The 70,488-nt window shown below is 46.5% G+C and overlaps 1 protein-coding gene across 6 annotated transcripts; it reads left to right on the top strand.

The window, feature by feature from the left end:
* The first annotated feature begins 228 nt into the window (after positions 1-228).
* LOC110483214 (secreted phosphoprotein 24) lies at positions 229-28,044 on the top strand. Of its 6 annotated transcripts, none has more exons than XR_013340389.1 (8): positions 229-433; positions 530-654; positions 1,466-1,588; positions 2,685-2,795; positions 4,500-4,554; positions 5,059-5,169; positions 20,715-20,904; positions 27,696-28,044. XR_013340389.1 is itself a non-coding variant. In XM_021552914.2 (7 exons), exons 1-6 carry the CDS (start codon positions 244-246, stop codon positions 5,157-5,159), a joined length of 705 nt encoding a protein of 234 aa, XP_021408589.2. In that variant the 5' UTR covers positions 229-243; the 3' UTR covers positions 5,160-5,169; positions 10,124-10,414. The 6 variants fall into 6 exon arrangements, 1 of the variants encoding a protein (XP_021408589.2); XR_013340390.1 differs by having other exon boundaries at positions 27,761-28,044; XR_013340391.1 differs by having other exon boundaries at positions 27,764-28,044.
* Positions 28,045-70,488: the final 42,444 nt, after the last annotated feature.

Below are 70,488 nucleotides of genomic sequence, written 5' to 3' on the forward strand. Positions count from 1 at the left end.
CAGAATTGACTCACCCCATGGAAAACTAATGGCTAAAAGAGAACAAAATCACTAGAGTCTAGTAGCCTTTGGCTACAAACATATCAGGAAGTCAGTGCTCCCCAGAGGAGAATTCAGCCCTGTGAAAAAGGCACAGCAGCCAATCAATTATCAGAGAATTGCTGCTAAATGGAGACAAGCTGACAACAAATATTTACTCTCGGATCAATTCGTTTAAAGTGCAATGTTTGGAGCAGAGTTTGGATGTGGGGAGGTCAGGCCCACCCACAGGTTGCTCCATGTACATACTGTTATAAAGGTTGCATTTATATAAAGACAGAGGGACATGCACTGGGAATCTCTGCTTGGAAAGGAAAAAGACTGGAGGGTTTTGGAAGACACACTATGAGAATCCTAATTTTTCTCCTCACACTGAACGTCTTCTTATGTTCAGGTAAGTTGGGAGCCTTGACTTCCTTTTTAGGAGGGTTTGGGGGTGAAAAGTACAATCCTGCAATGGACTTCTGATGGAATTGTGCCTCCCTCTCAGGGTTTCCAGCACATGACTATGACCTCCCTGTCACAGAAGAGGCTCTCAATGCTTCCCTTGCACGGATCAATTCCCAGTCATGGAGCAGAAACCTGTATGGTGTTGTCAGGAGCCGAGTCATGGGAGTAAGTACAAAGACAACGGAGATCCTTTACCTGAAATGTGCTTTCCTGGGATGGAAAACTCTTTTCCACCCAGTCCTAGAAACCCAGGTTTAGTTGGAGTTGGCTGATGCTGCTTGAAAGAGGGTGGGTTTGGGCCATTATCTGAAGTTACAACTTCAAGAATCTTTTGTATATAAGTTTGTAATTAAAATACTTTAGGCATTCAGATTTTTCATGCCTAGAGTAGAAGTTTTTGAGGGTTGTCTTGTAGGATTTTGTTCAAAAGTTATGTTTTTAAATACCTCAAGCAAACTGCTTTGCTTTCGGCATCAAGCAGCCTGGTTCATCTGAAGCTCCTTGCTGATTTAATGCCTCCACAATTCAGGATTCTTTCTCTGATCTTTATTTATGTCATCTGTCTCTATGCACCAATTCTGGTTTAAATCTGCTAGAGTCCAGGTGCAAGCAAGAAACCCTTATCTGTTTTAATTTGTGGTGCTCAGAATTATATTGGATACTCCCCAAGTTAAGGAGTTAAAACTTCTTAATTCAAAGTTATAAAGTTCATGTTCCTGAGCACCCTCAGAACCTTTCTGTTTCTATAGGTGGTCTGTATCAAGTATGACACATGGATTTATATAATTTGGATTAAAACCTCAAGTATGTGAAAGTAGTGGGAATTTACTTTTTGTTGGGTTTTTTTGGGGCATTGCTTTTAAATTTTTTTTTTAAGTCTCCCATCTTGAGCTAAAGCATTGACTGGACTATGAGAAAGGGAAAAGAATAATCAAAATGGACTAATGCTGTGTTGTGTTGACCCTGCTTTCACCAGGTGCACATGTGGGACAGTGATACTTATGGGTTAGATCTGCACTTCAGCATCCGTGAGACCGTGTGCACCAAAGCTTCAGGGAGAGACCCCTTTACCTGTGACTTCAAAACTGGCCCTTTCTTGGTAGGTGCCCCTGGTGGGAATGGGAACCCTCCCCTCCATGCAGGATCTTCTCAGGAAGGGTTGTAGCGCTGCTGGTGCTGAGAAGTGAGGAATGGCTGCCTGGTTTTGATACAACCTGCAGCATGGAGTGGGTGTTGGGTGGGAAGGGTCAGTGGTGGGAAACTCTTCTGCTTGATCAGTGGGGAGGGCAGGGAGCTGCAAAGAGGATTAGTGTCTGGGAGCAGTGTGTAGTGAAGGTATGTGTGCTTTTGGGGCCAAATCATGGAAGGAATGGCTTGTTTTCTAAGGTAAGAGGGTAGAAAAGCTGGTATTCCATTTGCTTTTACCTATCTGGGCACCACATGAAGCGTTACCTTCCCATGTTGTGCGGATTCTTCCTCTGTGCTGACAGTGCTGATCTCTTTTGGATTTTTCACTCTCAGCCTGAAATAAAAAGCCTCTTGATACAGCTCTTGCTCTCCTCTGAGTCTTAAATCACCAACTTTGGTGGAAATACATTGTCTTTGAGTCTGTGCACAGATTTGGGACTTCTCTGTGCACAGTTACTCAGGCCAAGACACCTCTGTTCTGGGACTAAGCAGCTCATGCATGTGTGTAGATGGCAGCACACAGAATTGTTGGTTATTGCTTTGCTATTTTTCTTTAAAAACACAAAAGTTGGCTGCTACAGTGTTATCCCTGTATCCTAAACTGACGCCATCCCCCTCTTCTTCCTAGGGCAATATGGTAGTGTGAGGATGTGTTTTCCAAACTTGAGTGCAGGTTTTGCTGCGGTTTTTTGTCCAATTGCAGAGACAATCTCTAAGGGTAGTTTAACTTCCAGAGCTGGAACTGCTGTTGGCATAGCCCTGCACTGTCCTTCTCTTTGTGCTGAGCTGTGAAAAGCATGTGGAGATTTTCTCCTACCCCGAGCAGGCTTAGAGGTTTGTACAACAAACACATGGCTGGGGAGAAATAACATGTCATTGTATAATTGTTTCCAGGTTTGTTTCTCTTGGAATTAGTTTTTTAAATCCTTCTGCAGGTTTACACCACCAATGAGGGTTTGTATTAGATGTTTGCTCTGTGAGATTTGCTTTATTTTGTTCTGTTACAGCCCACTGCTTCCTGCAGGAGTGTTGTGGAGGTCTCTGGAGGGCTGATTGCCAACATCACCATGCGGTGCCATCGCAGCACATTCAGCTCTGAATCCATGAGCAGTGAGGAGGTAAGGAACGGGGGGAAAACCCTTTTTTGCTGCCTGGAGGAGTGAAAACTCTGCTTACCCTCTTTTAAAGAGAAGTCAGGTGTCTGTGTGTGCTTCTGTTGCAGGAGGAGTTTTGGATCAGGAAAGTGGATGTAGTTTGAAATCCATCTGTCAGCTGTAACTCTTCCCTTTCCATCAGCTGAGGGCTCTGGCCTTGCCTGGGAGAGTGTGACTCTGTGGCACTCTGGCACATCTATCAACTCCAGCACTTCCTTCATTGAGTATGGGCCTGGAGAACAGTGGCTGGCACTTCTTGGACACACAGAGATCCCTATGTCTTGGGTCTCTTACCAAACCCAGCTCCCAGCTGAGCATGTCATTACAGCACAGCCCAAGGACATCTGCTCTGCTGAGATCTTTGTTCCCTTTTTGAGCTCTTTTTTGGTTTTAAGAGTGTTATTCAATGCTGACCTAACCTGGGGATTCCTACTGACTGTTTCCAAACTGTGCCAGTGTCTACTTTATCCATTAAGTGACTCTTGAACTTGTGCGTCTGTACTTAGAATACAGCTCTACAGTGCTTGAGGGAACACAATTTAACAAGCAAGGCTATGGACAGCTTTTATTTTTGGAAAATTCAGAGATCTAAATGAAGAATTTGAATTGTAGAATCTCAGAATGGTTTGGGTTGGAAGGGACCTTAAAGTCCATCCAGTTCCACCCCCTATGGTGGGGCAGGGACACCTTCCACTGGCCCAGGGTGCTCCTAGCCCCATCCAGCCTGGCCTGGAACACTTCCAGGGATCCAGGGGCAGCCACAGCTTCTCTGGGCACTCTGTGCCAGGGCCTGCCCACCCTCACAGGGATGGATTTCTCCCCAATATCCCATCTCACCCTTCACTCCTTTAGCTTAAGGCCAGTCTGCCTTGTCCAGTCATGACAAGCCCCTGTGAAAAGTCCCTCTCCAGCCACCTTGTAAGCAAATAGGGTTCTTTGTTACTTTTCCTTGGCTTGAATTGCCAAGTTAGCTCTTCTTTTATTCTTTTATTCTTTTTTTTTCTCAAAATCTCCGTTCAGAGCTGGCTAGTGAGTGCACCCCAGGAAGCCTGGCTCTGCAGAGCAGAAAGACTGCACGTGGAGCACTGCAATGTGTAACAGTTTGGGATGTTCAGTCAGTCCTCTGTGGGTTGACATAACCATTGTTTAACAGGGCACTCAGCACTTGCTTTTACAAGCAGACATCTTCCCCCAAGTCTTCCTTAACCATCACTTAAAATTCAGTGCTGTTGCCATATTCCTGCTGGGGAATATATTTCCTGCAATGTTAATAAGGAATAAATGCCAAAGGGAATTACTGCACTTGAAAAGTAAAGTGTTTCCCTCTGCAGAGGGCTGCAGTAAGTGCACTGTAGCTCTTGCTGTGGAGCTGTAATTCTCCTCAGGGGATCTCAGTTTGGCTGAGGTGTGTGGTTGGTGTGCCTGTGGTGGTATTTGGATGGGAGAGGGAATTGTGGTTGACTGAGACTGGCATCAAAGAACAGCCTGAGTTTGATGGGATCATAGAGTCCAACCTCTGGATTGCAGAAGCACCAGCAATAATCTTGTTATCAGCAAAATTAAGAATGAGGTTTGGAATTACTTTAGTAACCACCTCGTGCCTGAGGGAATGGAGAGGTGGGACTTCTTGCCAGGTGAGGTTTTTAAAGAAATGCTTTTAATTTCCAGATGATGCACATGCCCATAACGACCCCTGACAGGCGAGGCAGCGCCCGCAGGGAAGGTAAGCCAGCTCTGCCATGCTGGAATACCCTGACCTGTATTTTCCTCTAGGAACATCTCCAGGTCATCTGTCTGAGGGAAAAGACAATGTGAAAGATCAGCTGTTTGCTCCTGGTCATGGGCAACTGGTTTTTCCCCTGAAGAGGGGTGTCTAGTTTAGGGTGCAAGGAGGGCACTGTCCTGCCAAGCCAGGCCATGCTGAGGCTTATACATTTTTTGGATTGCCAGATTTGTGCTCTCATAACCAGTGTGTGGAATGCAGTGCTGAATATTTTCTAGTCTAGAATCACAGAGTGGTTTGGGTTGGAAGACATCTGAAAGATCATCTCATTCCACCCCCTGCTGTGGACAGGGACACCTTCCACTATCCCAGGTTGCTCCAAGCCCTGTCCAACCTGGCATTGGACACTTGCAAGGATGGGTCAGCCATGGCTTCTCTGGGCAACAATCAACACAAGTCTGAAAGCATCTCATGCTTACAGATGTCCCCATGTTCTTTTTTTAGATGATGCCTTTGCTCCTGAAGCCTTCCCTTCAAGGGGAAGAGACAGCAGCCGTGGATACTGGAACAAACCCAGCTACTTCAGCCCTGACAAGATGGAATAACCTGGGTTGGGTGAGTGTGGGTTAGGGTTACGGCTGGGAGAGCCAAAGAACCTACAGTTCCAGGGAGACCGGGGCTGCAAAAGGCCATCCCAGCTTTGCTGTTCCTCCATCTTTCTGATCTGCACCACCAATGGTGATGGGGCTCACGTTAGGGTAGACTTAGGGTTAGGCTTAGGGTTAGGGTTAGCTTTTTTACGCCCTGGGTCTGCAGGTTTTGTGGCAAGGTGGGGAAGTGACTCCTCAGGATGAAGGACTTTCTGCTCTTTGCAAGACATTCCGGCTCCAGAGCTTATGGCTGTCCCTCACTTTTCAGTTGTCCATCCTATATCCTCCAACATACACCAGTGTCCTGGGGTACAGGTAGTGTGCAAAACATGCAGGAAAATCCTTCTGTAAACTCAGAGTTTGGGTTTAGTGTAGGCTTCTAGCCTTTTAACCCACATTTTCCTCATGACAAGGACAGTGAAGGGCTGGAGCATATCCAGAGATGGGATATGGAGGAATGGCTGTGTCTGTGACAAATCAAGTGCCCCAGGGCCACACAGCTCCTCAAACAAAACTGAAGGGATCTGGGAGAACCACGGTGGGGAGAAGCACTTGTCTTGGAGAATTTGTGAAGGAGATGTTTGGAAGCCAATTAATGGGAATACTAATGAAAGTCACCCGTGATTTATTGGAGCTGGCAGAGCCTATCCCGCACAAAGCACCTTTGCTGACCTGCCTCTGTGTGGGAGCAGCTCTAATTGCTGCTGATGCTTTACCTGCCATCTTAAGGCGTTAATCTAAAGGGAAGCGGTTTGAAAGAGTTTTAGCAACACGGAATGAGCTCATTCTTTGGCATGCTAAACAGGTTTAAAGTAGCTGGGCAGAGGAAATTACTTAGTGCTCTGTCTTTGTGATTAAAAAGGATCCCAGCGCTCGGGTACATATCATTAGCAGGTCTCTGTCCCTGTGGAGTGCCAGAACTGAGAGCTCCCTGTGTGTGGAGCTCAGCTCCAGCCTGCTGCGTTGGAAACTGAGACAGTTTTAGATGGAATTTAGCACCGGTGACTCACCAAAAGCTAACACATGTTACTCATAAGCATAGCCGTGGTAAACCTCGATGTGCTGAAGGAGACAAGCCTCCTGCTCTCCTGGAAACGAGATATCAAAGGAACACCCAGGAACTCTGCTGTGTTTGTAAGAATTATTTCATTAAACCCATATGCTATTTTAGTTTATCCCTGAGCCCCTAAAACCAATAGGCCTTTTTAATCACTGCCTGCCTTCTTACAGGAATTTCTAACTTCTCTTTGCCTTTGGGAAGTGCTAGGTATCTTTAATTCTCTCGCTCTCGAAAAGAGCTATCCCCTTTAAGCAGCACTCAGAAATGCTTTGTGTTCTTCTGTCTAATTTCTGACTTCTAAAATCTCCAAACTAAAAGCAAAATGTTAAATATTTCTGAAAATAGAACGTGAAACAAGTGGGAAGAAATTTATGTTCTTGAAACACAGAGCAGCTCGAAATGTAATTCTTTCTGCCTGCTCTTGAGGACGGGTTGCAAGTATCATTTATGGAGCTTTTTCCCCCGATGAATGTCCTGTGTTTTGGACATGTAAGAGGCAGATACATCAGGAGATTTTAAGAGAATATCAACTCTACCCCCAAAGCCCCTTGTTTCTCTTGCTTTTATCAATTTGACTTATTAATTGCAAAGTCTGGAGAGGAATCTTCTCGATTTTGCTAGTATCCAGAATTAGAGGATTTCATTTGAAGCCAAAAATTAAACAGATTTTATGTCTCGGAGGCCAGGAAAAGTTATTCCCTGCTGTTTTCCCTGGTTTTGGCATATGTATGATCCTGGCTGGCATTATTACAAGCCATGCAGGGTTTGGTGGGGGCATGGAAAATGAGTGCTGAGTTTTGAAATGGCAGCAGGCTCGACTGGCTTAGCTTAGCTGAGATTTTGGGGGATGCTGGGGAAATAGCAATTTAATAACAGAAGATTTTCATCTGTTACTGAAAGAACCTGGTGCTGATGGGCAAAGCTAGACAAGTCCAGGTAAGAAATTAAATGTGATTTTTTTTTCTTTTACACACCAGAATGGGTAACTGACTGCTGCAAAAATTGCTCAGGCAAGTGGCTGACAGTTTTTCATGCTGGATTTTAAATTTCTGAGCTAGGCCTTCTTATCTTTTTTGGCTTCAAGAATTATTTCAGGAGAATTCTGTGCCTGACTTCGTGCAAGAAGCTAGTCTAAACGGACTCACTGGTGCTTTGTAGCTCTTTTTATTTATTAGAATGTCTTAAATATTCAGGAGGGAAAAAAAAAGAAATCAGTGCCATTGTTATATAAAGAACATTTTCAAGTCTGCAGCCTTCAGACCCGCCAGTCTGCTGGTGCCTGCAGGAATTAGAAATTGAATATGAAAAACCCCATCAGTGATTAATGGGCTTACTTCAGTGACAAGTCTTAATCAGATTTTCTGGATTTATTTCCTCGTCCATCTCCAGAACTGGGGAGATTGTGAAATTTCCGTGGCATGCTCTGGGACCAGTCTTTCCCATAAATAGCTCAGGCACACCGGGAGTGACAGGAAAGGGGAAAAAGCTGCTGTACAAGAGCTGATCACCTGTTAACAGCCTGTGCCTGCAACAAGCTGGAATCTGCTTAATGGTGCTCTGAATTGCAAAGAGAAGCCTAAAAATGGCTCAAACTTGCCGACCACCTTAATCTCCAGGGAGCAAAAGAGCCCTGATGCTTTGCTGTTCCAAAATCACCTGCCTAAGACAGTTTTTTCTTGTGGAGACCCTTGAATTATATCTGGAGTCTCCCCCAGCTCTGCTTCATGTCCTTGAACAGGAAAATCAAGAAGCAAGTTCCTGCCTTTGCAAAATACAAGTAGATGGTGAATGCTGATTGCATCTTACTCATTAACCACGAGGAAAGTGGTTTTTTAACAGGAAATCAACTTCCTTCAGCATCAAGCCAAGGGGCTGTGATTTTGTCCTCAAGTTTTCCGTATTTTCCTTACAACTGCTCTCTGACTGAGGACTCTGTCACCTGGCACAGCTCGCTGCTGGCAGGAGGAGTGTGGTGGCAGTGAGGAGCTGATTAGCAGCAGCACTGGGATAGACTGGCATCCTTAAATATTAGGCTGAGGTTTTTTTCAATGGAAGAGTAACAGGCAGCATTGGGCCTCTTCTCATACCTACGATCCATCCAGGATCTGACCTTCAGAGTGAAATGGTTTACCTGTCTCCTATGAATATAATATCAGAACAGGGTTCACAGCTCTCCTGGGCAATGGAAAACTGAGCTTTAATCCCCAGTGCCCTCATTAAGGAGCTGCTTGATTTTAGTTGCAGTTTTATATCCTCATGTCTTTGTTTTTGCCTCTCCCATTCACCCACCACTTTCTATGGGTTCTCATAGAGCAGCTTATTGCTTTCTGTGGAAAAAAAAAAGAAAAAAAAAGAAAAGTGAAGCACCAGAGGGGAAGGAAAATCCCTGCAGGGTGGGATCTGTTGCAGGGTGCATGAGCTCCGTGACCGATGTGCTTTGGGAGCCAGAGCTGGAGCAGTTTGGTGCTTTAGGAAATGTCAGGCTGTTGTTTTATTGCTCCTGCCAGAGAGCCTGGCTGTGATGAGTCCTCAGTGTCACCTGGCAGCTGTGACACGCTGTGGCAGGGGACAGCATGCTTTCATCTGTTCAGAGGCAAAGGACTTGGAGGGAAACAAAGCCAGGCAGGAACTTTGCTGCTTCTGGGGTCAGAGCATGGCAGGGCTGAGGCAGCAGTGTTAGAGCAGAGAGGAGAATCGCTGTGGCATCCTCCTGGTGCTGTGAGCAGCAGCAATTTTTGTTGCACTTTGTTCCCCTCTTCTCAATCTGTTTTGAAGGATTAGACTCACAGCTGCATGGAGGAAATTGTTCCTGCTTAGGGAGGATGTGGAGCTTGGATGATCCCTTACACTTCACAAGCCCCTTCATCTAATTCCACGAGAACACCAACAGGTCTTCCTTCCCTGGAAGAACAGAAAGGTCTGTCGGCTGCCTGTTCTCAGCGCTGGGTTTTAGAAATGAGCTCATCAAAGAATCATGCAGTTGGGAAGCAGGGCTCAAAAAGCAGGGCTCAAAAAGCAGGGCTGTGTAGCTGAGGTTGGAATACCATGGGATAAAGATCCCTCATCGTCTTTGAGCTCCAGACTGGAACCCTCTTGGGGGAAGACTTTGTCCTTAAACTGAGCTGGAATTTCCCGTGTTCCCTCTGGTTCCTGTTTCTGCTGTTGTCCCTTGGTCCCCAGCGATGATTGCAGTGGCTGGTCCTGGCATCCCCCATCTCCAGGGCTGGAGGCCTGGGCCTGGCTCCAGGCAGGATTCAGTGGCTCCTGGACAAGCTGTTCTTAGACAGTCACTATATTTAATGCCTTCCACACGTGCAGACTCTCCTTTCTTGCCTGAATCTATCTCTGAAATTTTACTAACAAAATTGTCTGACAGAAAAATTTCAAGTTGCCATGGTGACCAACTTGCTGAAGACAATGTGGACTACAGGGTGCTGGGGAAGCTCTCACATGTTCCCTTGGAAAAGTACATCTCCCATTTCTTCTGAATATTGTGCTCTGGATTCAGATCCATTTCAGAGCAGACCACACATCAGCTTCTAGCCTCAACCAGCTCTAATTTTGGGACTTGACAATATGTGTTGATTTGTGTCCCGTGCATTTTATTTCACTGTTGTTAATTTTTGTTACAGTCTGTTTCTTTTAATTCCTTTTTTTTTCACCCTAATTAGCCATTGCCACGACATTTATGCACATACAAAATGTTTTGCATATGCAGGTTTCTTTTTGCAGATTCCACAGGGTGGGAAGGAAATTAATAAGTAACTTGTTGAAGCTGAATGCACTTTTCCCAAGGATGTTTGGTTGGTTCTAAGACAAATTCTCAGACATTTCTCCTTGCTCTCTGTTTTCAAAGCAGATTGGAGAATGAGAAAAGTCAAGATTCAAAGATCTAGCATGGGAAGAAAGAACCTGATGCCTTGGCCTTTCCTTTTTGGTGAAAAAACTTTTCTTCCGTGTAGTGAGAGTATTTCCCCAAACTGACTTTCTGCTCTGACAGCAACTGGAGGAGCTCATGAGATGCTAAATACACCCTGATCCATCAATAGCCCTTTTGATGTGTTAGGTCTCCCTGGGAGAACTCTAATTTAACTGTGTCCAGGACATTTCCATCATCCCATAATGATGCTATTAAAACCTCATTATTCCATTTGTTTGTTCTGTGTTTCTCTCTGCTTGCTTGTTATTTTCTGTGGTGCTCCCGGCTAATTATCGATTATTCAAAAGAATACACCCACACTGAATTCCTTTCTCTCCGGGCTGCAGCAGCTGCAGACAGAGAAACCTCGCTCCAAATCCAGAGGCTGGAGTTGTAGCCCACCAGGAATTTGGCTTTAATGGGTACTTGGTCGCTAATGTAGAGAGCTGAGGGCTGCTAATGACAATGATTGTCAGGTACTAATGGCTTTTGGAAGAAGGCCAGGTTATAGCAGACCTCTGATGTGTTCCTCACCTGGGAAAGGTCTCAGTAGTCTTGTCCCCCTTCTCTCCACTCCCTGCACAGAGCCCACCCTTCAGCTCTTCGGGAAATGGAAGGTTGCTGTGCAGCTTGGGTGTTCTTATTGTTTTTGGTTGTTTGTTTTTTGTTTTTTTTTTTTTTTTTAAGGATTTATCAGTCACAATAGACTTATTTTTCTCTCTAAAGCCATTGTCCCACCCAGTTTGACTGTCACCCATTTTTCCCTCCTGATTGCAGCAAGGTAAGCTGATTTGTAGGAATTTCCACCTCAAAAGCTTGAGAATATGTAGTCAGAGCCCTCGATGACCACCACCGGGGAGCAGGGAGCAGAGGGTGCTGGTTAGGTGCAGAGGTCTAACAGAGGAAGTGATGTTTTCCTTTTCCAGAGTTGTTTTGCTTTGCTTGGATGAATAGGATGGGAACCTTCGAGGCCAGGCTGGATGGGGCTTGGAGCAGCCTGGGATAGTGGGAGGTGTCCGTGACACGTCAAGGGGGTGGGATGAGATGAGCTTTAAAGTCCCTTCCAACCCAAATCAGCCTGAGATTCCATTATTCCTTTGCTCTGAATGCACAGTGCCAAAGTCCTCCACGATTTGTCTCTCTTCCAAATCTTTGCTGAGCATCTTTTTTCCCAATAGGGCTGATTCCACCCATCTGTGCTTATTTTAGGTAGAACCATTACTCTTCATTGGGCAGGAACAGCCTAGGTGCTTTCTGAAATGCCTGAGCTTAAGAGATTGTGGCTTAGGTCTTTTTATACTGTCTTTCTGGCCCAGGTGAGCAGAAGACCTTCCTGGCCTGTTTCTCCAAGACCTGGCTTTGTTTCCTGGAAGGGATGAGGTGGATGGACACAGGAAACAGCTTCAGTTGGGCTTCTACACTTCCCTGCTTCACTCTTGCTTTTCTCAGTTCCCCAACAGGCAGTTCTCAGGACCAGGAGTTGGACTCAACAGTCCTCGTGGGCCCCTCCGACTCAGGCTATTCTTTGACTTCATATTTTTGTAATATGTGATAATTAAATGTGCACGTCTCTACACACACACACACACACACACACACACTCAAAAAAAAAAAAATCCCCACCTTCTTTCCTTTTTTTTTTTTTTTTTTTTTTTTTTTTTTTTTTTTTTTTTTTTCCCCCACCAGCCAAAATGATTGCAGTGTACTTTAAACTCCTGGCTGCATGCATGCAAATGCCTTCACACCTAGGAGCAGCTGATGTGGCATCTGCTGTGCAGATGTTTATGTGGCAGCAGGGAGCAATATTTCCTTTGTCCACATTACTTTCCTGAGCCTTTCCTGGTCCCAGATTGCTGACTCAAGCACTCGGTACTCCAACATATCAGTGACCCTTGCTAGGGATGCTCCCTTCCAACTCCCCTGGCTGAAAGTTTGGTCTGTGTAAGCAGACCATGAGTTTTGTTGTTGGATTTTGCTTGGGGAGTGGAGATTTATGCAGCAGCAGGGATAGGGAGGGAGCTTTCCCCGAACGCTTAGAGGCACTACTTGCCCTGGAAGGGATGTGCAGAGTAGAAATTCTCTCTTCCTGCAGACTTTGAGGCTATTCAGAAACTCTGAGGCAGCAAAAAAGGGAAGGGAGACAGGAAAACCATGGGGCATGAGTCTGGGCCTTGCTGCATACAGGGACTTTGTGGCTGTTTGAACTTTGCTGCCTTAGCAGAAAGTGAAATGTTGTCACCCTTCCGATGCAAAGCAGTTGTAGGATGAGGAAAGAAATTAGAGTTTGGATTTGTGCAGTGACTTGGGTAATGAACAGAAGCAACTGCAGCTGCCCACACAGGACAGGACACCTGGCCCCTGCCCAGATCTCCGGCACTGCAATCTGTCCCCAGGGAAGGGTGGAAACTGCTGACTTTCTGCTCTCTGAGAAAAGCAGTAAAACCTGCATCCATGGCAGAATCACTCTTTTCATATTCATTTTCTCTGTTTGGTTTTTGTACAGCCCGACACTTTTTATGCTGACAGTGTCTGGGCAGGAATTCCCATGGTGTGGGATGGATGAAGGACAGCACCACGCAGTGATACTGCAGAAAAACTGGGCTCAGTTCCCTTCTCTCCCTTCAGTCAGCACTTGTGGAATTTGGGCTCCAGGGTGCCACAGCATCTCATTTGCCAGACCCTCTTTTTGGCATCATGTCACAGATGCTCCGTGATGAAACCCCCACCCCTGGAAGTGCTTCAAGGCCAGGTCAGACAGTGCTTGGAGTAACCTGGTCTAGTGGAAGGTGCCCTCAGATGGTCTTCAAGGTCCCTTCTAGGCCAGTCTGTGATTCTGGGATCACTGCCAGGCACCAGTGTGACTTGTGCCACCACGAGACTGGTGCTGGTGTGTTGGCAGCCCTACATCAAATCCTGCTCATATGGGCTAGCTGGAAATGGGTAGAGCTACCAGCAATAAAGAGGGGCCCAGTCCTACATGGAGCTAGCCTGAAAAAGTTCCCAAAGAGCAGAGATGATCAGCTGGATGGAGCTTAGCCCAAGATAGAGAAAAGGCTGTTGCTCATCCTGGAGGAATGTGGAGATTTCTGGGCGCATGCTCGGCTGTCAGCAGCCTCAGCTCAGGCTGCTCATCCAGCCTGACCCCTAGATGATCCCTCTGGAATGAAGAAGAGGCATTAATTGCCCAATCTGTGTCCTGATTCAGAGTTGTTGAGGAACTGCTGGGAGCAGGACCTGAGCATTTTCCCGTGGGCTCTGCCGTGGAGCATGGGCTTGGAGCAGGTCTGCAAGTGCGAGTTCAGCACGGACACTTGGCAGGGTCCTCAGGAGCCACAGCTGTGCTGAGGGTGATGAACATCCTCTGTGGCACAAAGAATCAGTGGCTGATTCCAGGGCTGTCAGTGAGCCTGCCTGGCCACTCCTGCTCCTGCTCCCTGTTGGTGCTGATGCCCACTAGATGTCAGAATTGAATAAATGCAAGGGGAAACAGCATCTCAGTTCTCAAATTATTCCCCTTTCTGGCCCTCCCCCTTCTGATTTCTGGCCAGCTGTGTGATAAAATGACCTTTGTGCAAGGAGGGTCAGTGCGTTTAAATGGTGAAGAGAACGGGATGCAGAGGAGAAATGACAAAAAATCCTGTCTAGATTGGAGTGCTTGTTTTGCCTGTGGCAGCCCAGAGCTTAAATTCTGCCCCAGTCATGAAGATGGTTTTGCTTTTTACTCTGTGGACAGTGGAATTTTCTTTCTCCTGTATGACAGACTTACCCTTTTTGATAAAATGGCTTTAAATCAGATTTCCCAGCCTTGGCTGTGCAGTGCCTTTGGTAAGAGGAGAGCTAGAGAAATAAATGCTGCTTGTGGAGAGGGTCTGATTTCAGCATTGAAGTCTTCTACTGTTCCCAGCTCCCATCTCAGCTCTTACTCAGGAGCTCAGTTCATTCACTGCAGCTGCTTAACTTTAGCAAGAGCATCCCAATGCCTCTTAAAGATTAGGTGAGATAATTAATGCTTCCACAACCAGGAAGAAATCTTCTGCTCTCTGACATTCACAGCTGCCACAGTGTTTGCTCCCTTCAAACCTCCTGCTGGCCTTAAAATCCTGACTTTCCCCCCTGTTTTTTCCCCAGGACAAATTGTTGCCTCTGTTTCATGGCACAGTGGGAAATCTTTGAAGGAAATGGTGTGCCAACACTTGGCAACCATCATGTGATGGAGGCTTCTGAGAGGGTGGTGGTGACATATCTGTGGGCACTGCTTGTCCCCTGTGGCAAACAAGGAGTCTGGACTGGGAAAATGGCATTAGACCTGGAAAGGGGATCTTAAAACATGGGCCTTAACTCTTCCAAGGAAATAAAGCTCCTGGAAGTTATCTAGATGTCCGTTGGAGATTAAATCAGGGGGAGATTAAGCTGGGAGAAACAGCCCAAGAAGGAAATAGGGATTTCAGGCTGGCCTCCAGAGACCAAACTGGTTTAGGGCATTATTTATCTGTGACTTGAAGGAGGAGACCACCAGGAAAACCACAAAGCCTGGCAGGATCCCAGGGATTACAGGCCTTGATTAATGAGAGTTTAAAAAGAAACTTATGTGCTTGTGAAATATTCTTTCTGAGCAGTGGGAAGGTGATGCTGCTGGCTGAGCCTCCTGATCTGGAATGAATAATGGAGAGGAAAAAAAATCCCCAGCATCCCAAATGGAAGACTATGGATTAAAGAGTAAGGGAAACCCCATAATCACATCAAGAAGAGGTCCTGTGCAGAAAAATGGGAGCCAGAAACATTTCAGCCTAGGCTACATGACTGGTGTGAGTTACTGGGATAGACTTGTTGAAACTTTTAGATTGGAAAAGACCTTTAAGATCATCAAGTTCAAGTGTCAACCTAAAGATGGGGCAGCAAACCCCAATCACTCTTCTGTGCATGTTTCAAAGGTCTTTAATTTCCTTTTGTGTTTGAATACTGGAAGCAGTCTTGTTCAAGCATGAGAAATCTCCATTAGACAGGTTTAGCAGGGGCTTTGGGAGCAGATAGATCAGATAAAAAAGACAAAACAGAAAACCCTGGGGTAGTCTGTGATGCAGGGGTTGCTAAGGAATATTTTTATACCTTTTCTGATAAGTGGAATGGTCTTCCCAGGTATTTTGAAGGGAAGAAGCTCTGACTACAGGTAATGCTAGAACTGATTGCAAGAGCCTTTGAGTTGTTTGGTTTTCTAAGCTGGTGTTTTATTAATTCCCAGCTTTTTATCCTCTTGAAGAGAAAAGAAAAAAAAAAAAAAGCCACTTGTCCATGCAATTTTTTCCAGCTTCTTGAGCTCTTTTTAAAGCATTCACAGGTCCTGCTGGTGAATTTTCTGGAACAGGCCCCACACCACTTTTCCTAGGAGAGAGAAAGGGTCTCAAATACATAAGGTTTATGCAACAAGAAAGACACACAGCCCCTTTTAAAGGGTTGAAGCAGCAGATCTGTGCATTTGCAATGTGTTCAGTGAACCAAAACAGAGCTTTTTGTCCTAAAAGCTTACATGCCAAAGTTTGAAAGTACACCCATTGAAGTGGAGGTGTCTGAGGGAAGACCAAAAGGTAGGAGCTGGGTGCTCTTTGGAGAGTGTCAGAGATTTCAGTTCACTGAAAGAGGATGGAACCAAAGCCTAGAGCTGAAAAAATAGGCCCTGGTTTTCTGCCACGATTGTATGACTGTATCTTTCTTTAAAATGACTGTTCATTATGACTATTTTATCATGAAATTACTCTGTAGTTGCTCTCTGTTGTTGGGCAACAGGACATGTCCTGACACTTCTCTCTGGCCAAAACAACTCTGCATGAAGTTGCCAGCAATTCAGTTCCCCTAAAAAATCCTATTTTTAAAGAGAACTTGCTGTTTATTGGAAGCATTACCTGATGCCACAGTGAGCAAAAGCAGAGATTCTCAGTGTGCTGCCATGCCTGCCATCGACTGACATTTGCAGTGCTGGAGAAGAGCAGCTCGGAGCAGAGGGCTGGAATTCCACAGGGATGTCCTGGGAGGCTGAAGCCTGCCACAGTTTGAATATGAATGCTGCTGGTGCAGGAGATTTCCTGTGTTTTGTATTCATAGCCACGCTCTGATACTGCAGGGACCTTGGCTTTCCAAAACCCCTGAACCTGGTTTGTAGGAGCTGAGTGGGATCTTTGGATTCCACCTCTCTGAGCAACCAGAGAAACCCACAAGGCTCAAATCTTGGGTTTAAAACTCACTCTTTTTATTTACTTGATGCCAGGGCTGTTCATTTAGGGGTGAGGCTTCTGTGGAACCTGGTGTGAGTGGTTTTCCCTCCATCCCCAAGCATTCCCAGACCTGCTACCTTTTGCACAGTCCCAGTGGAAGGAACTGGACTGGTTTCACCTCAAATCTCCCAGAGACAAGGGCCAGTTTGCCAAAAGTTTCTCATGTATGTGCCTCCCTTTTGCTTCTAGAGAGAAGGAGAAACAGAAGTGATCTGTGTTTACATGGAAGAGATGCTTTTCAGCTCTCAGCTAAGGGGAGGCATTTCTCCCCGTATGTGTGATTTGCCAAGAGTGGGAAATTCACTCCTTAGCAGCCCATGACATACGGCAGAACTCAGGAAAGGCTCAGCTGAAAGTCTTGTGAGCCCTTTGCCTTGTCCTTCCTCAGATATCTCATCTCTTCCCTGCTGGGAGAGCAGAGAGAGATGTGACTGCTGTCCTGAAAACACACCTCTCCAGCCCCTAAAGTGTTAAAAATTGTGGCAACAGTTTAATTCCAGAACTGGTAAATGATGTTTTGAATGGCTGAGCCCAGTGTGGGCCAGAACTCCATGCCAGGTTTCTTTGCACTAATCCCAATTAAGGTAACCACAGGATATGCTGCTGTATAGGGACACAGAGCACAAATGTTCACACAAATGTGATCACAGACCTGTAGGCACTTGCTAGCATGGAGTGCTGCCCACTTTGAGGTTACTTCCTCTTTTGAGTCCACTTTTAGTGGAGAATTAAATAAGTCAGCCACCATCTGGCTCCAAGACACTGATTTTAGCAAACAACAATCCCAAAAAGTCTGTATTCCCCTCATTCCTCCCCCCTCATACTGCTCTTTGCTGATCAGAGACAGCCAGTTCAAGTGTGCAAGGGGAACACGAGCTGGGAACATGAAAGGCAGGGAGACAAGGCAGCTCTGAAACTAGGTTAGAGATGAAACGAGCCTGAAATTTGGCAGCTGCAAGGCAAGGCTGGGTGGCCCAAGGGAAATGGCTGAAAATGATTGATGAGATAAATGATTAATGAAATAGTGAGATTAGCCCTGCATTTCTGTTTGGATCCCAAAGACACAAACCAAGAGGAGTTGTGTGGGTGTGAGGGATGCAGAGGAACAAGCGCAAGGGCAGCATCTCCCAGAAGGCAAGGAGATCACTCAGGTAAACCTCATGTTGGCTTTATTGCACCCCCTGGAGTCTAAAATATGCCCCCCTGTTTGGAGGGTTGACTCATCATTTGGTACAGGATTTGCCATCTGCACAGCTCTCATTCTCTTTGTTTAAGCAGCTCAAATAGAAAGAAGTTAATTTAAATCTCATTTTACCCATTGGTTTTTCTCTTACATTCACTGCCATCTACCAAACACCTGGACAGAGAAGTTTTGGGTTTGTTTTTTTTTTTTTTTTTTTTCTGTATCAGGAATTTTGGGTCTCCTGGGCTTCCAGGGGCCGTTTATATGGAGATAGTAGTAACCTTGGGGTGGGAGGTATGTGTTCAGGTCTAATTCTGCTTTTTCCTGGCAGATATTTCTTTCAGGAAAGTAGGATGTTCAAATAACAGCTAGTCTGTCATGCTGTAGTTGTATCAGTGGAGTCTAAATAAGAGATCGATCTGTGTTTACACCCCCCACCAACTCCTTAGAAGATTTTGGAACCAGAGGAGTGCTCGTGGGACCTCATTGCATCTGCTGTTAGATTAATAGGATCAGCATTTGGAATGACATAACCACGCCCCCGAGGGTTTGGGGTTCTTTGCCAGCTTAGAAGACAAATGCATGGTTGTGTGATTCTGTGTGACCCCTGTTGCTCAGACCCAAATGCTACAGCACACAACAGTGTCACAAAACCTGTCCATTAAGAGGTGGCTTGAAGAACCTTCTACTTTGGACACATCAGATGAACCTTTTTCTTTCCAGAATGCAGACACAGGTGTTGACTTTCCATGGCTGGTGTGGCCTAACAAGTGGCTATGCCCTGTAAAATCGAACACCAAGATTAGTGTGGGAAATAGTGAAGGCAAGAAGATTTTCAGAAAGCTGTAAAAGCAGGCCTTAGAAATAGAAAGAGCAGAGAAACAGAGAACTAGCTGCAGCTGCAAAGTATGAAAGCAGAAAAAGTTACAATGGTATAGCAAGCAAAGACATTAAACAATAGCTTGAGTTTTAGGCTTAGTCAAGATAAACCTTGAAACTGCAGGAAAATATGCTTATCAAGAAAGGAGAAGGTTTTAAGCTTAATAGTGATGTATTGTTAATAGAAAGAAGACAAGCAAGCATTTTGTGAAGCAGGTGTATGTATACTTTTAGTAATTAGCTAAAACAACTATCTGTAAGCTTTAGCAATATGCTGTTGGCTATAAAGTTTTTAAGATGCTCTGTAACAAAGAAATCTTTGGCTGCTGCTGGCTGTACCTGAGCTTTGCCATCTTGCCATTGTCTCAACCATGCAATGAGGCTGAGGCTGCAAATAAAACTCAAAGACCGTACCCCAGCAGTCCTGTCCTGTTCATGAGGAAAAAAATAACAATTAGAGCAAAAGCTGCACCCAGGAGATGCTGTTTGTCCCAAAATTTACAGCACCTCCTGATTATTTAATGCCAGCTGGCTGGGGTCGCTAAGTATGGATGTGCACGTATCCATCTGTATGTATTTATAGATATAAAGATTTCTTCAATATCTACAGGATTTTCTTCTCCTCCTGCACGCTGCAATTCTTCAGCTGTTGTTGATTAGGAGGATGTTGATGTATAGAAGAGGAATGCCATATTACTTCACCTCTCCCTTTCCCTGAGTGACTGCTTCAAGAATTCTGGAAGTGAGCTGATATTCTGCGTAACAGCAGTCTGGGCTCTGTTCCTGCTTTCCCTGCTGCTAAATAGAGTCAGGGAGCTGCACAGGGAAAACCAGCTCTGTGTCAAGGTTGTTCATTTCCCCAAGGGCAATAAAATGCCATGAAACTACTTGTCAGGGGACTAAAAGATGGATTTTTAAGCAGTCCTGAATTTAGCCATGCAACCATGTTGGTTACTTGCTAGGCTGGATGCAAGCTCTGGAATGACTTGGAGAAAGGTTAAATGGTAAAAAAAAATCCAACGCATTTCCATGTGTCTGTTCTTTGGTCATTCTTTGCTCCTTCTTAGCAACATCAAAACTGTGTTTTGGGGAATGTGTGCTCTCTCAAAGGCTGGGGTAGAGCCCTTGGGCTAGGTGCCACCTCCCTGTAAATGATGAGGTGGCTTTCAGGTGCTTGGCAGTTCTGTGAGCACAAGGTCATGAGCCAGTGGGTTTGGCTGACTTTCTGCAAGGCCTTGACATCAGGAGATAAAGAGCTCTCAGAAAATCACTGGAGCCATCCTTTGCTTCACTCCTGCTGACACAAGGCTGTTGGGTGGCTCCTCCTGGGACTCCTGTGAACCATCACCCATCGTAATTTGCATTGCTATGTGCTTGGGCTCTGTGATGGTTAAATGCCAGAGTGGCACAGCAGCTGTTCCTCTTTTTGGCTGAACATCAAGAGGCAGGCATCCAAATGTCAGGTTTTTGGGGTGTTTTTTTCCCTTCTTTTCCATGCCATCTAAATCTTTTTTAAATTAAGGGATTAAAACAAGATAGCATAAATGAGATCTCTGTGTGATCGCTGTGTGCTCTCCTTGAGGCTGCAGAGTTGTGTGACCCCAGAAAACCAGACCTTGAAGGCTTTCCTTGGCTGCAAAGGTGTCTCCTGCTGAGATAACCAAAGATTTGCATCCAGCTGAAGCCTCCAGGGCATGGAACACTACCAAGGGTCATGTTGACAAAAGCAGCCCCTAATATTGGATTGCTGCTGGGCTGGATGGGAAGCCTTTGAGACCAAAGATCTCTAAAATGTACCATCCTCATGAGATGGAGAAAAAAAGAGCTGTACAAGAGCCAGGTGCTCCGGTCTCTTCTGGGATGGGACTGGTTGAGACTTTGTGGTGCAAGGAATTAAGTTTTCTTGTTTTCATATAAATGTAAAATGGCTTGTGTTGAAAAGGATCTTGAAGAGCATCCAGTTCAGGGACACCTTCTACTATCCTGAGTGGCTTCAAACCCCATCCATCCTGGCCTGGGACACTTGCAGGGATCCAGGGGCAGCCATGGCTGCTCTGGGCACCCTGTGCCAGGTCCTCCCTACCCTCCTAGGGCGAAATTCCTTCCCAATATCAAATCTAAACCTTCTTTGTGTAAGTGTAAAGCCATTCCCCCTTGTCCTGGTACTCCAGGCCCTTATAAAAAGTCTCTCTCTTTCTTGCAGGTTCCATTTGGACACTGGAAGGCTGCAATTTTGTCATCCCAGAGACTTTTCTTCTCCAGGTGAACACCCCCAGCTCTCCTAGTCTCTCCAGAGCAGAGGGCTCCATCCCTCAAGGTCATCCCTGTGGACTCTCTCCACAGCTCTATGTCCTTCCTGTGCTGGGAACCCCAGAGCGGGAGGCAGCACTCAGGTGAGGTCTCACTGCTTTCCTGTAAGGTCTTGGGAACGGAAAAGCCTCAGGAGAAATGTCACAGCCCCAGTCTTTGCTCTCACACTGCTCTGCAATCATTCCCTGACTTCTGCGAGGGCACATCTTGCAGACTCCCTGGGATGCTGGGAATACAGAGGGTAACTCTCAGCTGCTTGGCATGCTCTTCTCCCACCTGTCCTTCCCTTCTGCTGGATGTGACACACAATTCTCGGGGTGTTGGGAATCCTGGCAATTGCTGAAGTCTGTTTCAGAAGCCAGGCTGTTCTTGTGATTTGCAGTTCCTTTGAGTAAAGTGGAGGAGAAGAAGCAAATAATTTTTTTTTAAAAAAAGATGAGCCAAAAGAAGAAAACAGTGCAGAACAAGCTGGAATGTTGAAAGAGATTGACAGGATGGTTTCATCAGATGCTTGCTCTCAGAGTAACCAAATACTTTTCTATTTAAAAAAATGCAAAAACCAAAACACCCCACCCCCCCCCCAAAAAAAAAACCACCAAAAATCAAAACAAAATAAAACAAAACAAACCCCCAAAATCCAAGACAAAACAAAAAACCCACAAAACCCCCCACTTTTCCAAGTGTCTTCATGCTGCACCTTGTCTGCTCTTGGTGTGAATGGAAGGCAGTGCTTGATGCTCCTCTGCCAGTGTCAGCCAGTTTGCTGCAGTCAGATCCCCAGGTAAAGGCATTGTACAAATGTCAGAGGAGTGTCTCCAGACTTGAAACATCAGATGTCATTGCTTTCACCTTAATGAAATGAGATCCAAGGGGTGGGGAGAGGATAGGACAGCCAAAAAATGAACTCCAAGCCAAATTAAGTCGGCCTCTGAAAGCAGTTTTCTGTTCCAGAGGTCTCTTTCTCTCCACATGAGGTGGACTGGCCTTGAGCAGCTGCCAGATGCCCTCCTGGATGCTCTCTCACTGCTCCTCCTTGGCAGGACAGAGGGAGAAAATAATGTGGAAAATCTCCTGGATCAAGACAAAGGCAGGGACATCATTCATCAGTTATTGTCATGAGCAAAACAGACTTGCCTTGGGAGAAATTAATTTAATTTATTGTTAAAATTTGTACAGCCTAGAGAGGACGAGACTGAAGGGAGACATGAGAGCAGAATTCAGCTTCCTCCCAGGGGGCAGCTCCAATCTCTGCTCTCTGTGACAGGGACAGCACCTGAGGGAGCTGCTGGAGCTGTGTCAGGGCAGGATCAGGTGGGATTTTAGGAAAAGGTTCTTCTCCCAGATGGTGCTGGGGCACTGACCAGACTCCTCTAGGGAATGGGCACAGTGCCAGTCTGACAGCCCAAGGAGCTCTCAGGGATGCACAGGATGGGATTGTTGGGTTGTCTGTGCAGGGCCACGGCTTGGACTCCATGATCCTTGTGGGTCCCTTCCACGCCACATGATTCTATGATTAAAACAGATTTGGACGGTGAAAAACAAAGACTAAAATAATACTTTCTCTCCAACACTCTTCGCCCAAGGTGGCCTTTGCTCCTTCATTCCCAACTCTTCTGTCCCTGTCCCCTGAGGGACTGGGAATGGTTGCCGTCAGCCCATAATATCTCTCCTCTGCCATTCCTGCCTCTTCCCACTTTTCCCCAGGAAGTACTGGGCAGAGGCAAGAGAGAAGCTACAGCAGTGGAGGATATGGGCTGAGACACCCAAAATCTGGGCTGTAGGCAAATGGATTTATCCTCTAGGCTTTCCTTTCTGAGTCCAGTGCAGGAAACAGCACTGACTTTGTCTTTTTAAATATTTGGGGTTCAGTTAATGCCTGTGCTACTTGAGGGTGTCATGAGATTGCCAAGTTATTTCAAATTCCCACTTCCCTGTTTGTCCTGGCCTTGCAAGTGTAGTGTTTAATAAATCCTTTACAATGCTGAGCATTAAAGGCTGCTTAATAGCTTGTCACTTCAGGTTTGTGTTATTTCAGCATTTGCATAAGTGCATTCAGGATTTTGGCACTGCACTCCAAGCCACCACAGACGTTCGAGCTTCTTGGTTCTCCCAGCAAGAGGAAGCAGGGCTGGGGGAAGATCACAAGGGTTGGTTTTCCTGTGGGGTGGGCAGGAATGTTCCGGCAAATATAGGCAGCTTCCAGTTGAGCCAGCCTAGAGCATGTGAAGTCTGTGGTCCTCCCACTTCTCTTTTTCTCTGGGAGCAACTCCAGCAGCAACAGCTGCTTCTTCAGCCCAGGCAGCTGAGCTCTTCTTCCAGAACAGAGAAACCTGGGCCCAATTCATCATCTCTGTTAAATGTCACCATGTCAGATGCCTAATTGAGCAAAATCCCCAGACCACTGGAAGCAGCCAGGACTTCAGCTGGATATCTGGAGGAAAGGACCTTTCCACCCATCTCCTGGTTTTGTTTTCCCCTGTGAGCCATCACTTTTTTCTCGGGAAAATATCTTTTGAGTGCCCAGCCTGCGATGTGTTGGATGTGGACCCAGCTTTTTGTTTAGAAGGAGGTTTTTTTTGGCTATGCCAGACAGAACTGTCTGAGGTTCCTTTTCCAAGAGACTTGTAAATAAGCAGAGTAACCAGGGGGCTGTGTAGCTGGGCTCCAGAAGAAGCTGAACTCCAAACAAATGAGGCAGGAACAGCTCACAGAGATCCAGATGCTTCTGCCTGCTGAAAGACTATGAAATGTATGTTGAGCTCCTAGTTTTATAGATTTTATCACCTGTAACTGCCCTGAAATGGGCTCTGTAATCCAGCTTCTGAATCTTAGAGGAGAACTTCTTCCCCAAGTCGCTGAGTAACTGGCCATGATCTTTACAATTGTAAATAATGCTGTTTTCCTTGTCCCTGTAATCTCCTCCTACCCTGCAGTGCTAGTGATGTATCAGGCCTCATCTAGATTGTTCTAAAATCCACATTAAGCATTTTTATTTGGTCTATCAATGTTAATATATAGCTATTTTTCTTCTATGAGGGAGAATCCTTCAAGTCTTCCAGTTCCTGGCTTATTTCTAGGAAGCAGCCAAACATCTTTGATAGAGCACATTTGCAGTCTTGTTCTCTGATAATTCCCCCACCTTCGTAAACCCTTTCTGAGAGCTCTTTTAAAATGGCTGATTTTATTTTTGGAGACTCTCTGGTAGAATATTGGACCTCAGAATATCTGGACCTCAGACTACCTGATCTGAATATCAGATTCAATACTCCACAAGTTCTGGGTGGAGAATTTGCTTTTTGTCATGTGGGAAGTTGATGCTTCCACTTGGCAGGAATGTTGGGGAAGGAGATTTCTTTGGATTTCTGAAGGAAAATGCTCCCTGCTAATGGTTGAGGAGGATGGGAACAGCTGCTGTGAGTTGGCAGTGCCCCTGGAGGCTCCTGGAGTTCAGAGAGCGAGGGCAGAGCGAGACAAGGGAAGGTGTAGCCAGCAGCTGTGGAGAACAAGAACAAGCTCAGAATACCCTTTAGTCACAGCCTAGAGTTGTGCCAAATGTATATGTGAGCACTCCATACCACTGGCATCCAGAAAAAAAAGTGGAAACGAGTGAGCTGATGAGATGCTGGAATTAATGGGGCAGGCAGGAATGCCGTAGCTCACTGGGAGGACTGGGAATTGAAATGAGCTGGTATTTCAGGAGCTCCTCTTCCCTGAGCTTTTGAGCACGGTCACTAAGCCATTTCTGCATTCGAGGAGCTTGGAGTGTTTGTCCTATCCTGCCTGTGCCTGTTTGCTGCTGCTTGTGTTCCCCGATTTTAAATTATTCAGGCAGAAGGGGATAGCAGCTTGTTGAATGAGGAACCAGTTTGAGAGTGGGATCTGTGCGTGGAAGAAGCAGAGGGCTGCTGGAGCCATGGGGGCTCCTTAAATTGGCTTTGTTCCTAACCTTGATATGAAGATGGGGTGGAAAAGTGGAAGTCCAAGTGTGGCCAGATCCTTGGCCCAGCCTTTTCCCAATTGGAACAACCAATGCTGCAGTGCTGGTACTCCTGCACATCCAGAAAGGGCTCCTGTTTCCTTACCCTGAGAATGACTTCAGCAGATACTAAAACTCACCCCATGGCTCAGAAACTTGAAAAGTGAATGAGCTTAAATGTGTGTATTTTAGCCTTCCCTGCACTCAGCAGGGTGAAAAGCTGAACGTTCTCTGCATGGAAGTGGGAATTTTGTTGATTGCCAGAGTCAGGAGTGGAGAAGAAGAACCTCTCTCCCCCTCATCCTTCCGTAGCTGTCAATGACAGACTGTAAGTGTCACAGTGTGAGTGTTGGCATCTTCCACCAGGGCTGCTGGGGAGCCACATTTTCCATCATTTAGTTCTTGTGTGACATGTGAGAGGAGAAAGGGTTTGCTGTGCTGGCAGCAGGAGCTGGGCCCTGCAGAGGGAGGGGGTCTCCACCCTTCAGCAGGAGCGGCTGACCTTGGTCACACGAGGGGGTGGGATGTGGCTCTGGACAAGTTCTGAAGCCCCGTGGTTGGAAAAGTGCCACTTGGCACAGATGGCACAGAGCATCAGGTACTGGTCTCCAGCCTCACAGTGACAGCTTTTCCTATCCCTGGCCCTCTCACAGCAAATGTGGGCAGCGATGGGTGATCTTGGGGCTGGCCACCTGCACCCCCAAGAAGGTTCCTGCAGTAGCTGATCCTTCACAGCATTCACAGTTTGTTTAAATGGTGTTTGTTTAAATGATTTTTGGAGGTGGATGGTGATGCTGCTGTAGATCATGTAATCATTCAGCTTGGAAAAGACCTTTGACATCATGAAGTCCAAGCACAAATGGTGTGACTTAGCAAAGAGCTGGGACAGAGTAGGGCTGGATGCCAGAATTCCACTGGAGCTATCAAGTAGTCAGGCTGTCTGCCTTCAGGAACCTTCAGGATTATTCTTTTCCCCCAAGATTAATTTTTACTTTGTAGTATGAATCAGCTGTGTCCTTAGAAAAGCAAGCAAAGCCACAAAATCTGACTCATTTGCCTGAAGGCAAATCCTGGTAAGGTCAACACAAGTTTGGGGCAAAACATCACTTGGATCTATCAGTCCCTCTACAACTCCAGCTGGGAAGAAGGGGGTACTGCCCCTATCCAGGGCTTCCTGCCTTCCTGGCAGGAGCCTTTCTGTGAAGTGTTGAGATCATTTAGAACTTGACCATGCATACATAAGCTTCTGGCAATTCCGGTTCCACCCCTTAATGGGCTTGGTTCCCAGAAGTGTTTGTGCCAGCCAGTCATGCACCAGTTAAAATTGACCTCTGTAAACCCCAGACTTGGTTCCCTGTATGGGAGAGAATCACAGGATAATTTAGGTTGGAGAAGACCTCCAAAACCATCAAGTCCAACCTTGGTACCATGCAAGGAATGTTATGACTTTTAAATGTAAATCAGTGATGCTGTGGTGGCAAGAGAGATTGAGTCCCGGACCTGTTTGGGTTTGTAGGAACCTTAAAGATCATCTGGTTACAATCTCCTGCCATGGTCAGGGAATGTTTGAAGTTAATTCCCATGGGCAAACCCAACACCATCCCCTACAGGCATTCCTGGCTGTGAGGAATGAGTCGAGTCAAGCTCCAGGACCTGTCATTACTCATGTCTGAGAAGGCCGCTGAGGAGTGATTGTCAAATGTCCTGTCACACCTACAGTCCCAATCCCACTTCAGCTTTTGGAAAGCAAACAGCTTTGTGTCACATGTAAACTCTCAATTTTGGGTTATGTGACTCCTGCTGGTTTTCTAGTAACTTGCAAAAAAAAAAAAAAAAAAAAAAAAAAAAAAAAAAAAAAAAAAAAAACTTCCCTGAAGTTTTACACATTAAACTTGACCAGGAGTTCCAAATTCAGGATCAGCTTTGCTGCCTGTCACTGCTCAGCCAAGGTGATAAAATGCCTTTGGAAGAGGATTTTGAAAGCTCTCTTTGCAGCAGTAATTGTGGGAACTTGAATTCTGCAGATGCTGAGCAGCCTGAAACAAGTATTGAAATCACCTTTGATATGGTTTGCAGCAGATTTCTGAGAGACACCGTGAAGGAAGGAGCAAAATTCAGGATCCCTGGCACTCTGGGTATCCTTTAAAATTATTTAGCACCAAAATGATACTGTCTCATGGGCACCTCAAGGCCAGGTTGGATGGGTTGTGGACCAGCCTGGTCTAGTTGAAGGTGTCCCTGTCCATGGCAAGGGTGGAACAAGAAGAGCTTTAATGTCCATTCCAACCCAAACCATTCTGGGATTCTAGATTCCATGACTTGGGATGAGACTAACTTGGCCACCCCTTGTGTGTACCTGGAGAGTGACCCCCCATAACCCATGGAGCTGGAGGTGCTTTTCCACTTGTCAAATCCCTCTTTAATACTCTGCCTCATCACTCAAATTAGAGCTTTATATTAAGCACACCACTTATTAATTAGCAACAATAACCATTGCCTTGTAAGATAATTATTTTGCCTAATAACAAAACACTTGCCAGGAAGACTCCACTTTTCCAGCCGCTCCAGCTTGCCCCTGGGTTTCCTGCTGCTTCCTTTCAAAGATGACAGCTCTCAGTGTTATGAACAAAACAGCCTGGCTGGGACACTTGGCTCGAACTAAGTACTGACACTGAAATGTTAATTAGCTAATCGCTCCTGGGAATCACCTACACCCCCACCCAAACTAGGACTAGGATGCAAAATAAGCCAGTGGAATCATGGGAGGGGGTTTTGGGGATTAAAAACACCCCAAAATGAAAAAGAGGGGCACAGTGGAGGGGGCTGGATGGGTGTGCTGGTTGGGGAAAAGGGAACCCCATCCCTAGTCTGTGTTTGACCTGTCACTATAACCTGCAGAGGACCAGGCTGGACTGGGCTGTGGGAAACAGGCACAAGGAATCAGACATTTTACCTGGTGTTAGCAGGAGGGAAGGAGAGGGATAGCTGCTGCTGGATCTCGGCAGCAGGCTCTGCACATCCCCCCCCACCCTGTGGCCACCAGTGTGCCAGGAGGAAAGGAGAGAGGACGCTCTGCTGATCAGGACTTCAGATACAGACTGGACACCTCTTCACCTCTGCCACGGAGACTCCAGGGACAGACTCTGCAGCCTTCTCACCCTTCGGCTACTGGAAGAGGCTACACCACCCCCCCACCGAGCTGACTTTTTAATAAAGAGCTGAACACTAATAAAGGCATAAAACCTGATCATTTCACTCAGTGTCTTTGGAGAGGCTTTTCCTAGGCAGGTGTGTTGTCATACTGCTCCAGTGATTGCTTTTCTGAGCTACCACAACTCAAACTGCTCCCCAAAGGCTATACTCAGTACTCTTCATGCAGCTTACACCCTGTAGCTGTTGGGTATTTCAAATATGCATAAGCTATTGCTGTATTTCTGGGTTATTTATTTCCTACTCAACTGTCTTGTTTGTGATGGATTTTGTTTTTCTTTGTTTTCTCTCTTTTTTTTTTTAATTTATTTTGAGGGTTTTTATTTTATTTGGAGAGAAATTCTCATTGGGAAGTGCAAGTGGAGAGCAGAGCTGAATTTCAATCCTGGCTTGATACATGGGCTTGGATTGTCTAACCTGGCTGGGCTTGAGGCTGTGTCAACAGATTGAAAAGCACTAATTGAGACCTCTGTACTTAGGAAAATGTATCCTGGAAGATTTTCCAGGATATTTTAGCAGCAATGCACCTTGTAGGAATTACTGCAAGACATCCTAGATTGAAAATAAGAGGTAAAACCTTTGTTATCTTACCCAAGCAGCAGCTGGGAGTGTTGCTGAGGGTTGGCAGCTCAAGTCTGGCCCTGCCTGTCTTTCTGTGCTGCCTCCCACCCACTGGTACTCTGCTGAGGTTTCGTCCAACGGCCAGAGGATGCCAAGTGGGCATTTTTAGCATCTTCACTGAACCCCTAGGAAGAGGATTTTTAAAAAATTTTATTTTTATTTGCACCTTTTCCGTGTCTTCCAGCACCAGCCATCGGGGGGAATTGAAATGGAAACTCGGAGTTCTGTGCAAGGGTTGGAGCTGCTTGGGACATCTGTTGGTGCCATGAGCAGGCTCTGGAGCAGACAGTGCTGCTGACAGCAGACAGGAGATCTGTCTGGACAGAGCTAATCACAGTCTCTGTCAGGCTGGCTCTGGGAGCCAGGCACAGATGGCTGCACTGGCTCCCTCCAAGTCCTTGTAGCTTGCTGGTATTTTGTGAACCTATCTTGTTTTAGCACATTTTATGGCTTGTGCTCTCACCAGGCAAGGGCTGCTGGAGTTTTCCTCTGCAGTGACACCACGCTGGTTGCTCAGATTGGAGTCCTGCCACGCTGGGGCAGCATTTGTTTCTCGGTGTTACCAAAAATTTGGTAAAACCAGTGGCTAGCATCTCCTGCTGTTTAAATGCCTCTTACTGGAAGGGGTTAACAAGAGCAATAGATCACTCTAGACTTGAGTAGTATTTCTGTATCTCCTTTCATCCCAATCAAAAGATCACTGGGAACTTGATTAGGAGGAAATGTAATGCAGATCATTGATGAAAATACCTTCTAACAACTTTGCATCTGGAAACCATCTGAGAAAAACCATTGTTCATCGACAGCTGATTAACAGAAACTCTTCTCATAGTCATTAACATACCTGGCTGAGGCCCCTCTAATTATCAGCTGAGTTAATGTTTTCACGGGATGAAAAAGGGGACAAGTCAGACCTCATTTCCAGTGACACTGGTAACAGAAATGGAGCTGTGAAGGTCACCCTGCAGTTTTGGGGGCACTTCGAGCTTCCCTGCAGCTAAGACCCAAAGTGGACTGTGAAGATCTCAGTTCCTGCACAACTCCCACATCTTTGTTCCCCAGGTTAATTTTAACTGCTGGGAGAACATGTCATGTCCTTCATTACTTCCCTGATGGAAACAGTGTGTTTTAGCCCAACAGCTGCTCTTTGAACACACAGAAACGTGGAATCTTAGGCTGGTTTGGCTTGGAAGGGACCTTAAAGAGCATCTAGTTCCAACAAACACAGACAAATCAGTTGCTGATCCCTGTGTGCTGAGTGATGGATTCTGGGGGCAGTTGTGCCCGTGAAGGGATGTCCTCTGAAGGCCACAGGGAAGGTCCCAGGGAAGGTCTCAGCTGTTCCAAATGGATTCTCCACGAGGAACAGCTAGGCATATCAGCCACAGGTGGGGCAGCTCTGCAAAAATGCTATTTAAGGACAGGCAAAGATGGCAGGGAGGAGGTTGCTGTTCGTGAAGGAGTGACAATGCAGAGTTTGTAGGTGCTGGTTGGGCTGGAAGGCTCAGTTCAAACCCAGTTCCTCCAGGAGCAGGGGTGTCTGGGGGTGCTGTTCTATGGAGGATGATCCTCTTCATCACCTCCAAACCACTGCTCTGTCTTTGCCAAGGTGTGTGTGTATGTGCGTGTAAAATGAAATTAAGTTGGGAGGCTCTGCTTGCTGATTAAAATCAGTGTCTCTAAATAATTGTAATGCTAAGTGCTGCCTGTGCCCTGCAGAGCCGTCTCTTAGTTCAGCACTTAATGGGATTCTTGGGAGTGAGTGTTTGAGTGGGGCTGACTCACTCTCTGAGCCCTGAGGCTGTGGGGTGGTGGTGCTTTTACTCCTTGTTTCACAGCCCAGCTGAACAGCAGAAAATATGCTTCAAACATGGGAGTGTTCAGTGACAAACTTCTTAAGCACCCTGCCAGAACCCCAGCAGCAAGCAGGAGAGCTCCTTCCTGTGCTCCACATTCATATTTCACCCCATTATGCCCTTCAGCACTTCTTGTTGGCAATGAATGCTGTGGTGAGATGCTTGGAGAACCTCAAGGATTCTCCCAGTGCTATAATTGTTCTGGAACAAGAGAACCCACATCCTTCCTTTTCCAGAAGCTATTTCATAGCTTGGCATTTTCTCTTTGAAAGTACTGTTTTTGCAGGCAGTTACACTGTGCTAGCAGAACAAATTTCAGTGAACAGTTGATAAAATTCATAATTAATGAGCTTTGGCTACCACAATGCTGATTCTGTTAAAAATAAACTCACATTCCATGTTTGCTTTTTTCCCAGATACAAATGAATCTGCCTTTCAGTGGAATCAAATGTCATTTAGACATATGTAGCCTGGGGAGAAAGTGCATTCTTCAGCTCTTTAGTACCTGTCCCAGTCTGTTTGCAGGGATGTGTTGATTTTGGCCTTCTGGGCACAAAGTAGGAAGAAGAGAAACTTTCTCCTCTATTCTCTCTAAAATGCTGTCTGTAGGGCAAGATGAATTTGAATGGGATGAATACTGAAAGCATGAAATGGCTGGAGATGCCTGAGTGAGCTGGCTGTATTCTCTCCTATCCCTGTTTTCCTCTCATTGCCCTCCTCTCCCCTGGAGGGAACATCTAAGGACGTTTTCTGTGGCTGGCCTGGGGACATCTCTTAGTCAGATTGCAGTGCAAGTGATAGGATTGGAGGGTTAGGAAGGAGTCACTGGAGGTGGTGGTTGTGCTTCTTCAACCACCAGCTGCAAAGTTCCTGGTAGATATTACAGATGTTTTACAGCTATTGATGTGCCTGTGTTGCATTTTTCTCCCCAGAGCAATGTTTTTTTGTCCCCACAAATGGAGAAAAACTGAGATGGGAAAGAGGGAGCAGTAATGAGATGGAGTTCAAGGTCCCATTCAGCCCAACCTGTTTTGTGATTGTTCAGGCTGCCATCAGTGGATTAATTACCTGCAGAACATTATAAATCAGCCCTGGCTACTCAGGTAACCAGGAGAATTAAATCTGAGTAAAGGTGGTCTGGGGAGGCTTAATTGGTGAAAAATGAAGGAAACCTCAGCAGACAGCTGAAGTAGGTTAAGAATGGAGGTGTGATTAGATGCTCACACCTGACAAGCCAGAGCAGTAGTCGTCAAGCTAGCCTTAGATTAGCTCTGCTCTGGCAGAGATGCTCTAGTTTATAATTTTTCATCTAATTGCATGAGATGTGATGAGAATGTATCCCCCAGGGATGTGTCCTGCCAGGAAGGCCAAGGTGTTTTCCCTCCTCCCAGATATTGGACACCGTGTCTCATGGGAAATTCAATATATGTCTAAGGAGGCTTAATTTTTCTAATAAATTATAATTTTTTTTCTCTTTTTTTTCCCCCTACTGTGTCCACTGCAAACGTTTACCCTGCTGTTGGTTTGTTAAGAGAAGCTGGCTGTGAGTTTTGTGTGGTTGCTACTAAATTCAGGGTGGGTGGGTGCAGGTGCCAGCTGATGCTGTGAAGACATCCATGGTCACTTGATTGCTGTAGCTGAGCCCAGGTGGAGTCAGGCAGGACAGGGAGGCCCTGGGGGCATCACATGTGGATCAGAGAAGGGGTGATTGGCTACAAACCCTGTTGACAGTAAGAAACCCAGCTTTGTATGGCAGCAAAAGTGGAAAAGTAATGCTGATTTGGAGTTTTTAAAGACTTTTTAAGCTTCTAGGTCTTGGAACTAGATTATCTTTAAGGTCCCTTGCAACCAAACCATTCCAGAACAACCTGCTCTGGGATGTCAAACAAACCCAATTGCTCTGAAACCCAGGAAGCCTGCTTTTATTTTGCCTTTCAAATTTTCCTTTTCACCTGCTTTTTTTTAAAAAAAACAAACTTCAAGAGCATTAAATAATCTCAGGTGGAGTGGAGTGTGCAGTGTGGGCAGTGTATGAGCATTTGGTACCTCCCACAGATTTTGGCATGTGGGCAAAGGGTTTCATATTCCTTTAGTATCCCAGTCCCTTTATAGCCTGATGCAGTTTGCAGGGCATGAAAGAAAATCCAACTCTGTACCAGAATTCAAAGGGGAAATAATGAATTGTGGTCAGTTTCAAATAATTAAAGCACACAGCTATTTAGTGATCTATTAAGGAGAGTGAGGGTGTAATAAGACGCTCTGTCCAATTTGTTTTAGAGCTGGAGCTGGAGCGCTCTGGTGTAAAAATTATAACCTCTGTATTAATCACAAGAATGTTCACTGTATCTAGGTCAAATCCACATGTGAACCTCCACAAAACTTTTGCTTCATTCAGCTTTTTCATTATTTCATTCTGGTGCCTTAGGGGAGGTAAAATACCTTTGATTTTTAAAGAGGGAGGGGGGAAAAAGGGGGGGCATTTTTATCCCGTTTCTCTTTAGCTTCTCCTTCCTGTTTCATGTTTTTGAAGCAGCAAGGTTTTTCTTTTTAAAAAAGAGAGGGAGAAAAGGTTTGTTTTATGTATATTTTTCACTGAAGGTTGCTCAAATTCAGCTAGTTCTATTGTGCCTCTGAAGGAGCCATAAAATTTCATTACAGCTTTTCCACAGAAACCAATTTGAGTGTCCAAGGCTCGGTCTTGGGGTTTAAAGATCTCTCCCTAGAATCAGTATGTGCCTCTCTCCCATCCCTGCATGGCTGCCAGGTTCAGTTCATATCTACTGAAGTATTTATTTGGGGACTAAAAGCAATTAAAACTGTGATGGATTAGAGGCTCTGCCTTTGGGTTAGCTCTAAATCTTGGCTTTGTGTGCATGAGCATCCCACTCTGCAGGTGACTGTGAGGGTTGGCTGTGCTCTTTCTCAGTCTGATTTATACAGAGAATGATGAAGAGGGAGCTCTGTGGCATCCAATAGCCTATTTTTAGCTAAAAATCTGAAGAGTAGTTGATTTTTATTAGAGTTTTGGTGTGCTTCCCCCCCACCTCCCCCCCTTGTGGTAAATATTGCTAAAGAATCAAAGTGGCCATAAAAATAAGAAACAAATAACTCACTTTTAGCTCCTCTTTTCTCCTTTTATATTAAGCTCTTAATATCAAATTGCTCTGGAAATGTAACATCTCCTCAGGTTGGAGGCACCAGGAATAGTTCCTGCCTTGGATTTGGCAGCAATCCACCAGTGTGACTTGCAGTGTAATGTACACATTGTTACCCAAAACTACCAAAAATATCCAGGGAGGGTCACACGCTCCTAGGCGTGCTCAAGGCTGGCTTTTACTGAGCTTTGTACAAATCCTACAGCTGCATCTCCCATTTCTGCTAATCAAAAGTACTCCAGGGAATACTAGAGCTCCAGGAGCTCCAGGGCCGAGGTGGCATCGTTTGGAAGCATGGATCCTATTTCCAAATTATCCCACTGGATAGTTTGGGAGGACCTTAAAGCCCACTTCTTCCCATGGGCAAGGACACCTTCCACTATCCCAGGTTGCTGCTGGCCTTGGGCACTGCCAGGGATCCAGGGGCAGCCACAGCTGCTCTGGGCACCCTGTGCCAGGGCCTGCCCACCCTCACAGGGACCAATTCCTTCCCAATATCCCATCTAACCCTGTTCTGGCAGTGGAAGCCATTCCCTGTGTCCTGTCCCTCCATGCCTTGTCCCCAGTCCCTCTCCAGCTCTCCTGGAGCCCCTTTAGGCCCTGGCAGGGCTCTGAGCTCTCCCTGGAGCTTCTCCTCTCCAGTCGAGCACCCCCAGCTCTCCCAGCCTGGCTCCAGAGCAGAGGGGCTACGGTCCTGTTAAAACACTGCCCTAAAATCTCTTTGTTCTTTTAGGGAGCACAATTTGACTGAGGATACAAATCCATCCGGACTTGTGTTAACCTTGATCCCCGCCCCAGCTTGCTGCAGCTGCGGAGCACTGCCATGAGGCCTGGTCCTTTCCCCCTGTAAGCACCGTCCCGTCCTGTCCCCGAGGGCTGGCTCATGTCCCTGAGGGATTCCTCCTCTTTTCTGGGGCAGTGACATTGGGGCAGGATTGTTCTGACTGCTCTATTTATCTACTGAAGGCTTGATCAAACTCAAGAAGACTCTGGTGAAATTGCTGCTTGCTCCCCCACATAATTACACAAAAAAGCTGATGCCATTGAGGCAGGACGGTATAGAAGAACTCCAGTTCGGAAAGCTTCAGAGTAAAACTCTGATTTATTTCAAATACATCACTCTTTTATAGAGAGCACCATCCAGACCAATTCCATCGGTCCCAGAGTAAAAACATCTCACACCATTAGTGTGCAGTGAATGATGCACAGTGGCAGAACTTATCTATAAACAATGTGAACAACAAGAGAGATAAAGAATTATTTACATTCTTTCCCACTGTTTCCCAGGCTCCTGCCTGGGTAGAAACTCTCCGTTTTCTCTCTGACTGAGCTGAGGATATCCACAGTGGACAACCTGGCACAGCCCTTGCCTTGACCCAGCTGCTGCCCTGCCTGCTGGATCACACAGGTGGTACTGGATGCTCATCCCTTGGGTATCCCACACGGCCTTGCTGGGCTGCTTCACCTGCTCCCAGTGAGGAATTCCTTGCTTTTCTCACCTGCCAGTTGCAGGTAGGGCTGCTCAGCTTTCCCCCTGGGCAGCAGAACAGCTTTTGATCAAAACAGACCCTTCTGACAGCCGTAGTCTGAATAAATAACTTTGCCTCACTGCCTTTCCATTCTGATTTTGCTTTCCCTGGAGATTTGCACTCTCACCATCACCAAGAAAACACATTTATTTTTGAATGTGTAGCTAAGCTGGCAGCAATGTAACACCTTTTCAGCTCTAGCTTGGTGTAACTGCAAGAATAAATAGCTCCTTTCTCTTTCTAGTCTTGGGAGCTTCCCGTGACTTTCCAGTAAAATTTGATTTAGGGGGAGTTGGAGCCACGTGTTGTTTGCATCTGACCCAAGGAGATTTTTATTGCTCTGGAATGATAACTACCAAGGGGAAATTGAAACCCCCAGAGTACAAATCCTTGTCACAGACACAAGGAAAGGCAAAGCTTGGGAAACCAAGGGGAAACCACTGGGAAACCAAGGGCTGGGGAGATGGGAATAGCCCTAAGTGGCTTTGTGAAGTACAGCAGGCAAGGAAGGAGCAGCAACCTGCTGCTCTAAAAGGGCTTTGTTTTGCTGGAGGAGCAGGAACAGAGGTGCTCATAGTGGCTTTTCATTATTTAGAGGAAAAACTGGAGCTGGGGTGTCCCATTTGGGACTGGCCTGAGCCAGGGACTGAGCCCTGGTAGCTGAAACTTTACATGACTATGGTTAGTGGGGTGAAAACTGTGCAGCTGGGATGGAAGAGAGGTGCCAAGAGATGTTTCCACCTTACAGAAAGATGGTTCCAAGGTTAATATTAAAGACTTGGGGATCCAGCAGGTCGCCCCTTTCAGAACTTTCAGTCTCAACCCTCTCCCTGAAGTTACCTAATTCCCTAATTAATTAATTCCCTGAAGGGCAATTAATGGTGCAAGGCTGGAAAGCCAGCACTCCCCTCTGCCAGAGCCATTCCACTTGGACCACCTCTGCTTGCTGAAACAGGAGACTACTTGCCCTCTTGACTGCATTTCCTAGCAGGTTTCTGGGATTCCATCCCCCCCCCCCCCCCGCCCTTTCTCTGGCCTCCCACGTGGAAAATAAACCTTTCAACATGCAGATGGCAGCTCCCTTCACAGAAGGGCAGGCGTGTGCAGAAGGCTGAATTTTTACTTTATTCATGGAGGGTGTGTGTGTTGCTTGCAGGGTGTTACTCTCAGTATTATGTTAAAAATAGCTGGTGCTAAGCTTCTAATTCTTAACCTTTTTTTTTTTTTTTCCCCTCAAGCTCCTGATTTCAGAGGCACTTGTGACTTATTGTGTAAAACTTTCCTGTGGTTGAGAGTGCTGGTCTAATTTTCCATGAAATATCTACAGCTTGTGTATAAAACTGGGTTCTGATGGTTAAAAACATTAAAATGCTTGTTTTTTTGTGTTTTTTTTTGTAAATCTGCCACAGTAGGCACTGAATTGCTATGTCCTGGTGCCTAAACCCACAGGATTCATAGAATATCTTGAGTTGGAAGAGATCCACAAAGGATCATTAGACCAGCTTTAGTTAGTTTGGAGAGAGCAGCAGTGCTGTTACTGCATAACTGAACATTCTGGTCATGAGTGGGAGGAGTAAAATCCTCCATTGCAGCTAAAAGATGGCATTAGTGGGGGGCGGAAGTGTATTTTTTATATCTTCTAGCCTTTCTCCCATTATTTGTGTGGCACAAGTGGCCTTTTGCACAGAATGCTGCAGCCCATGTGGATGGGTTGCATTTCTGGGCTACTGTAGACAAGAAAGAAAAACGAGGAGTTTGTTTGAAGCCTTCCATCTGAGATTGGTCCCACTTTGGCTGATGATTATTAGGAGGCTCCTGCCCCTGCTTTCTCTTCTGCTGGAAGTATGGAAAACAAAAAGAATCCTAAAAAGCAAACGGCTCGGAGTGAGCTCCTCACAGGGGGGTGCTGATTCTACACTGGCCTAAAAGGGTCTGGGTTGGAAGGGACTTCAAAGCCCATCACATCCAACCTTCAGCAATGGCCAGGGACACCTTCCACTATCCCAGGCTGCTCCAGCCTGTCCTTGGACACTTCCAGGGATGGAGCAGACCACAGTCTGAACATCCCTGAGGATGAGTGTGAGTGGAAGCCCTGTGGATGACACAGGGAGCAAGCTGCCAGTGCTTGGCACCTGCAGCAAGACCCCATGGCCCCAGTGTCATGCTTGTCCTGGCTCCTGGGCCAGGCTGGGGACACAGCACCCTCTGGAGCTGTGGCTATCATGTCAATGCATGTGTAAATTCCAGCATCATCCTCCCCATGAAGTTATTAATGAAAATCATCACCCTCATTTGGAAGCTGCCATCACTTAGTAGATTAACCTTTATCAAGCAACTTTGCTATGCCAGCTGCACAGCAAAGTAATTACTTTTAATAGAATCTGCCCTTGATTTGAAGCCACAGGGGAAGCAATTAAATTTAACAAAGGCAAAAGCCATGACTTATAAATGAAGATGGATGGCTTTTGCTATCTGTTTCATAAATTCTGTTGTATACAAGTATAAGAAAATCCTCAGCTCATCTCATGATTTGGGGGGTTTGAAATGTGGCATTAGACTCTTGATCTCTGCATGGTTTGGATGTCATCAGTGCCAGCTCTGGGATTTGGCTTAGCATGGTTTACACTCAAGTCACAAGTGACTTGCAGGGGGCTTTGAGCCCTTGAGCTCCTCAAAACCTTGGCACTCATGTTCAGCATGAAGAGTTTGCTTAATGGTTTCTTGGACCACCTCATCTCTCACCTCTGCCTCTCTGCTGAGGGAGGGTTTTATTTGAAACCAAGATATGCCTCAAACTGCTTTTTGCGTCTGTAAGCTTGTTCAGTTCAGGTTGTATCAGTGAAAAGGGGCTGAGCCATGAATGTTCCCTGTACCTTTATGATGGCCCTGAATCCCAGAATGGCTTGGGTTGGAAGGAACCTTAAAGATCATTTCATTCCATGGGCAGAGACACCATCCACTGTCCCAGGCTGCTCCAAGCCCCAGTGTCCAGCCTGGCCTTGGGCACTGCCAGGGATCCAGGGGCAGCCACAGCTGCTCTGGGCACCCTGTGCTGTGAGAAGATTAGGCTCCAGCACGGTGGGGGTGGAGGGAGGCAGAGATCTCAGAAGCTTGTTCTTGGGGAAAGAGACTTATTGGGGGTGCAGGAAGGTCCGAGCCTCGTGCTCCCAGGCACAGCACGTGGCCGGGCCTGAGAGGGTGGGGAGGGGACAGACAAAAGGAGAAGGGTTCAGGAGAGGGGAAGCCCCAGGAGGGGAAGAGGGGAGGAAGTCCAAGAGAGGGGGAGAGGTACAAGAGGGGAGGAGGGAGGAAGTCCAAGAGAGGGAGGAAGTCCAAGAGAGCGCATGGCCCCTCGGAGCTCCCTTTCCAGAGGCTCCTAGATGGGCCGGGACAAGGCATGGGCCAATGGGGTTACAGACTCTGATGTTTTAGGGGCAGGTACAGAGGTGTGGGATGAGCCATACAATCTTTTGGGGGGTGGGATGGAACAGTCCATTTCAATCCAGGATTCATCCAAGGGCAGAAGTGACATCCGGCTAGCTGAGGGAATATCATATCTATCTATCCTCTGCAACACTGTGCCAGGGCCTGCACACCCTCCCAGGGAACAATTCCTGCCCAATATCCCATCCATCCCTGCCCTCTGGCAGTGGGAGCCATTCCCTGTGTCCTGTCCCTCCATCCCTTGTCCCCAGTCCCTCTCCAGCTCTCCTGGAGCCCCTTTAGGCCCTGGAAGGGGCTCTGAGCTCTCCCTGAATCCTTTTCTTCTCTAGATGAGCACCCACAGCTCTCCCAGCCTGACTTCAGAGCAGAGGGGCTCTGATCACATTAAAACACTGCCCTAAAATATCCTGCTGAGGGGCTGGGCAGCAGCATGTGGCCCCTCCCAGAGCTTGATGTCACAAGCCAAAAATACAAATGTACTTTCCTTCTTTCGTTCAAACCTGACATTCTGGGCTTGACTGAGGTGCAGAGAGGGCAGATCCTCATTTTCCACCCCTCTGGGTAGTGCTGCAGCTGCTCTGCTCTGTCCTGCCTGTTCCATCATTGTGCTCACCTTTCCGAGGGATGCTGAGCTCCCAGGAATGCTGACTCTCCAGAGTGTTCCTGGAAATGGGTGAAGGGTGGGATGTGCTTAGCAAATGGGAAGTGAAAAGCAGTGGGCTGCAGGCTGGGGTTTCTCACAGCTGTGAGGAGCAATCCTGTGTCCTGGGTTGTGTGTCAGAACAGTTTCTCTCCCCTTTGCAGTTTGTTGTAGCAGGGCTGTTTGGGCTCAGAGCCCTGGTTTGACTCTCCTCCTCCACTCCAGCTGTTAATCTGTTAACCCAGATCTGCTTTGTAATCAGATATCTCTGCCTGAGACTGAAGTTTCTATTTCTTTTGTAAAGCAGAAGTCAGTGATCTCTGAGTGGCATAGAGTAGCATCAAGCGTCCCAGCAGCCTTTCTGCTGATATTTTTTTCTATTTGTTCAGGCTGCTCGAGGTCTCTTCCTCAGCATTTTCATCCTCTGGGGTGATCCCTGCATTCCAAACACTGCCCTTAAACAGCTGCTGTGCAAAAGTGCACGTACAGCATCACAGCCTCTGTGTCAGCAGATTTCCCTTTTGTGAACTGTCGGCACAAAATTCAGGATATTGGTCCCAAAGCAGGCAAATCCTTCATGGTGTCAAGTTTGACTTCCCAGGGTTATTTGGAGGAAAGAAGGTCTTGGAAGGAAGGGAAGGGTCCCTTAATGCCATTGAGTGTCCCAAAATGTGTGTGAAATTCTTTGGTGTTTTAACTTTTAACATGTTGATTCAGCCTGGAGAAGAGAAGGATCCAGGGAGAGCTCAGAGCCCTGCCAGGGCCTAAAGGGGCTCCAGGAGAGCTGGAGAGGGGCTGGGGAAAAGGGATGGAGGGACAGGACACAGGGAATGGCTCCCACTGCCAGAGGGCAGGGATGGATGGGATATTGGGCAGGAATTGTTCCCTGGGAGGGTGGGCAGGCCCTGGCACAGGGTGCCCAGAGCAGCTGTGGCTGCCCCTGGATCCCTGGCAGTGCCCAAGGCCAGGCTGGACACTGGGGCTTGGAGCAGGCTGGTACAGCAGGAGGTCCCTGGTGGAATGGGATGGGCTTTATGGTCCCTCCTAACCCAAACCATTCCATGCCTGACCTTGGTTCCCCACGGAACTGATATTTTAGGCAGTGCAGCTAATGCAGGGAGAAGTGTGCCAGCTCCTGGGAAGGGAGCAGCTCATTAAGAGGAAATTGTTCCATGATTTGCTCGGAAGCTCTGATTACTCTCCTGGGAGCTTTGCTCCATCTCTCCCCGGCTGCTGCCGGCAGATCCGGACGAGGGGCTTCACTACCTGTGTGTTCCTCTCTTCACAGTGACCCCCACCTGGGAGAGGCTGTTCTTCTCTGGGTGCAGGACATAGCATTAACGTTTCCTTGGGCAAGAGATCCAGTTGGTTGTGACTTTCCTGGAGGGAGGGAGCAGGGCTGAGCTTTTGTGGTGCTGCCTTTGTCTCTGCCACAAAGGTGCCGGGATTTCCTCTGCCAGGGGTTCAGTGCCTTTCCTTTTCATCCAGAGGTTTTATTCCCCTTCAGGGAGATGGATTGCAATGGAGGGAATATTCTTTGGCTGGTGGAGTCAGTTGTTTCAAACACAACAGAAAAAGAGAAGCATCTAAGGCTGCTTCCACTTTCTTTTGTGGAGAAGAGTCTGTATATGCCTCTGAGCAGCTCCAGTCTGGCAGGGAGCAGCTGCCTGTGCACGTGAGAGGCCCATTAAGATTCAGTGCTGCTTCAAACCTCCCATTTATGCTCAAAACAGCTTTCTAAAAAGCAGGAGGAGGAAAAAAAAAAAAAACCAAAAAACCAAGAAAACACCAACTGCATTAAAAAGCAGCTTCCAAATTAGAATTGTTTGTTTCTCTCAGGAGAAATGCGAGCTGTTTTCCTGCATCCCTACAGAGCATCCTAATCCTCCTGCAAGTCTCTCCTGTTGCCAGGTGGCTTGGTCTGCTGGGAAATTGGTTGCATGTCTGGTAGGGAAGAGGTTGGAGTCACCTTATGGGCAGGAAAGGCTTAAATGTGATGTGGCTGCAGGAAAAGAATGCTACAGAAATAAAAATATTCATCTGGGGCAGTACACTAAGAATACTGAATTTTCTGTGGGCTGTAGAAATTAATCTGGATTAATGTAAGAGAATGAACATGATTGCAGTCACTCCTTGTGGAGCCAGAGGAGCTTTGTGTTTGATTTGGTTTGGTTGGCTTACAGAGTGGCTGCTCTCTGGAGGATGCTGGTGCCCACGCTGTCTGTGGAAGCGTGTGCTCCCAGCAAACCCATCCCTCTGGATTTGGGTTTGCCTAGGAATAGGGCAGTTCTGTTGGCACTATTATTCCATGGAATTGGAGAGAGCTGTGAGGGAAAAGTCTCCAACGCCATCAGGGAGAAAAGGGAAGAGAGCCCTGAGTTTGCATTCCCTTCTGCCAGAAGAACAGAGGGAACAAACACCACTTCATGCTGGCATTTGCCCCGTGATCAAAAGCACTTCTGTGTTCTATAACCAGCTCCAGGGATTTATCACCAAGACTTCAGGATTCCCAAGGGGATTATGTGCACAGATGACAAAATTCCCTGGAGTACATAAAATTGAAGTGGAGTTCTGAAAAAGGATATAAACCTTCTTGTCTGGGGCTCTGCCAGCTTTAACTGCTCGTGCTTTGGCAGACCCATGGGTGTCTGGGGACTGCAGTGCAGGGATCCTGGGCAGGAAAATTGGTTTTGGCTGAGGTGTACATCACCTGTAAAGCCCCTAACAAAGGCAGGTTCCCTCCTGGGAATGCTTTTGACAGGCAGCTCCCAGAACAGGGAGGAGGAATCACTGGTGGTGCTGCAGCACCAAATGCAGCGGAGCACTGAGGATGCAGCTCTGCACTGAAAATCTCCCCAGGGAGTGCAGGTGCACAGGTTTGCCTTTAAAAATCACCTTGCTGCAGTCTGTCTGTACTGCTGTGGCTCTGTCTTGGTGTTGCTCTTGCTTCTAAGTCACTCAGGTTTTTCTAAAATTTTTTTTCCCCTAGAAAAGCTTTAAATGTGTCTATATTTAGAGCAGGCTTCTTAAAGACTCTGACAGCAAATAATGATCTTAATAGGGCCCCCTGATACAGATCAGGAGTCTTCTACTTCTGGTGCTCTGTAGTTTGAAACTTGAAGGTGTTTGGGCTTTGGGGATTATTTTAATTTTTCCCTCAAGTGCTGTGACCATATTTTGGTGCAGTGTAATTGAATTTGAGATAAACTGTCTTCTTCAGGATGGGTTTGCTGTAAAAGTTGTGGTGATGCTGGAAGTCCTGCAGTGCTGGGGGAGTTTAACCCTTCACTCTCCCTAAAGCTGTACCAGAGAGGATCCAGTGGTGGAGATGCCAGGGGTCCAAGCACTGCTTAGTTTGGTGACCTGGCTGAGGTGTAAGTTCTTTAAGATGTTATGGAGAAGCAAAATCCCTCCCCATGGTATGCAGCTGCTCTCCTGGGAGTCTGTCCCAAAAGGCTCTGCCCTCTGTAGCTTCTCTCTGCTTTCCCCAAGGAACTAGAAGGAATTATGGCTGGTTTGCACTTCATACCAAATTTAAGGGTTGTGCTCTGAGCTTGGGGAACAGGATTTCTGCCAGAAATGGTGGTTTTGATGCCTCCAGTCGGCTCTCCCAGGTCTCCCTGGATGCACTAAATGTGATTATGTCCTCCTGCCTCCCACATCTGCTCTGGCTGTCTGTGTGGAAAGCTGCCTCCTTCCTCAAAATCAGAGTCAGTGTTCTTGGTCCTTAACACCTCCCAAATGAGCTGGTTCTCCAATGAAGCTTCTCCTGTGGCAGCAGAATTTCTGTTGTCTATATTTAATTTTTTTTCCTGTGCCTGTGCTCTGACACTTGCTATGGCACATCATTCCAGCCCCTTATCTCCATGGGTTATACAGCTTCAGCTCAGCTCTGGAGCAGCACAGGCTGAATTTTTAGGACCTTTTCTCAGTGGCCTATTAGCTATTTGCTGTGTGGAAATAGTTGTTGAGTTAAGCTGACAACAGGCGCTTCTTGCAAACGAGGGGAAGACAAAACTGATGCTTTAAGCAGCGTTGTTGGAATGTTTATCTGCTTGAGCACATTATTGCAGCTGCTGTTGCTCTCCCAGCACACATGGAAGGCTGCAAGAATCCCTCTGTTCTCTGCTGAGTGCTTCCCTTCGCATCTGGAAGAGGGAGATGTCATGGTGGGCAGAATTAATAGCATCAATTGTTGAATGCTGCAGTTCTAACACAGCACAGATTATGGCATTTAAGTAGGTAGGAAAAATATTAATTAAAATACGTGGTCTGAAAGACTTGGAAAATCAATTGCATTCCTCTAAGGAGCTTTCTTGTTGAGACTTTATTTTTTAATTCTTTCTAAGCCTTGCTGTCTTGCTGTTTTTGCTGAACTTCTGGGGGTTCTACGCTGCTGTGTCTCTAAGCAAGTGCCCAAAAACACCCACAGTGGTGGGGATAGGAGCTGTGAATTTTGGGGAGGAACTTTTAACGTGCCTTTAATACAGTATGGGATAGTGGTGTTTAAAGATGCCTTGATGGAGATGGGAATACACATCTTTTGTGCAGGATTCTAGGGGAATGAATTTGACTTGCTGCCTAAAGGCTATAATAAAACCTTGCCTTGTCCCTGTGGCTTTTCTGACTTCCTGGCAGAAGGCATGAGTGTAGCTGTGTATCTATTTACCTGAGCAGGCTCTGAGCAGCCAGGATGCTGATGATAAACCTCCAGGCTGAGGGATCTGTCTGTAGGGATTGTAAAATACTCCCAGGACAAGCAGGGCAGCAGGGACAGTAGTTCAGGTTCCATTCTCTTTGCTGTCTTTCTGGAACAAACTCCACAAAAAGCTGCTGCTCTCTTGGAATAGCTGCTCATTGTTGTCTTGAAGGAGCTGCCACAACCAAGGATGAAGTTGACCAGAAGCAGGGATAGGAAGAGCCAATGCTCCCCCCCCAAAAAAAAAAAACCACCAAGGAAGTGTGTATGCCTCAAAACATACTTCTTGAAACACCTGCTGGGCTTTCCCAAGGCTCTCTCCTTCCCACTGGGACCTTTCCAACCTCTGCCTGTTCCCCAAGGACCTGCTCAAATGTAGGTGGGCTTGTGCTTCCTGAGGGTTTAATGGGATTCCTTCAGCTGATGTGGCTCCTGTGCCATTTCTGAGTGCGCTGGGGATGTTGTGCAATTAGCTGGGAGCTGATTGCATCTCAGGGTGTGTGTCACTGTGATGAGATAATTACAGCAGGGTCCTCAAACCCATCAGCTGAATCCTTCCTGACAGGTGCCCCATCCGAGGCGTGCTGGATGTGCTGCAGGCTCCAGAACAGCTGGAACCTGCCTCCAGAGATGAGATTAGATGCTGCCTCTGAGCAGTGGTCAAAGGAAACCCTGCTCTGCTCTTTCCTTACAGCTGGACTTTGATCTAAATAAAAACTGAGCTTGGGTGAGCAGAGCTATGTTCCTCCTCCTAGAGTTGCTTGATCTTTCTCTTTGCAAAGCACTCTTGAAAACAATTCTTTAGGGAAACATAGGATCCTAAAATTATCTGGGTTGGAAGGAATCTTAAAGTTCATCTGATTTCATCCCACCCCTGCCATGGCAGGACACCTTCCACCATCCCAGCCTGCTCCAAGCCCCAGTGTCCCGCCTGGCCTTGGGCACTGCCAGGGATCCAGGGGCAGCCACAGCTGCTCTGGGCACCCTGTGCCAGGGTCTGCCCACCCTCCCAGGGAACAATTCCTTCCCAATATCCAGTCTAAATCTACTCTCCTTCATCTTAAAGCTACTAGGAAGAAGCAGGCTTTCCTTGGGAAGTTTGCTGTAGATACAGCTCCATGCGATCATTTATGGTTCTCTGGGCCTTCTACCTAAAGGCACTCTGTACCCTGAGTGTTTTTGTTTTTCTGTTTCCTCTCATCTCCTCCCTGCTGTGGTTTGTTTTTAGTTTCGGTTGGTTTTGGGGTTTTTTTTGCCCATTTTGTTAGTCAGTGGTAGCCTTAATTGCAGGTCATGAGCAGCATGGATTTCGTGTTGTCTCCTGGCTGCCCTGGTGCTGCTGCTCATGAGGCACTTGATCTGGCATTGCTGACATCTTTAATCAGAACTGTTACAGCCTTGACAAGCTCAGTGCACTGAATCAGTTGCCACAAGCTTTGGGGTTTCTGTGCCACAAGTCAGCTCCCAGTGACTCCGTGTTTCCACTTGAAATCCTGTGTCATCCTCTGGCTGCCCTGCAGCCTCCTGCCCAGGGCTGATCACAGAATCCCAGCATGTTTTGGGTGGGAAGGGACCTTAAACTCATCCAATTCCCACCCCCTGGCCTGGGCTGGTACACCTTCCACTATCCCAGGGTTCTCCAAGCCTTTTCAGCCTGGCCATGGAAACTTCCAGGGATCCAGGGGCAGCCACAGCTGTTCTGGGCTCTTAATGTTGCTGAAATAGAATTTTAAAAAAAAATGAGAAGAAGAGATACGAGCACTTTAAACAATCTTATATCTGGAAGGAATGATCACATTCATGGACAACTTGAATAAAGCAAATTGAGTAGTCAAGTGCATGTGCAGTAACTTTTTTCCTGCCAGTGATTAGAGTAATAAACCTCCTCCTGTCATCAGCTCTTTATGTGAAGCGACAGCAGGTAGTGCTTCTGGAGGTGAACAATGCAGCACTGAGCCCTGAAGTTGCATTAACAGGATCATGAGGGAAGGATAAAGAAAAAGTAGAGAGAAAAGTCTTTTCTTTAAAATCAAAGTTATTTCCAGGCCAGGAGAATGTTTAAGTTGCAGATCTGACATTATCTGGTATGATCCCCTGGACCACAGGAGGTGCAGAGCTGCTGCCACCAAGCAAAGCCTGCAGTGAGGGATCCTCAGGCTGAGAGAGACTTTAGGTAGACTTCAAAATCTGCTGGTTTTGGGGGACTAATAAGTTCTTCTCTGCTTGTGGTAAAATCCATTCCAGGATGACATGGATAATATGGACATTGCTGCTGGAAGTGCTTGGCTGTGAGACAGGATATCCTTCTCCACTGCACGATACAAGCTTGGTGCCTTTATTAGCCTTAATATTCCTTTTAAATTGTTTTATTCTCTGACATCTGGGATTTCAGCTTTCTTTTCAAGATGTTGATTCTTTGAGCTTCTGTAGTCATCTTCCCTTAAGCTACTGCTACTTGTGTTCACTTCTGCAGCTTTAAATCAGCTGGCAAGTGTCTTTTCATAAAAAGCCTCTCTCCAGATCAGCATTATTTAGAGATTAGATACTATCTGCTGATCAGTTGACTGATAGTGTGTGGAGTGGGCTCTTTTTTTTAGAAAAAGCCAGCACTTTTCTAAAAATATTCCAACTTGAGCATTAAGCATCAAAGGATTTCTGATCACTGGGATTATTTAAGCATGGCACGGTGTTATTTTGCTGGGATTTCTCTTAAACTTCAGAGGCAGCTTCACAGTGGTCTTTGTAGTTAAAAAGTTGATGCTGCACGTGGCAAGCTCCAAGGCTGAAACCCTCGTGGCCATGATGGGTTTGCCTGATCTGCTACCCTGGATTTAGTGAAAATCTGGGAAGCTTCACATTCGTTGGTGAATGCACAAGTCCTTCCTTCAGTGAATTTGTTTTTTGATGGACTTTGCCTCACTTTTGGGACAGTTATGAGTCGTGTTCAATAAAAGAGGACTGTCCCTTCATTGTCCAAAGGTTATGCATGAAATGACTAAAAATTTTCTTAGATTCTATCTAGCTTTTGGCTGACAATTAGTATCTTGCTCATTCCTCTGTTAGAATGGCTGGGACAGTCTCATCTTGTGGGACTGACCTGCTTTCCTGGTTCCTGGATGTGACCTTATTTGGCTCTATTTGTATATGTCTCTGTCTAGCAGCCTGATCCCCTTGAGATTTTATCTATTTAGCCTTCTCCAGTTTCCATTACCTGCAAATTTAATCATAGCTCAGTTTCAGTTATCATAAAACAGATTAATCCCAAAATATTGGGGTATAAGACTGGGATAAATAACGCCCAGTTTTCCCTGTCCCTGGAAGTGTCCAAGGCCAGGTTGGACAGGGTTTGGAGCAACCTGGGAGAGTGGAATGAGATGAGCTTTAACCATTCCATGATTCTGTGATTCCCTGGACATTTCTCCTTCAAATGCTCATTCCCTATTGATAATGAAACTTTGAAACCTATTAATTAATCAATCAACTTAAGTTTGTTTTATAGCTTATGTTAATGTTATTATAACAAATCACCTGAAATGGTGGCACCTGACTGTTGCTTCCCAGACCTCTGGTGCTCAGAACAGCTGAGATCTCTCAATCCAACTTATAAATAAAAACCATGTTATCTTAATGAAACCCCACATAATTAATATCAATAAATACTGCCATGCTTTAAATATTTCTCAATTTGGTTTCATCCTGACCTCTGTAGTGCATTGATTCTGATGGTCTGTAGAATATTGAACTGGAGGCTGGGTGAAAAAGGGGAAAGCAGTGGGAGATTTCTGTGGAGAGATAAGAGATCACTGCAAGGGTTTTAGGGGGTTTTAGGGGGATGTGGAGCTGGAGCTGACTTGCCTGGTGACTGTTTTGAGGAAGCAGAGGGCATGGATGTATTAAAAAGCTGATGTGGCACCTGGGGACACAATTTAGCAGTGGCATTGGAAGTGCTGAGGCAATAGCTGGATTTTAGGTGCCTTTTCCAGCCTAAATGATTCTGTAATTCCAACAGAAGGTGGCTTGCTGACTTTAAGCCACAACAAAGATGGAGATAAGATATTGTTGGGACACCCTTCCAGCTATTTTTTCCCTATAAAATTGAGGGGAGGGGGGGAAATAAATTCAAATAAATTGGAGCTGCTGTGGCCAGAAAGCTCACCTTTGTAGTAGGAGCTTCTGATGGAGACAGCAGTGAAATGGTGGGAATTAGGACTTTGATAGAGGGCTTGAGACACAGGCCTGTCAATATTGGGGTGTTTCCCTGTGGAATTCATTGAAATGGCTCGGAGTGCAAGATCTGGGAGGGTTTATGTGATGTGCCTGCTGCTGAAGCAGTTTGATTCCCAAGAAGATCCTGCATGTCATTTGAAATGAATGGCCCCCAAAATAAGTGGAAAATATATGACTTTTTTGGAGGTGCAAAGGAGCATGAAGGATATTCCCAGAGATGTCAGCCCCAAGGAGGTAAGGTGGAAGGCAGTGCCCGTGCCTGCCTAAACCCAGGAGAAAGAATTAATCTCTGGATTATTCCTAGCATACCAGAAAAAGCATCGCTCTTGCAAATATTCCTTAAGCTCTTGTGAAGTTGTCTGGATGTTGAATTATTGGAGTCCTCTCCCCTCCCTTCCCAATGAATACAAACGAGGAATGATAGAGCTGACTTGCATCAAATCCCTCCTTGCTTTTCCTTCTCCCCTCGGTGAAGATTACACAGCTCATGTTGCTCACTCTGGGCTTTCATCCCCAGGGCCTTCAAAAGAGCCTTCCTTGAATCGTGGTATTTGTGGTTGTCTAGCACTTGCTATTTTTTTATTATTATTTTTTGAGGGAAAATATTCTCCCTCTGACTTTTGTTAACTTCTGGTAACTTTGTTCCCTTGGCTCTGCTGGGTCTGAAATTTTCCCCTTTGAAGGCATAAGCCGGTATTTCATTAGTTTGGCATTTGCTTTGTCTGTGCATTAAAAGATTAGTGGGATTGCTTGCTCTGAAGCAAAGGCTGCCTTCCAGTTCAGCTGTCGCTCCTGATCTCCCTGCCCAGACAAAGGTCCATGCACAGGGAAGGGGAAGCAGCTTTAGAGCCATTTTTGGTAAATTCTGACCAAAGAAAAAAAAAAGAAAGATAAGATTTTGCTGGGGAAGCTTTGGAAATGTCAGGGTGGATGTCTGGCACTGCTCCCCTGGTGAGGGTTTAGTGGGGAAGGAGCTTAGTGACAATCCCAAAGCTCAGGAGCAGGAGGACTCACTGGAGATATTCACCTTCCTGGCTTCAGGATCAGGCCATGCCTGGGCTTCCCCCCCTTCCCACACAGGTTATGTGCACTGACTCTTCCTTACACAATCCAATCATGCAAATGCCTCCCAGAAGGTTTCAGTGATACCAGCTAGGTCAAATTTATGCTCTGTAAATGAGCAATTCCCATTTCTCTTGTTTATTACCCAGGTTCCTCACATCAGGGTAGAGGCAATTACAGAATTTTGTCTCATCCCTCGGTGACTTGATTAATGTTGTTCTTGACATCTTGGTTTCTTTGTGCTAAATTGTGCTAAATGAGGAGTCATTTGTTGTCTCTTCCCTTCCTTCTCCTTCCCCTCCCCTCTTTCTCCTTTCATTTTTGCTTGTCCTGTTTAAAATCTTCCCTTTTCCCTCTCACAAGCTCCCAGAGGAGCCACTAACCCAGCCTGTTCCCCACAGCCCCTTTCTGCAGCAGCAGGTTGCCTGAAACTTCCTCTTTTTTTTTTTGGGGGGGGGGGGGTTTGTTTGGTTTTGTTTGTTTGTTTGTTTGTTTTGTTTTTCCCTTTTCCCAGATCACTTTCCAGGATGCTCCATGTGGGATGTGGTACCCTGTGGTGATTATCATAGAGCTATGGAATGGTGTTGGATGCATGGAACATTTCAGGATCATAAATGTAACCCCGTCCATGAGCAGGGACTCCTTCCTCTACATCCAGGGGCATCTTGACCAATATTGGGAGTTCTTTCTGTTGCGTGTTGCTGTTTAGAACTTTGTCTGACTTTTTTTTTTTTTTTTTCTCTTTGTAACTTAGTGGCAGAGATTTTTTTTTTTTTTTTTTAATTTTAATATCTGAGCTGGCTCCTGACCCAGGTGAACTGCTGCTTTTAAAAGATTTCCCTGGTGAAAATCTCTCTCTAAATGCACACAGGTAGTCAGAGTAGCCTTGATCTTAATGCACCACAGAATTATGACCAGAAACTAGGGCAGGCATGGTAATAGGAGCTGTGGCTCCAGCCAGGGAATGCAGACCCAGTTGCAGGCTGCCTTGCTTGGAATGCTGGGCAGGTGTAAGTGCAGAGATGAGAATCCTGCTGAGTGCTTCCTGAAGGGCCTTTCTGGTGCCCCACTGTGAGCAGGGATCAGTGACAGGCAGGGGCTGCAGATATCTTGGTCTGGTGGTTTCCAGTTCAAATATTCCCTGTTCAGGGAAGGACAGATCTGTGGGGGAAGGGAGGTGGAAGCATCCCAATCCAAGGTGAAAATAGCCTATCATAGCTCCTGTTAATGCATGGATTAGTTTGGGTACTGGCTGGAGGAGATGAAAAACACTGACAGATAAGGAGATCCTGGATCCAGAGCCCTCAGGAAGGGGAGAATTTCTCAGGCTCCATAGGGGATGAATCAGTTTTGCTGTTTTTCCCATGCCAGGAATGCTTGTCAAAAGAGAAGGATCATTTTTTGCTGATGTCTGACCTTTCCTTCTGCTTGCTTTTCTCTCTGGACCTGCCTCACCTGTAGCTGGAAGATTTCTAGAGTGCAGTGTCTTTGGCAGAAAACCAAATGAGGTGAGACTGGGATGGTTATATAGGTCCTGTGGGCTGAGAAACTTCCAGGCAACCCTAAAACAAATCCTTCAAGGCATCCTGAAGATGCAGGTGAAGAGCTTGCATCCTTGAGTCTGGAATTCTGGCCCTCCACCTCAGTGGGCAGAGTAGTTCCTCTACACCATAGAAAAGCCTGGTACAGCTACTCTTGTCCCTACCAAAAATTTGGGAATGGGAGTCTGCAAATGCTGCTGTGTCCAGTGGATCTCTGCTCTGTTCCTTCCTTCTAAAGTATCCACATGCAGGACATGGAGCCCTGGAAGGCTGCTCAAAACATGGAGTGGCTCCTTCAGTGTAGATTCCAGGAATACTTTTTCATGGAAGACTTCATAAAAACTAAGATTTTCTCTTCTGCAAATGAATCCAGCCAGAGCAGCAGTAAGAGAATCCAACCCCAGAGTGGAAGAGTTGCTCTCTTCCCCTCAGACTTCGGCAGATGGTGCAAATTAATCTTAAGTTAATACAAGGCTTGTCAGCTGCCCTGGGATCTCAACATCTGGGTGTGAATGTCAGGCACATGCACTGAATAAGTCTAGACACCCCCTGAACTGGTTTCTTCTGAGCTAAAACCACCAATTTCAAATGTCCTTCTCCAGATATTCCACCTTGGATTGCCCTTCTCACCAGTGGGAAAAAGTCAATGTCTGCAGTTTCCGCTTTTATGGCTTTGTGTCCATCTGAAGGCTGGAGTCAGCATCCTGTTGCATTGCACATTCCTTGGAGATATCCCAGACCCTTTTCCAGCCTTGCTGCCTCTGGGGAAGACCCAACTGGTCCAACACGATCCCTTCTGTATCTTTTAAGGCTGATTTTTTTTCCCAGCTGGTGTTCTGGCAGTCAGAGCCTTCCTGGCACAGGGATCTGAGGACATAAATTCCAGATGAGCACCTTTGATTCCCTCAGATCATGATAATGGAGAGATTATTGAGAGATGAATGAAGGGATGTGCTCAGCATTGATCCCAGAGGATGTGCTGCTCACCAGGAAGCAGGAGAAGCTGAGCAGATCCATATGCAGCCCCAGGTGTGTTCCAGGAGTTCTGGGAGTTGGGAAGAGCATCTGTCTTTGAGACAGGTACCTCTTGAATATCACCTTGGTCATGCCCACCCTGGTGTCCAGCTCCAGGGGAGGATGGAGAAGCTCCTGTCCAAGGCATGGACCTGCTCCAGGAGCAGCACCACATAGAATATCATGAGTTAGATGGATTGAAATCCAGCTGCTGGCCCTGCACAGACACCCCCAAGACTTCCCACAGTGTTCCTGCAGGACTGTGAAGGCTGTGAGCTTCATCCTGAGACTACCCTGAGTCCCCGAACACCAGTCCAGAGCATTTCATATCTGAAAGAGTTGGAATAAACCAGCTTACTACAATTGTGCTGCTTGTCTTAGTCTGGTTGAATAAATCCTTCCCTGACATCCTACTGACTCCACTCTTCCCACAAGTCCATGTAGATAAGGGGTCAGGAGCACCCCATCTCCGTGGAGCTGTAATCAGCCATGAAAACCCATCTGTCAGAGCCCAAATTTCATTTTTAGCTCTCAGCTCACAGAATTTTACATGCCCTTACCTTGCCCCATTGCAGATTTGTTCCCAGAGGAGGTGGAGGACACGGGGCAGTGAAACTTGGTGTTGTGTTCTCATTGTAAAAGAGAGACTAAAAATACCTTTGAGGATTTATGGAAAATGTGTTACTGAAGCATCTTTTGATATCTCTTTATCTCAGGTTAGGTGTTTTTGGGTTTTGTTTTTATGTTTGTTTGCTTTGGGGTTTTTTTGGGAGGGGGATTGGATTTTTTTTGGCGGGGAGCTTTTTTTTGAGGGTTTTTTGGGGTATTTGGGATTTTTTTGGAAATGTTTTTTTCTTGGAGGGTTTGTTTGGGATTGGTTTTTTTTTTGTTTCTTTGGGTTTATTTTTTTGTTGTTGTTGTTTTTTAGGTTTTTTCCCCTTGTTGAGAATTGTTTCTGTTAAGACCATGGGAGATGTTGGAGCGGTGTCCTCAGGGGCAGGAAATCAAGCATCCCACTGAAGAAGCATTTCCAGAGCTTCAGTGGATGCAGGAATGTGAATCCCTGTTCACTGTGGAGGCACAGGAGATGCGATACCCCAATATCCTGGGCTCCAGCTCTGCGTGATTACAACACCTGGCCCTTGGATCTGAATCCTCCCTTTTTTCCCAAGTGACAGGGATCTTGTGCAGTGTTTTGACAGCTGAAACAGCCTGGAAATAACAAGCTGGAAGAAATGTTTTCTCTCCTGTCCTCACAGAGCAGGCAAGGCTGGGGCTGTTTGCTCAGGGCTGCTGTTTAATCAGGGAGCTCTTCCCGGGGTCCTTTCCCAGCTTTGTCACATCCTGACTGCTGGATATGGTTTTCCCACTTGCCTTTGGCTCAGCACAAGGACAAGCAACCAGTAAATGTGGCTCAGGTTTTGCTGGTGCAATCATTTGCATTGCAATATTTATTTTATTTTTGTTTCTAGAGTTGCTTTAATACTTCCAGAGCTCTCTTTTGAAGGGTTTTCTGCTTTGCAGCTGTAATTCTGCTCTTTTATTTCTGTTGTACCAGGCCTGCAGCAGGATTTTCCATTTGAATGGCTGCAGTTTTAAACTCATTTATCATTTTTATGGGAGTTCAGAGATATCTCGTGGAAATCATTGCCACGGAAAGCAGGGAATTTCAGTTTACATCCATTCACACTTGGGTTTGCCTTGAGTCAACACCAAGAGTTGACAAGAATGGGAATGTAAAACTGTGTTGGCCATGGATAGCATAGTAAATGCCTGGAGAATTTGAATAATAATAGGAAAAAAGTACAAGATCTGGGTTTCATTGTGGTTCTTCCTCATGATAACACATTTGTCTGTCTTTTCAACATATAGAATATTTTGGATGAGGAGGACCCTAAAAGCTCATCACTGGACAGCAAGTGATTATTGACTTGTTCCAAAATAAACCTCGTGGGGGGAATCCTGCAAGCTGTTGAGCTTCTCTTCTCCTCTTCCTTGGGTGGGTGTATAAAAGGAACAGGCTGGATGTGGGGAATGACCACCACAAAGGGCAGCCATCAACCTGTCCCATCCCAAAAGTCACTAAAAACCTTAGCCTTGTACAAGGTGCAGTCCTGGAATATCCTAATGTGGAGTTCTGAATTATCTCTGTGGGATCACAGTTAAAATATTCGGAATAAACAGGAAAAGCAGCATGCCTGCCCTTTTTCCTCCTCTTCCTTTCAGTGTAACATTTCAAAGGTGTTTTGTGCCTGAAACACCTGTTCCAAAAAGGGAGTATGTGTCTTTTGGTGTTCTCCCGGGCTGTTTTGGTTAATTGCAGAGACTGGATATCCCAGGATTTCTGTCTGGTTCAGAGCGCTGTGTGTAATGGTGCAGAATGTTCTTTATCTGGACTGTGCACTTAATTCTGAGTGTCACTCTCAAAGAAAATATAAATAAATGCAGTTATTGTGAGTGGAAAGCAGCTTTGGCTGTGCCAGGGAAGTGCCAGGTTGTGGTTTAGCTCCCTCTCAGTGCAGAACAGCAGATCAATGGTAATTCCACCCCACCCTCAGCCTGCTTCTGACAGAGCACAGGGTTTGGGGTTTTTTTTTGTCTTTTTCTCCTGCAACTATACAGCAGACACTGGAGAGGTGGTGGATGTCCCATTCCTGGAAGTGTTCAAGGCCAGGGTGGGCTTGGAGCAACCTGGACTAGTGGAAGGTGTCCCTGACCATGGCAGGAAGTGGAATCAGGTGGGATTTAAGGTTTCTTCCCATCCAAACTCTTCTGGGATTCTCTGGAGGGATTGACTCGTGCCTTCCAAAGCAGGAATTATGTCCTGCTGCTCTTTCTCTTTCCAATTAATGATGGGCTGATTTTCAAATGAATGAAATTGGTGCCTCACAGAGCCTGGTGAACATGGTGAGCCAAAATCACTGGGATTTGGGATTCCTGTGTGGGATTTCTTTAATCTGCTGGGATTCCCCTGTGGCCCTGCTCCAATCTGCTGTTGGGTGCTCTGCACCACGAGGCTGTGGTGGACACGGACCCACATCAGGTGAGCAGTTTAAAACTTCTGGAAAACTGCTTTGGAATTGGCTTTTTCCTGGAAAATCCTGGAGCTGTGGTCCACCAGGGCTGTGTCTCAGGTGTTGTCCCCAGCCCGACTCCATGACCCTGGGTGGCAGCTGCCCAACATGTGAGGAGCTGACTTCTGGAGAGAATGCCAGCAGATGGTGCTGGACATGCACTAACCAGGATGTGGAGAGGCAGCAAAACCCTTTGTCCTGTCCCTCCAGCAGTGCCTCTTTGCCTGGAGTGCAGTGATGGGGCTGGAGCTGAGCTCCATCTCTTTGGGGGATTGTCCTCTGCACATCTTCCAGGTGCAGGAATCTCTCACAGAGCCACCAGCTCCATCTTGGCAATTCCTTTGGTGTCCCAAGACTTTTGTCCCGATGGACAAAATCACTTGGAGTTTGCTTGTTTGGGTTAGTTTTTGGGGTTGTTATTTTTTTGGGGGGTGTTGTTTTTTGGAGGGGGTATGTTTTGGTTTTGGGAGGGTTTTTTGTGTGTTTTTTGGGTTTTTTTGTTTGTTGGGAAATTTTTGGGGGGGTTTGGGGGTGGGTTTTTTGGGGGTGGTTTTGGGGGTTTTTGAGGGTTTTTTTGTTATTGTTTTTTGGGGGTTTTTTTGAGGTCTTTTTGGGAGGTTTTGGAAGTTTGTTGTGTGTTTTTTGTTTTGTTTGTTTGTTTTGTTTGTTTGGGGTTTTTTGCATTTTGTTTCGTTTTGTTTTTTTTTTTTAAGAGGAGTGAAAAATAAGCTGTGCTTACAGCAGCATAAGTCAGACTGGCAGTGCAAGAAATTTGCAGGATTGTTTGTTTATCAGCAACCCGAATCTACCCCAGTGCTGGCCTTTTTCCTGTTCTTACAAGTGTTTAGGAGTCAGATCTTGTAACTTTTGCTCTGATAGTCACCCAAGACTTGTGATAATAAAGCAACCATGACAACAGCAGAGCTTCCTTCAGAGAGGAGCCTGTGGAGTGGCTCTGGTGTAACATCTGTGCAGCCACTGCTGGAGAATGTCAGGGTATTTCTGTAATCGATGACTTCCATGCAGTAATTTTGGCTGATGATCACTTATTCCATAATATCATCCTCAGAGGGAATGATTTCACAGCAGATATTTTTCTGGGGACTATTAAGACTTTTTTTTTTTTTCCCCAAAGGCTCTGCCAAAGTGATGCTGTTGTAATGTGATCCATGCAACCATGTTTATTTCTGGGACAAATCAAGGGACCACAGAATGGTTTGAGTTGGAAGGGACCCTCATCCCATCCCACCCCCTGCCATGGGCAGGGACACCTTCCACTATCCCTGGGTGCTCCCAGCTCCAATGTCCAGCCTGGCCTTGGACACTTCCAGGGATCCAGGGGCAGCCACAGCTGCTCTGGGCAACCTGTGCCAGGGCCTGCCCACCCTCACAGGGAAGAATTTCTTCCTAATCTTCAGTGTATGGTGGGGCAACTTTTCCAGCTGCAGAACTGAGAAGTTGCATTTGTTTCCAAAGCAAGCCACAGCCCTTGGTGAGACTGTAAAGTCATTACTGTATTTTTTTCCTTTAGGAGTGTTGCATTGTGACTTTGGGACAGGGAGAGAGGTGTAAACAGGGGGCAGAGCCTGTGCATCAACAGTTTTTGACTTTATAGGGCCTCAGCTGTTATCTCCTTTCCTATCTAAGGCTAATTTCTCCAGGTCAGCTTTCCTGTCCCTACAGATGTGGTTAACTTGACCACCAATAATGGCTGATGGGACACATCCACATCTGAAGTGGATTTGCTATAGCAGGGGACCTCTTCATCACCCATGAAGTGTGGATGGGTGATGCCAAACACTTTGGAGAGCCCCTTGAAGAGGGAATCATTCTTTCCTGGACACCAGTGGGATGGTGTCTTAATTTGAAAAGACATGTGTCTGCTAAGGAAGGCAGGAGCCTCCCCTGAAATGGAAAATGGAAACCCACTCACTCTGAAATAATTGTAATTTTGAAATTAAGGTGCTCTCAGGCAAAGATATGGGAGCAGGAATAACAGCTCTTTATTAGGAAAGGAAAAAGATAAATAAACAATGCAGTAATACAAAACAATACTGAAAGAGTCAGAATAGGACCTGACACCCTGTGGGTCAGGGTGTTGACAGCAGTCCCATTAAATGGTGGCTGCATTCCTCCTGGAGTGACAGATGTGGTTCTGTTGGACCAGGGATCCTGGAGAAAGGAGTAGTCTTCATCTGAAGGTTCAGTAGTGGGCCTGGTCTTCCTCTGGGAATTCCGTGGAGAAGAAAGCTGCTCCTCTGGGAATCCAGTGGAAAAGGCTGCTGTGGTGTCCCAAATCTCAGATCATATCCAGGTAGGAATGCTTGGCTCCTCCCCCTGGGCAGAGCATCTCCCAGAGGGATGATGGAATTTTATCAGCCATGCAGTGACACTCGCTGGCCCATGAACTGAAGATATTTCTCAGAGGGAGGACTGGTTTGTGGAAGAGATAAAGAAAGAACTGCCCAATGAACAGAAGAGAACTGCCCCAGCCATAACAGATCTAGAATAGAATACACACCCCCAGCCACATCTTCCAACCTAAGATAGATAGGAGGGAGCTGCATGGCTCACTAGGTGAATTCTAGAGGCTGGAGTTGATTCCCAATGAGAAGCTCCCCCTGTGGCTTGGAAAGCCTTGGTTCTCTTGGAGTGTTTTGCCTGTGAAGGGCTGAATGCCTCAGATCCGTTTGAACGTGCTTGATCCCACAAATCAGCACCTGCTCTGCAAACTCTCGGAGTGAGCCTTGACATGTGTTCTATTTTGGGTGCAGAATAAGGGAGCCATTCATCTCAACCTGATTTGCAAGGATAAACTGGAGTGTGAGAACAGCACTGACTCAGCTCAGCCTTCTGGGGTGAGTTCAGCAGTAACCTCTATTAATGATTTAGAACAGCAATTGAAAATGTGGGAAATCAGCTGCTGAGGAGAATTCTGATGTCCTGGCTGACTTCAGTCTCCAGGCATGAAGTGTCACTTCTGTTTTGAATAATTTTGTCTCTTTGTTGCTGGCAATGGACCTGGTTGGCTTAAGCAGTCCTTGATCTGATCCCCTCCCATCAAGGATGCATCTTCCTTGCTCCAACTTCCCCCTCCTATCTGGGACGCTTATCTGGAAGAACCAATCCTGGCATGGATCTGGCTCATCAGATTTTGTTTCTGGCAGCCATAGTGAGACCCTGGCACAGATTTTCCAGAGGAGCTGTGGCTGCCCCATCCCTGGAAATATTCAAGGCTGAATTGGACAGGGCTTGGAGCAGCTTGGGATAGTGGAAGGTGTTCCTGCCCATGGCAGGGATTTGGAACTAGGTGGCCTTTCAGATCCCTTCCAATCCAAGTAATGTTGGAATTTCTATGGATTCCTCTAGAAACTTGTCTTGCACCACTGGGAATTGTAGGAATTGCCCAAATTTGTTGCTACTGGGAGTTCTGTCCAACTTGCTACTTCTCAAGTGCCTTGTTGAGAAGAGGGTGGGTAGCCTCCGTAAGGAAATCAGGGGGTTGACCTTGACCAGGAGAGTGGCATTTCTTCCTGGGGAGGTGAGGGAGACTAAGGCTTCCACCCAGAGGGAATTCTGCAGGACTTTTTGGGAATGCATGGTGGTACAGGAGGAGGATTGCTGGCAGGATGTCCCTGCAGTCTAGAGAAGGGCAGGTGCACTGGTGTCAACCAAGGCATGGATCCACAGCCAGATCCTCCAGAGCCAGTCTGTTCCTCCCCCAGAAGCAGCTCTGTGTTCCCTCAGGATAACCGATTTCCACACATCCCTGTTTTACCTCCCATGGGATTGCAGCACTTGAGATGATTGCTCGCTGCCGTGTGTGTTCTGCTAGCCAGTCACGAGCAGGGTGGTGGTTTATTTTCTGAATTTTAAAGGGTGTTTATGCACTGAAGGATTCAAAATTAATAATTCTGGCTTCTCTAAAGCAATTAGCTTCTTTCAGCGAGCAGCCTTCAAAGAAAATGTTGCTGCAGACAAGACATTAGGGAAAGAGATGAAATCCTCTGGGGCTCAGATAGCTGTGAAGGGACAAGTTCTGCAATTCCTCTTCTACAGGGAAATCAAGTTTTCCTATAAAATTACCCATCAGGTGTCAGAAGCTGGCATTTGTGTGTTTCTGGAGTGGCTGGAGCACATTGGAAGCTCTCCCCAATTGGAGCTGCTGAGGCCAAGTGGAGACCAGCCTCTCTGTTTGCCATGATGTTCCAATTTCCTACCCCAGATTTTGGCCTGACCTTGAAAAGGAACATGATTTTCCCCCCTGGTTGTGCCTATGAAAGTGAGGAGTGACAGGGTTGTGGGATGGAGAGGATTGAACCTGCTGGCTCTGGAGAGAAGGATTTCCCTGCCTGTGCCTCAGGAGGGATACTGAGGTATTAAGCAGCTGACTGGTTTATAAAAAAACCCAAAAAAACAGTAACAATGAAACTGTTTAAAGCTTTGTTGTGCTTTGCCTGTCCTTGCACATCTTTGTACATCTGTTTCATTGCAGAGCCGAGCTCTGATTCTTCCATGGACACTCAGGATTGGGTTTCTTTGCATCCTGTCTCCAACTGTGCAGCCAAATCTGACTGTATTGGGCCTGTCTGGGCTGCCATGATCTATTAATTAGGATGAACACCACTGTGATGCCTCCAGCCTGGGTGCTGGTGGCTGCTCTGGTAAGTCAGACAGAGCTCTCTGGATACAGAGTCACAGTCAGAGCACCATCCTGTCTGGGCAAAAGGGGTTTGCTTTTAATTCTGTGTGAGATGAGCCAGCACCTCACAGCTGGCTGCAAAATCAGCTATGTCTGCTACTTGGAAAGGAAACACAGCTGGAAGTATCCAAGGCCAGGCTGGAGGGGCTTGGGGCAACCTGGGATAGTGGGAGGTGTCCCTGCCCAGGCCAGGGGGTGAGACTGGATGAACTTTTAGTTCCCTTCCAGCCCAAGCTATTCTATGACTCTACTCTCTTGAAGGTGCTGTTGGACAGGTTTTTGTCTCTTAGCTCTTGTCCTGTGGCAACAGATCCTCCTAAAAATTTGTCCTCATCTTTCAGGTGCTCCCACAGCAGGGGTGAAGGTGCCTCCACTGAGGGCCACCCAGCTGTGCTTCTCTCACCTGGCTCAGGAGTACAGCTTGCAAACCCTGCTGACAGGAGCATCCATTATGTGGGGATTTAATCCCAAATCTTCTCTGGGGACAGGTGTGGGGCACAGTTTGACAGCAGTAGCCTGGCTTTGTTGGTGTGACACACAGAGAGGAGCAGTTCAGGGTCTGTCTGGAGTGTGTAAAACACATTTGGGAGGAGGAATTGTTATTTATGATGAAGCCTCACGGCCCAGTGTGACTGCAGCATTTGGCTGCTTCTTTATGTACTCGTCTCCTGGGTTTCTTTGGAACTTCTCCATGTTTTATTTCACATTCCACCTCCCCCTGTTGAGCCTGGCAGTCTGGAAACAAGACTCTGAGAGGGCTTGGCCAACCAGAATCAATTGGTGCCATTCCTGGGTAATTTTGAGTATTCTGCTGGTCACTATGCTCTTACTACAGCCCTCCAGCTAGGTCTGAGCTTGCAGCACCCTGTGAGGGCGGGATATCCCTTCCCTGGGCTTGGAGTTCAGGAAATGAGCCCATCTCTATGCACCTGACCTGGCCTTGACCACTGGGAAGGCCAAACTCCAGGACTGCTTTGACTCATTCTGCCTCTTGCTGCATCATGTCCTTGTTTTGGCAGCCTCCCTGCCTGGTTATCCAGCCTGAAATTCTCAGGGGCCAACTTCTCCTAATGGAGATCAGGAATCTGGGTCACTGCTTATGGGCTGAAGGGTGGAATTAAGCAGCATTTGTTTGATAAGCTTGCTCCCTGTAATGAGAAAACATCCCGGTGTGATGCAAAAAGTGCCTTTGAAGCCTCAGGAGATCGCGGAGAAGGGCAAAATAGAGGTGGGGGTGGGGATCTAATCCCAAAGTTAATTGGCATGAAGGAGTTGCTTTTTGTGCCTGGGGATTCTGTGCCAGAGTGGTGGCTGTGCTGTGATTATGGCAGGACTGAGTGACACTGGCTCTGTGTTCCCTTTACCATGGGCCAGGGTTACTTCCCTCTGGTTCTGCAGATCAGTATTTTCCTTGAGGATTGGATCACATTTCAGCACCAAGGTTCTCAAAGTGCATGGATGACAATTTGCCTGTAAACTGATGTGGCCTTGCCATCATGATGCCTCAGGTTTTAGCTTTTATATTTTTCAGATTCTGTATTGCTTTAGTGTGTAGTTCTGAGCTTCATATTAGGGGATGGTGAGCTCTCTTCACAGAGTAGGGAGACGAAACAATTCCTTCTCTAGCTGGGCACCAAGGACAAATTATCCAAATCTCAGGCCAAGAGCACAAACAATGTGGGCTGAAGAGAGAAAAACAAGAAGGATGGGGCTTCATAACCTAAAGCTGTAACTGGGCAATGAACTCCAATGTGCAAATGGAGCAGAACTTATAAAAGTGAGAGACCCTGTGACTGGTGGGGCATTTTGTGACCATTTTGGTTTATCTTGGGCGTGGCCCTGGTTGGGCTCTTGTGCTGCCCAAGATGGAGGAGATACTTTTAATAAATCCCTACCTTATCCTTTAACTCTGTCTGGCCTCTGTTGTAGGTCAGCCTTCACAAGGCATCAAGCAGAAGAAGCACCATCAGCTGAATTGAATTTGCCTGTCTGTGGGCCTCAGTGCATCAAATTCTAGAATATTTTGGCTTGGAAGGAACCTTAAAGCTCATCTCTTTCCAACTCCCTGCCACTGACAGGGACATCTCCCACTATCCCTGGGTGTTCCATCCTGGCCTTGGACAATCCCAGGGATCCAGGGGCAGCCACAGCTGCTCTGGCCACCTGTGCCAGGGCCTGCTCACCGTCCCAGGGACAAATTCCTTCCCAATATCCCACCTAACCCTGCCCTCTGGCACTGCCGTGCCCAAGGTCCAGGTTGGCTAGCAGCCCTTTTGACTGTTCATTAGAGTCAACATCATCAACATCCTCCAGACTGGGCCCTTGAAATCTACCCCATTCTTATTTCTTTGTAAGAGTTTGGAGTTTCAGCTAAGTTAAATGTACCTTTTCAAAAGTTTTGAGCAGTACTCTGTCAAGAGGAATGAATAAGGAATGTGCAGTGCTAGTTCACCAGAGTTCATAAAATATTTGCAATTCCCCCATCATCCCTGGAGTTCACACTGACTCAAGAGCCTAAACCAGGGGCCAGGTTTTAAAAGCTTTTGTGTTTGCAAAAACCAGTGCTTGTCTTTGGTCATCATATCTGACAGCTGAACTGTTTTTCCAGTGGAAAAAAGGGTCATTTTTATAGCCAGATATAGCAAATGTGAACTCTGACCATAGGCAGGGCAGCCTTAAGGTACCAGAAGTTTTATTTCTGGGTTTTAAGTCGAGAGGAATTATGGAGGTGAGTGCCTGCTGCAGAAGCAGGTGTAACTCTTGAGGGGAAAGGTGGGTGAATGCAGGTATTGGAGCTGATACAGAACACTGAGAGGAAGAAAATCTGTGTGTGCAATTCCTGATCCTGCTCGTTCAGGAAGGAACTGGCCATGGTGTCTGCTGATGGTGACACCAGCATCCCTCACTGCCACCTCCTTGGCCAAGTGCTGCAACTCTTGCCAACATTTTGGGCTGCCCTGGCCAACCTCAACCCTGGTTTACTTTCTGTGCCCGAGTTCAGCTTCCATGAGTTCATTTGGGTAGAGTTCTAGCGAGCGTTGCACTTTCTTGCCTGGGTTTTTCTGTGTGTTTTATCAGGAGACACTGCAGCCTGCAGCATTATGTAAAATCCAGTTTTTGAAGGCAGAGGAAGATGTGCATCATAATTTGACATCTGTTTAATTGCTGTCTGCTGGCAGGGGGCTGGGCTTGGGTGCAGGACTTCAGCTCTTCACACAGGTGCTATGAGGGCTCCCTGTGCATGTCTCCAATATTTACCTCTTATCACCCTGTACAGAATTGACACAGAGTTCACAGAATGACCAGGTTGGAAGAGACCTTCAAGATCATTGAGTCCAGCCCAGCCCCAGCACCTCAACTAAACCCTGGCACCAAGTGCCACATCCAGTCTCTTTTTAAAAACACCCAGGGATGGTGACTCCACCACCTCTCCAGGCAGACTGTTCCAGAACTTCATCACATTTTCTGTTAAAAACTTCTTCCTAATATCCAACCTCTTGGAGCAGCTTAAGGCAGTGTCCTCTGGTTCTGTCATTTGCTGCCTGGAGAAAGAGACCAATCCCCACCTGACCACAACCACCCTTCAGGAAGTTGTAGAGAGTGATAAGGTCACCTCTGAGTTTCCTTTTCTCCAGGCTAAACACCCCCAGCTCCCTCAGCCATTCCTCACACGGCTTGTGTTCCAAGCCCCTCTCCAGCCTCATTGCCTTCTCTGGATGCACTCAAGCATCTCAATGTCCTTCCCAAACTGAGGGGCCAGAACTGGACACAGAACTCAAGGTGTGCCCTCACCAGTGCTGAGTACAGGGGAAGGATGAGCTCCCTTCTCCTGCTGGCTGCACCATTCCTGACCCAGGCCAGGAGCCATTGGCCTCCTTGGCCACCAGGGCACACTGCTGGCTCATGTCCAGCCGGCTGTCGACCAGTGTCCCAGGTCCCTTTCTGCCTGGGCACTGTCCAGCCACACCATCCCCAGCCTACAGCAATGCAGGGGGTTATTGTGGCCAAAATGCAGGACTGGGCACTTGGACTGATTAAACTTCATCTTGTTAGACTCTGCTCATCCCTCCAATCATTCCAGGTCTCTCTGCAGAGCCCTCCTACCTTCCAACAGATGGGCACAAGCTCCCAGCTTAGTGTTGTCTGCAGAGTTACTAATTAAAGGCTTAATCCCCTCATCCATGTGGTCAATAAAAATATTGAACAGAGCTGGCCCAGCACAGAGCCCTCAGGGACACCACTGGTGCCTGTCCCCAGCTGGATGCAGCACTGCTCACAACCACTCTCTGGGCCGGCCATGCAGCCAGTTCTGAGCCCAGCACAGAGTGCTCCTGTCCCAACTGTGGGACAGCTGGACCCTTGTCAGAATCTGTGGTATTGTTGATCCTGAGCTTGTAAAAAGTCTCTTTCTGCCCCGTTGCCAAAGCAGAAGCCATAATTCATCTGTGCTGGTTTTCAAGATTGTTTATTCTGTTTATCTCTCACATGTTCTGCTGCCCTGCCCAGCTCTGTCCTGCAGGGCAGCGTGTGGGGCTCTGCCCTCAGTGGGATGTGACAAACATTAAATACCAGAAACTCCCTGGGCTGCATTTACAATAACGTGCCAATATCTGTCACCTACGTTGGACAGTGTGTCCCCAGCCTGAACCAACAGAAAAATGCCAACACCACAGTGAGACATGGAGGGCATGAAGAAGGAGAAAAAGGACAAGGCACACCCAATTTCCTCCATCTTGTCCCCCTTGGATCTAATCTAGAATCCTAAAATTTTACTTTTGTACTACACTTAATTATTACTTATATCAAACACTCAGAGCTTGTAATTCATCCTGTAAGACTGAAAACTCTTTTTCCTGGACAGAGATCACAGACAGTGTCTCTGGGGGCTCTGTCCAGGGGGGTTCCTGACCCCTGCCAGGGTCCCAGACCTGCCAGGGCAGCCAGAGGGAAGCCCTGGATTCCCACAGACCGAAATCGAGAGCACCCTGCTGCACTGGGAGCTCCCTGGGTTTCCTCCATTTTTTTAATAATTTTTAAAAATGTCTTTTTTTTGTTAATTAACTTTTGTAGGTATTGTATAATGAAAGTTATGTATAAAATATATTAATTTGGAAATTGTTAAGGTGTAAAACGACTTGGGGGATAAGAGGTTGGGGTTACTTAGGAGGTGTTTAATAATTTTGTTGATTGTATGTGGTTTTGGTTTCTAAAAAATTTTTGGGTAGTTGTTACTACTTGCTTTGTTGTGTGGTGGTGTTTTGTGGGGGTAAATCTGTTTTTTGGAAGTATATTTTTATTTATGTTATATCTGGAATGGCATTGACTGGTATAGTGTCTTTTTTTTTACATTTGGGATAACAATTGATTGTTTTAACAGGTACTGGACAGTTCTTTAGCGCATGTTTAGGTTTAAGTATATGATACTATTTATAATATAAGGTATATTACAATTATTATGTTATAAAATAATATATAAAATACGATAATAATATTATAATTATTATCATATAAAGTCTATTTTTATAATATGAAGTATATTATTTATAACATAAAGTATATTATTTTATTGGTTCATGGTATTGTTTTGGGATGGTTTATAATAAGATATTGAATGGTTTTGTAAGTTTGTCACTTCTGTTTGAGTGATAAATCTCATGTCTTAATCATAACAAAAAATTTAACAGAAGCGTGTTCTGCCCATGCTGCAGTAAGGGGATGAGGGAAGAGCGAGCACAGTAAGAGCAGAGGGGCCAGGTTGTCCCTCCCACACCAGGTTTAAGTGCAATAAATAAATGAGAAAATAAGTATAGATAAATATATAAATAAAAATAAACACAAAGAAGCTGTTAAGCGCTTTACATGCCAGAGAGCATCTCTGCAGGAGACTTTCTTTCCTGCAGCTCCAGCGAGCCTGGGAGTTCTTGGGGGGACAGAGAACATTCCCAGCAGTGCTCACAAACCTTAAATGCTTACAGCAGTGGCACTGCTGGGCTTAAATGTTGCTCTTGCTAATAGTGCCTCCTTTGACAGGGTTTTTTCTCTGTGATACTGTTTGAGGTTAATGATAAGGGCTCATCGTCCTCACTGGGGTGGTGCATGGTCTAATCGAGCCCGTTCCTATTAAAAGTGACGCTGGTGAGCCAACTCCTGCCAGAGCATCAGCAAGAATTTGTAGGAAATTGGAGCAAAACCTGAGTGGGCTTGGAAGTTTTGTGACTTCTGAGGGGCTCGGAGGCAGCAAGATCCTCAGATGGTGAGTAATAGGGTCATATTTTTCACTAAAAGTCACAAAAATTTCTTTTGTGGGTTTTTTGCCTGGCTTAAAATCAATTTGGCTGAGCTGGTTTTTAAAGCCTGGCAGAGTCACGGTGCAGCTGCCTTTGAGGAGGCTTGAAGGTAAAATCCCAGGACCCTCAAGGCTGGAAAAGCCCTCTAAGATCACAGAATCCAACCACTGACCCAGGACTGCCAGGCCCAGCATTAAACCAGCATTAAACCATCCACCAGGATTTTCTGCATGAACCTGCATTCAAAACACCTGGAACTGGCTGGACCAGAGGATTATTTCAGGCTTTTTTCTGGTGGGTTTTTATCTCCTATCTGTGCTTCAGTAGTATTAGGCAGTTTACTCCCAGGTGTTTACTGGGGTGAACTTCTCAAGGAAGATGAAATGCAGGTGAGTTCTTGTTACAGGAGCTCATTTAAACTTTTACACCAAATATGGAGCTGTAAAGTGCTGCTGCACTGTTACATCCCATATTTGTGAGCACTGGCACCAGCGAGGGATGCAGGAACTGGATCAATAGAAGGGGGAAAGGGCACTCTGAGTGAAGTCAGAAGTGTTGTCAGCTTGCTCTAGCAAAGAGAGGAGGATGCCTTTGGAGTTCAGTGGGATCAGGGCTGGGCAAGTTGGAGAAAGTTCAGCAGGTGGAACACATTGTGACTGGAGGCATGACCAGCCAGAGTGGCCACCAAATTTTCAAGCAGGAGAAATTAAAATGTGGCAAAGCACTCTTCTGAAAGGTGAGGGGTGCTTCAGGAGGGAAGTTAAATTCCTGTGTTTTGGCTTGGCACCTGTCAGTGTTTTTTTTGTGCTGCCAGTGCCTTAATTAAGCAATCAATCCATCCCTTTTATTTCTCCTGTGCCATACAATGCAGCCTGCTCAGTAATGGTGGAGCCACTCTGCTTCCTTCAGATGGAATGGATAATCCTTCCCAACTGCAAGTACGTTGTTCCAGGCCTTTCCCACTGCCACGAGGGGGTTGCCACGTGGAGAGGGGACATGTGGCTCTTGCTTGAGGAAAGCAGAAGAGCCATTTCCATCCTGAAGGCATTGGTTTGAAGGGCTGCCTGGGCTCTGACCTGCTGCATGTTTGTGTGTCTTAGGGAAAGAGGCTGAAATCTGGGCTTGTTCTGGGAAAAAAGCAAACGTGGCCTCCTCAGCTTCAACATCTTCCTGCTTGGGAACACAAGGACACAATCTGGGGGGAGAGGGGAAATAGCATTTAGTAGCTAGGAAAATCTCTGCTTCCTACTTCTTCCTGAGGAGCCAGTCTCATGGCATGGGTAGATTTTCTGCTGGAGGCTGAAGGAGTGGGACAAAGCTTGAGAAACTCCCCTTGGTTCTTCCCGTCCCCTGTGAAATAGGGATGCACTGGGATCCACCTCTGCATTGAGGTGGTCCATGTCCAGCAGCATCTGGGAACCTACAGGTAACTGAGCTCTGGGGCTGTGAGGTTTTCTGGGCTGCTGTCCTGTGCATGTATGTATGGTTAGTGGGAATTTTATGGTATTGTGCTAATGTGAATTTAGTGAAATCATTTTGGAAGTGATAATTTTAGGTGGTCCAAGGAGAGCTTAGACTTAGGCATTTCTTTTTCTATCATGATGCATCCAGTGAGCCACCATCCTCCTAAGCTGGAGCAGCAGCTCAGGGATGCATCAAGCCAAAAAATCTTTTACTGGAGTAAAGACCGGGCTAGGTTTGATGTTGGTTTTTTAAGTAAAACCACTTCAAATGGTGCTAGGAAAAAAAAAAAAAAAACAAAAACAAAACCAGAAAGATTAACATCTCCTTTCCAGTCTGAAATTATGGACCTTGTGTTGGAGACCAGGCTCCCAGATCACCCTTTTCTATTTATTGCCCATAGCAATTTCCTGGGCCTTCAGGAGCTTCAGGGTAAACTGAACACTGTAATTACCCTGGACGTTACGAAGGCACTTTCTCCACCCCTCTGGAAACTCTTGTGAAGTTTCTGCTGCCACTAAAGCTTCTCTTGCAAAAGGCAGGACAAAAAAATATACTTTTAGAGGTGTCCACCTTGTTTATGTGTGAAGGACAACTGCCTCCAAGAGTGCCAGGCTGCAGTTCAGTATGGGGAGCTTTGTATCTTTTTTTTGCTTTCCTCCCAGCACTTTATTCCCAGAGTATTCCCATGGGACAGGTGTAGTAATAATTTTGTTAAATGTATGTTGTTTTGGTTTCTGAAAGATTTTAGTTTTGGCTGTTGGGTAGCTGTTACTACTTGTTTTGTTGTGTGGTGGTGTTTTGTGTTGGTAAACTTGTTTTTTGGAAGTATGTTTTTATTTATGTTATCTCTGGAATGGTATTGACTGGTATACTGTCTTTTTTTTACATTTGGGATAACGATTGATTGTTTTAACAGGCACTGAACAATTCTTCATTGAATGTTTAGGTTTGTTTTACTGAAAGTATATGATATTATTTGTATTGTTTCATGGTATTGTTTTAGGACAGTTTATAGTACGAGTATTGAATATTTGCCCCACCCTTGGAAGTGTTCCAGGCCAGGTTGGATGGGGCTTGGAGCAATCTGGGGTAGTGGAAGATGTCCTTGCCCATGGCCGGGCTTGGGAATGAGATGAACTTTGTGATCCCTTCCCACCCAAGCCATTCTGGGATTGATTCCAATGCCAAAAACATTTCTGCACCATTGCAGATGTAGTTTATGCCTCACCTGAGCGTGTCAGTCCTGTATTTACCATTTGTGCCAGATTTGGGAGCTTCCCATCATCTGCATGTCACAACAGAACCCTCCCTGATGGGAGGAGCAGAGTTTGGCAGCTCAGAGCCAGGCGGGGCAAGTTCCTTTCATCTGCTCCAGGGCAGGTTTAGACTGGATAGTAGGAAAAAGGTTAAAAGGTAGTCAGGCCTCAGAACAGGCTGCCCAGGGCAGTGGCGGAGTCAGCATCCCTGGAAGTGTCCAAGAATGTCCCACTGTGTTCTGCTCTCTGTGGGTAATGCTGCACACGCAGAGCCTGGAGCAGGCTGCGGGCTTGTGAACACTGAAGGGCCTTCTGAGAAGTGTGCAAAACAAGGTTCACTCCCCTGTAAAAAATGGAGAAAGTTTAATAAAGTACAATAGGAGACAAAGACAGTAAAGCAATTATTTACGGCCGGTGCCTCTTGGCATTCAGGTATTTTGGAAATTTTGGAAACACCCTTTATATACCATTTCTATTGCATCAGCCTGTTACGTATTCCTAAACAATTATGCCTATTAAACTTTTCCCTAAACCAGTTTACATGTTCCAGGAACTGTTTGGCATGGCTCCTCCTCAAGTCTGCCTTTTTAGAGTTGTAGTTTTAGTCCATTCTTATCATTGCCTCCAGTTTGGGCTTTGGTCCATATTTTCTTCAGAGAGTGAGTGCTGGTAGTTGGCATATCTGTAGCAGGTGTGCTCATCACACATTGATTGGATGTTATATCCCATCCAAGCAGGCATTTTAACACAGGCATACTGTATCAGCTATTTCTAAGTTTTAGTTAACAACAGAAATAAAAATGGTATCTTTATAGCAAAGTAACACCACACATACAGAATCCATTTTAATATTTGCAAAAAGCCAGTATTATAGTATATGTCTATAACTGATGGGACTGAGTGTCCCAGGTGGAAAGCTGGGAGCGCAGCTGTGGATGGAGACACAAACCAACACTCTGGAAGCCCTGGCTGCTGAGGAGGCAGCCTGAGGTGCTGTGGCTGGAGCACAGGTCAGACCCTGCTGCGTGCAGAGAGCACCGCTGGCCCAAGGGGGCTTTGGGGGAACAAGAGCTGAGTCCAGCTGTCCTTGTCCCAAGCAGAAAGGTGCCTTCATCCTCAGCCAAAGAAAGCTGTTCCCCTGGCTGCCTGCAGTCCCGGTGGAGCAGATAACTCCACATCTGCTCTGCTTCCTCGGGGAGGCAGGCGCATCAAAGCCGGGGCTGGGCCAGCGCTGTGCTCAGGCACACGTGGGATGAATCAGGGGATGGATTAGTGGGAATGTGTGTCTGCAATTCGGTGCCCAACACATCCCTGCAGCGCAGGGTGCAGCTGCCTCTCTCCTGTGCTGCTGCTCCAGGGGGGAAAGTGTTTTTTTCCCTTTCCTTTGCAGCTTCTGAAATGTATTTTTGGTGGGGATTCAACCCACCAGGCAGGGAACAAAGTTAATCTGAAGGGGAGCTTGGTGGGGAGGGAGACCACGTCTCATTAAAAGTCAGCTGGAAAAAAACTCTCCAGGATTACACACATACTTTGCAGAGCAGCTCCTTGTGTTGCTCAGCCTACTGGAAGCCAAAACACAGGCAAAGATTCCCTTCAGCCACAGAGGATCCTGAAAATTACCCAGAGCTGGGCTCTGCACCTCTGTGAACACTTCAGGGCCTCTTGGAGTTTGATCCTGGTACTTGACCCTCACTAGAAATTATTTGGGATGGTGGAAGGGCAGGAGCCAGCCTGATTTAACAGCTTCCCTAAAAAAGGCTTCCAGGGCAGGGCTGAGGCCTCGGCATGAGGGAGGCAGGAGGGCAGGGAACATCTCTGTCACTGTGTCCTTCTCCTGTGGTGCCACAGTGGGAAGGCAGCAGGACAAAGCTTCAGGGGGCAGCTTGAATGCAAGGGCTGCCATCACTGCA

The sequence above is a fragment of the Lonchura striata genome, chromosome 8 (genome assembly GCF_046129695.1).
Source record: "Lonchura striata isolate bLonStr1 chromosome 8, bLonStr1.mat, whole genome shotgun sequence".
Classification (NCBI taxonomy): domain Eukaryota; kingdom Metazoa; phylum Chordata; class Aves; order Passeriformes; family Estrildidae; genus Lonchura; species Lonchura striata.

What these genes read in the sequence shown, in the direction of transcription:
- LOC110483214 (XM_021552914.2), top strand. Translation starts at nt 244, where the DNA reads ATGTGGGGAGGTCAGGCCCACCCACAGGTTGCTCCATGTACATACTGT. An exon ending in AATCCATGAGCAGTGAGGAG is followed by an intron (nt 2,796 to 4,499) that starts GTAAGGAACGGG and finishes TTTAATTTCCAG; the next exon opens with ATGATGCACATGCCCATAAC. An exon ending in AGGCAGCGCCCGCAGGGAAG is followed by an intron (nt 4,555 to 5,058) that starts GTAAGCCAGCTC and finishes TTCTTTTTTTAG; the next exon opens with ATGATGCCTTTGCTCCTGAA.